The following is a 72,089-nucleotide window of genomic DNA, read 5'->3' as shown; positions in this document are numbered from 1 at the left end:
GGCATATCACGTTTGCGGAGTGGGAACATATTAAGGACCTATGCACCCTTCTGCACAGTTTTGAAATGGCTACTAAACTGGTTAGCGCTGACGATGCTGTCATCAGCATCACTATTCTGGTCATATACAGTTAGGTCCATATATATTTGGACAGAGACAACATTTTTTTAATTTTGGTTCTAGACATTACCACAATGAATTTTAAACAAAACAATTCAGATGCAGATGAAGTTCAGACTTTCAGCTTTAATTTGAGGGTATCCACATTAAAATTGGATGAAGGGTTTAGGAGTTTCAGCTCCTTAACATGTGCCACCCTGTTTTTAAAGGGACCAAAAGTAATTGGACAAATGACTCCAAGGCTATTTCATTTACAGGTGTGGGCAATACCTTCGTTATGTCATTCTCAGTTAAGCAGATAAAAGGTCTGGAGTTGATTTGAGGTGTGGTGCTTGCATTTGGAAGGTTTTGGTGTGAAGTAAACATGCGGTCAAAGGAGCTCTCCATGCAGGTGAAACAAGCCATCCTTAAGCTGCAAAAACAGAAAAAACCCATCCGGGAAATTGCTACAATATTAGGAGTGGCAAAATCTACAGTTTGGTACATCCTGAGAAAGAAAGCACTGGTGAACTCATCAATGCAAAAAGACCTGGGCGCCCATGGAAGACAACAGTGGTGGATGATCGCAGAATAATCTCCATGGTGAAGAGAAACCCCTTCACAACAGCCAACCAAGTGAACAACACTCTCCAGGAGGAAGGCGTATCAATATCCAAATCTACCATAAAGAGAAGACTGCATGAAAGTAAATACAGAGGGTTCACTGCACGGTGCAAGCCACTCATAAGCATCAAGAATAAAAAGGCTAGGACTTTACTTTGCTAAAAAACATCTGAAAAAGCCAGCACAGTTCTGGAAGAACATTCTTTGGAAAGATGAAACCAAGATCAACCTCTACCAGAATGATGGAAAGAGAAAAGTATGGCGAAGGCATGGTACAACTCATGATCCAAAGCTTGGGCATGCATGGCTGCCAGTGGCACTGGGTCACTAGTGTTTATTGATGATGTGACACAGGACAGAAGCAGCCGAATGAATTATGATGTATTCAGAGCCATACTGTGTGCTCAGATCCAGCCAAATGCAGCCAAACTGATTGGTCGTCGTTTCATACTACAGATGGACAATGACCCAAAACATAAAGCCAAAGTAACCCAGGAGCTTATTAAAACAAAGAAGTGGAATATTCTTGAATGGCCAAGTCAGTCACCTGATCTCAACCCAATTAAGCATGCATTTCACTGGTTAAAGACTAAACTTCAGATCGAAAAGGCCCACAAACAAACAGCAACTGAAAACCACCGCAGTGAAGGCCTGGCAGAGCATCAAAAAGGAGGAAACACAGCATCTGGTGATGTCCATGAGTTCAAGACTTCAGGCAGTCATTGCCAACAAAGGGTTTTCAACCAAGTACTAGAAATAAACATTTTATTTACAATTATTTAATCTGTCCAATTACTTTTGGTCCCTTTAAAAACAGAGTGGCACATGTTAAGGAGCTGAAACTCCTAAACCCTTCATCCAATTTTAATGTGGATACCCTCAAATTAAAGCTGAAAGTCTGAACTTCAACTGCATCTGAATTGTTTTGTTTAAAATTCATTGTGGTAATGTCTTGAACCAAAATTAGAAAAATGTTGTCTGTGTCCAAATATATATGGACCTAACTGTACATGCTGGAGCAAACTTTGAATAACCTGTGGCAGGAGATGGTGGCCCCTGAAGAAGATGAGGATGCGGAAAGGATACCAATGTCTCAAATTTTCAAACTGTCGTCACACAGGTGGATGCCAAGTGACGGTGGATTACAGCGATCGAGGGGGTTTGGTGATACCAGGCAAACTGTTAGTGAAGGTGCAAGAGCTGAGGAAAATATGGAAGAGGAAGAGGTGATGGACGAGCAGCTGTCAGAGGATGAAGAAGATAATCATTCCCTCTCATTTGAACGTGGTTGGCAGGAGGCGACAGAGGAAAGAAGCATCAGTGTTACGCAGCCCACAATACAGCCTGGCTTTCGACCTCCTGGAAGAGCCCGACATATGAGTGCCTTCTTGATGCACTATCTGCAACATGATCCCTGTATAGTTAGGATTCAAAATGATGCTGACTACTGGGTTGCCACTCTGTTAGATCCACGTTATAAGAGTCAATTTTGCCAGATGCTTACCACCCTGGAAAGGGACGCGCTTATGTTGGAGTATCGAAACAAGCTTTTAAGCAACCTTAATAGAGGTTTTCTCCAAGATAACAGTGAGGCAAACAGTGTGCATTGCAGCTGTAGTCTTTCAACTTCCGGCATGTCAGTTCGTCAATGCCAAAACATTAGCAGCAGCAGAAGAGTAAGTGGCAGAAGCAATTTCTGGGAGTCATTTCACACATTTTTTGCACCAGCTCGTGCATTAGCACAACAGAGTACAAGTCTGACACGTGGTGACACGACTGGAGAGGATGGTGCATCTGAGTGCAATATCAAGACCATCAGGGAGGCTTTGGACCCTTTTATATTTTGCTCTTCAAAAATGGATGAATGGCCTGAGCTTGCCTCTCACGCCTTGGAGGCTTTATCATGCCCTGCAGTCAGCGTTCTTTCTAAACGTGTCTTCAGTGCTGCTGGTAGTGTCTTGACGGATAAGCGCACCCGGCTGTCACCTGAAAGTGTAGAACGCCTAACTTTCATCAAGATGAACAAGTCATGGATCTCCAAGGACTTTTGCACCCCAAATGCAGACTGTACAGAGTAGGTGATGTTATTTTGCGTGTGCTGCATTGATCTCTTAAAATTGCAGTCTGTGATATGGCTTCTGTGCCTCCTCTTGCTGCTGCAGGTTTTAGGCCTTAATTGTGGGAAATGTGGAGAATTCTGACTGTGTCTCCATCCATTGGGTTGGCTGTAGTGGGACAGGTTTGGGTCTGCGTTAAACAACTTGTAGTCTGATGACATTGATGCCACTTTGGTGGTGTTAGGCCCTCATTAAGGGCAATTTGAATACTCCTGGTTAGGTCTCCATCTCCTGGGTTGGCTGTACTGGAAGAGGTGTGGGTCTTATTTACACTATTTCTACAGAAGTGAAATTGATGTCACTTTGCTGGCCTCTGCCACTAATTTTTTTAAATGTGTGGAATCCTGATTGGGTCTCTATCTATTGAGTTGGCTGTAGTGGAACTGGTTTAGGCCTCCTTTGCAATACTTATACTCTAGTAAAATTGATGCCACTTCGGTGGTGTTAGGCCCTCATTTAGGGCAATGTGAACACTCCTAGTTAAGAATCCATCTCTTTTGTTGTCTGTACTGGAAGAGATGTGGGTCTCATTTACACTATTTCTACTGTAGTGAAATTGATTACACTTTGCAGGCGTCTGCCGCTAATTTTTGGAATTGTGGGGAATCCTGAATGGGTCTCCATCCATTGGGTTGACTGTAGTGGAAGAGGTGTTGGTCTTATTTACACTATTTTTACTGTAATGAAATTGATTTGACATTAGTGTTGAGCCACCCCCGTAGTGTTCGGGTTCGGTTCGGTTCGTCGAACACCAGGATATTCATGGAACTGTTTGCAGAACACCTCAGAACACCATCGAACACCGTCAAACACCGTTAAAACCAATGGCAGGCAAACAAAAACACATGGAAAACACCTTCAAAGGTGTCCAAAAGCTGACAAACTGCTCAGAAGACACTCTCTTTAAAAAAGCCGGCTGGCAATTCAGCATCAGTACCCGACAATTTAGAACAGAAAGAATAAAGCATCACACATAGATTAGATAGATAGAAACATTTCAGTCACATATATAAGAAGTAAAGTGACAGTGTTGGTTACTGTACTTGTCATTTAGTGGTAAAGGATTTATTAAAAAAAAATAATAGTGTTTTCATGCACCCATTAGTGTTGAGCGAGCACTAAAATGCTCGGCTGCTCGAAGCTCGGGCCGAGCTCGCCGTGATACTCGGGTGCTCGACCCGAGCAACGAGCCCAATGTTAGTCTATGGGAGACTCGAGCATTTTTGCGGCGGCTCCCCCGGCAGTTTTTTAAAAGCCTAACAAGTGCCCAAAACGCTAGTGACAGTGCTCAAATGACATGGGGGCAGCATGGGGATCGCCCCTGGAAGCATTTCTGACCCCCAGGTCACTGCTGTCAACAACGTGGTCAGAGGTATTAAGCCACTTTTACAGGCTCAAAATAAAACGTTCAAAAACGAAAGTGAAAGTGCTTTCCTGTGAAATATGTTAAGGATAGTGTTGAGCGATAACTTCCGATATCAGGAAATATCGTATCGGATTGGATCAGACCGATACCCAAAAAGTATCGGATATCGCCGATTCCGATACCGGAAACCAATGCAAGTCAATGGGACACAAATATCGGAATGAAAATAAACCCTTTCTTTCCTTGTAGGTTAATTCTACATGAAGTAAAACAACTAAGAATAATGTAGAATGTATTACGCGAAAAGCCGGCAATTCAGCAGCGGCATACACCGGTACCTGACAATTTACAACAGAAAGAATAGAGCATCACACATAGATTAGATAGATAGAAACATGTCAGTCACATATATATGAAGTACAGTGACAGTGTTGCTTACTGTACTTGTCATTTAGTGTAAAGGATTTATTTAAAAATATAACAGTTTTTTCATGCACCGTCTCTTTAAAAAAGCCGGCCGGCAATTCAGCATCTGTACCCGACAATTTAGAATAGAAGGAATAGAGAATCATACATAGATTAGATAGATAGAAACATGTCAGTCACATATATATGAAGTACAGTGACAGTGTTGATTACTGTACTTGTCATTTAGTGTTAAAATAAAGGATTTATTTTAAAAAAAATTGGCGTGGGGTTCCCCTTAATTTTAGTCTCTGGTGGAGGTTAAGCAGACGGCTGGGGCAGATGTTTGAAGCCTGGGAAGGGGGTAATACCCACGGAGCTTCCCAGGCTACTAATATGAGCCCCCAGCTGAATACCTAGCCTTTACTAGCTATTAAAATGGGGGACCCCCTCAAAAAAATGATGTGGGGCACCCCCTATTTAATAGCTAGCAAAGGCTAGGCAGACAGCTGGGGGCTGATATTAATAGCCCAGGAAGGGTGCCATGAATTTTGGCCCCCTCCCAGTCTAGAAACACCAGCCGTCAGCCGCCCCAGAAATGGCGCATTCATAGGATGCGCCAATTCTGGCGCTTAGCCTCGCTCTTCCACGCTGCCCTGGTGCGGTGGCAGGGGGTAATAGGGTTGGGGTTCATGTCAGCGCCAGCTGCCATGAAGCCCAGGTTAGTAATGATGGGCGTCTATAAGACACCCCCATTACTAACCTACAAAGTGTTAAAAAGAAAAAACACACTACACCCAGAAAAAAATAATTTATTTGAAATAAAACACACAATTTTATTTAATTCTTAGTTTACTAAAAAAAAATAGTTACCTGTCCATGTTCCTGCGCTGATCTCTCATGCACAGCTGTCACATCTGGAGATGGTGAAAGCTGTGCATGGCTGCTGTAAGCTCACACTGCCGGGAACACGTCTGCTCCCGGCAGCGTGAGCCCCTGACTGAGGTCACCGGAGTGCATTCAGGCAGCGCTGCTCCGGAGACCTCCTTTGCGGCACTGCTATACCGTGGGAATTTCTCACGATACAGCAGGGCCGTAAAGGAGCTAACCGGAGCAGCGCTGCCTGAACTCCGGTGAACCCGCTTATGCAATGACGGGGCTGCTTTACGGCCCCATCATTCTAGCGGCGGCAGCGGTTCAGAGTGGTCACATTCTATGTGGCTGCTCTAAACTGGAGATCTTCGTGGGACACTCGTGGACTACTACGGAGGGGTAAGGATAAGGTTGTGGTTTATTATTTTATATTTTATTACAGGAGATCGATGGCTTCGGGGAATTAGGTGTCTAGGTGAGTATAGGTGTAGTTTTTTATTTTTTACTTTATTTTAGGTGGCGATCAGCGGGGACAGGTAATGTATGAACTAATTTATTGTAGGTAACCACTGGCCACCAATGACATGCATTTAACATTTATTGGGGACACAGTAGGGCAATTTAAATAGCAGGATCAGGCTGATGGGAACTACTGCTCCCATCGAGCTGATCCTGCTGGCACGAGTGGACCGGGGACAGACATAGGCCGATGGGAGTAGTAGTGTCACATCGGCCTATGTCTGCCTGCACGCACACACCCGCAGACATCGCACAGACACCGCACACACCCGCAGACATCGCACAGACACCGCACACACTCGCAAACATCGCACAGACACCGCAGACATCGCACAGACACCGCGCACACCCGCAGACATCGCACAGACACGGCACACACCCGCAGACATCGCGAAGACACACGCACAGACACCCCACACACACTCGCAGACACACGCACAGACACCCACACACACCAATCATGACGGACTGATCGTCTGGGAGGTGACGCTGTGCGGCCAGCCAATCACTGTAATGCCCACAAACAACATGGCTGCGGCATTACAGTGACATGCTGGCAATCCCAGCATGTTCATTGGCTCTGTAAAGAGCACCAAACATGCAGGGCGGAGACCCGAGCTCCCGCCCGAGTAACCCGGAAATGCTTGGTGCTCGCCGAACATCCCAAGTAGCGTGATGCTCGGGCGTGTACCGAGCAGTGTCGAGCATGTTCGCTCAACACTAGCACCCATCTCTTTAAAAAATCCGGCCGGCCGGCAATTCAGCATCTGTACCCGACAATTTAGAACAGAAAGAATAGAGCATTACACATAGATTAGATAGATAGAAACATGTCAGTCACATATATAAAAAGTACAGTGATAGTGTTGATTACTGTACTTGTCATTTAGTGTTAAAATAAAGGATTTATTAAAAAAAAAATTGGCGTGGGGTTCCCCGTAATTTTAGTCTCTAGCGGAGGTTAAGCAGACGGCTGGGGCAGGTGTTTGAAGCCTGGGAAGGGGGTAATACCCACAGAGCGTCCCAGGCTACTAATCAGCTGAATACCTAGCCTTTACTAGCTATTAAAATTGGGGACCCCAAAAAAAAAGACGTGGGGTCCCCCCTATTTTAATAGCTAGCAAAGGCTAGGCAGACAGCTAGGGGCTGATATTAATAGCCCAGGAAGGGTGCCATGAATATTGGCCCCCTACCAGGCTAGAAATACCAGCCTTCAGCCACCCCAGAAATGGCGCATCCATAGGATGGCACTTAGCCTCGCTCTTCCCACTGCCCTGTAGCGGTGGCAGTGGGGTAATAGGGTTGGGGTTGATGTCAGCTTATAATGCCAGCTGACATCAAGCCCAGGTTAGTAATGGAGAGGCGTCTATAAGACACCCCCATTACTAAGCCCATAGTCAAAGTTAAAAAAAACACAAACACCCAGAATAAAGTCCTTTAAATGAAATAAACACACAATTATTTAATGTTCTAAATTAAACCATACTAACCGTATTGCCCATTCCAGCTGAAGCCAATATCTTCTGCAATAAAAGTAAAATAATAAACCAATTTGATCCTTACCTTTCCATGGTTCCCAGGATGCCCTCAGCTCTGCTACATTCACATGACAGGCTGGATCACAGCTGAAAGCTGCCATCCAGCTTGCCATGCCGCAGACACTGAGAAGCGCAAGCATGCTTGCGCTCCTCAGTGTCTCACTGTGACGGCATCCAGATGAGCCGAGTACATGTACAATGAACTCAGCTCACCTCATGCACGTCACTGACAGCGTGGGAGAATTCTCCTGTGCTCAGCGCTTGAGCAGGAGAATTCTCCCACGCTGGGATGGCATTGAGATGACAGGCTGGATCACAGCTGAGCGCTGCCATCCAGCATGCCATCCTTCATAGACACTGCAGAGCGCAGGCAAACTTGCGCTCTGCAGTGTCTCTGAAGGATGACAAGCTGGATGGCAGCGCTCAGCTGCGATCCAGACTGTCATCAGAATGCCATCCCAGCATGGGAGAATTCTCCTGCTCAAGCGCTGAGCGCAAGAGAATTCTCCCAGGCTGGGATGGCATTGAGATGACAGGCTGGATCGCAGCTGAACGCTGCCATCCAGCATGCCATCCTATGGATGCGCCATTTCTGGGGCGGCTGACGGCTGGTGTTTCAAGCCTGGGAGAGGGTCAATACTCATGGCACCCTTCCTGGGCTATTAATATCAGCCCCCAGCTGTCTGCCTAGCCTTTGCTAGCTATTAAAATAGGGGGGACCCCACGTCATTTTTTTTGGGGGTCCCCCATTTTAATAGCTAGTAAAGGCTAGGTATTCAGCTGGGGGCTGATATTAGTAGCCTGGGAAGCTCCGTGGGTATTACCCCCTTCCCAGGCTTCAAACATCTGCCCCAGCTGTCTGCTTAACCTCCGCTAGAGACTAAAATTACAGAGAAACCCCACACCAATTTTTTTTTTTAATAAATCCTTTAACACTAAATGACAAGTACAGTAACCAACACTGTCACTGTACTTCTTATATATGTGACTGACATGTTTCTATCTATCTAATCTATGTGTGATGCTCTATTCTTTCTGTTCTAAATTGTCGGGTACTGATGCTGAATTGCCAGCCGGTTTTTTTAAAGAGAGTGTCTTCTGAGCAGTTTGTCAGCTTTTGGACACCTTTGAAGGTGTTTTCCATGTGTTTTTGTTTGCCTGCCATTGGTTTTAACGGTGTTTGACGGTGTTCGATGGTGTTCTGAGGTGTTCTGCAAACAGTTCCATGAATATCCTGGTGTTCGACGAACTGCTGAATTGCCGGCTTTTCATGTTTCACTGTGAGCAATGTTCCCATCGATTTGGGCAACCACTGTAATGCCACAACCACCATGGCTGTGACATTACAGTGAGTGGCAGACAATCCCTGCATGATGTGAAAAAATCCAGTTACGCTTTTGGTGCACGAACAGTTATCGAACATAACTTCGAACATCCGAAGTTTTTGCAAATCGTTCGCGTTCGTCGAACGACTCGAACACCACCCAAAACAGCTCGAATTTGAGATTAGCGAACAGTTCTAGTTGAACACTGCTCATCTCTACTAGAGACTAAAATTACGGGGAGCCCCACGCCAATTTTTTTTTTAATAAATCCTTTATTTTAACACTAAATGACAAGTACAGTAATCAACACTATCACTGTACTTATTATATATGTGATTGACATGTTTCTATCTATCTAATCTATGTGTGATGCTCTTTTTTTTCTGTTCTAAATTGTCGGGTACCGATGCTGAATTGCCGGCCGGCTTTTTTAAAGAGACGGGTGCATGAAAACACTATTCATTTTTTTTAATAAATCCTTTAACACTAAATGACAAGTACAGTAACCAACACTGTCACTGTACTTCTTATATATGTGACTGACATGTTTCTATCTATCTAATCTATGTGTGATGCTCTATTCTTTCTGTTCTAAATTGTCGGGTACCGGTGTATGCCGCTGATAAATTGCCGGCTTTTCATGTTTCACTGTGAGCACTGTTCCCATCGATTTGGGCAACCACTGTAATGCCACAACCACCATGGCTGTGGCATTACAGTGAGTGGCAGACAATCCCTGCATGATGTGAAAAAATCCACTTACGCTTTTGGTGCACGAACAGTTATCGAACATAACCTCGAACAGCCGAATTTCTTGGAAATAGTTCGCGTTCGTCGAACGACTCGAACACCGCCCAAAACAGCTCGAATTTGAGATTGGCGAACAGTTCTAGTCGAACACCGCTCATCTCTATTAGACATTGCTAGTGTCAACCACTAATTTTTTGAAATGTGGAGAATCATGATTGGGTCTCTATCTATTGGGCTGGCTGTAGAGGAACTGACTTTGGCCTCCTTTGCAATACTTATACTCTAGTGAAATTCATGCCACTTCAGTGGTGTTTGTTAGGCCCTCATTTAGGTCAATGTGAACACTCCTGGTTAAGTCTCCATCTCTTGGGTTGTCTGTACTGGAAGAGATGCTGGTCTCATTTACTATTTCTACTGTAGTGAAATTGATTACACTTTGCTGGCATCTGCCGCTAATTTTTGGAAATGTGGGGAATCCTGAATGGGTCTCCATCCATTGGGTTGACTGTAGTGGAAGATGTTTTGGTCTCCATGCATTTCTATAGTTATACTGTAGTGAAATTGAGCATTTGGTGCAGATATTATTCTCCCCAAATGGGTACACAAACATGATAAACTCTAAATTGATTTTAAATGAACAACCATCAGCCGCCCCATCAAACCCCTCTGCTGCTTCTTCCTCCTCCTCTGTTACCATGCCAAGTTGTGTCACACAGGTGTCCAACAGAACCAGCTGTATACCCGCTGCAGTTAGGCTGAGTGACAGCCCGTCAGCTGTAAGTGAAGTGGCCATGCCTGCTGTGTTCGTTTCACTGAGCACACCACATGTTTCTCAATCCACCGTAACACCTCCGCCTGCACCTCACTCACGGTCTATAGGTTTGTCTGTTTCACCGTACTCTGCCCTCTCTCAGCACTGCAGCCAGCCCTCAATCCCGCTGTTGTGGTCATGTAAAAGATTGTTTCATCCTACACATGACAAAGCTAAGAGGTTGAACTCCACCATCTCCAATCTGTTGGCCACGGAAATGGTGGTCTTAGGCCCTATTTTTTTTAAATGTAAACACTTCCAATTGAGTCTGCATCTCCTGGGTTTGCTGAAGTGGGACAGGCAGGGCCGGTTCCAGGTTTTTGTGGGCCCTGGGCGAAAGAGTCTCAGTGGCCCCTTTAGCACATACCACGATTCATGATGCACAGATACGGAGGAGAAAAATAGGTAAACAACACAGGGCCCAGCCTGCCACGTCATCCTTCACATATGCAAACATGCACGCACACACACAGTACGCAGACATGCACGCACACACAGTACGCAGACATGCATGCACACACACACAATACGCAGACACGCACACACACACAATACGCAGACACGCACACACACACAATACGCAGACACGCACACACACACAATACGCAGACACGCACACACACACAATACGCAGACACGCACACACACACAATACGCAGACACACACAGACACACAATACGCAGACACGCACAGACACACAATACGCAGACACGCACAGACACACAATATGCAGACACGCACACACACAATACGCAGACACGCACAGACACAATACGTAGACACGCACACACACAATACACAGACACGCACACACACAATACGCAGACACGCACGCACACACAAAATACGCACACACACACAATACGCAGACACACACAATACGCAGACACGCACACACAATATGCAGACATGCACACACAATATGCAGAGACGCACACACACGCACACAATACGCAGACACGCACACACGCACGCACGCACACAATTCGCAGACACGCACACAATACGCAGACATGCACACATAGTGCACAGACATGCGCATGCACACGGTATGCAGGCGTGCACACACATACACACATGAACATGGTACACAGATATACACACACAATATGCAGACACGCACAGATACATACACATACATATTTGAACACATTCTTAAAAACACATATAAAACAGACATAAATATATATACACAGTCATACACACTGACATACACAGACATTCACATCATACATGCACACACACATAAGAAATATTTTTCATATGGGGATTGGGGAAGCTCGCTCACCTGCCCCCTGGCCTGTGTCCCGTCCAGCTCCTCAATCATGTGGCACTGCAGGACCTCAGGCGTCTCACTTGGCCCTGGACCATCAGGGGGCCCACTCGCCGTCAGGGCACGGGCCGCTTCCCCGGCATCTGTGCAGGGCCGCCGGTGCTGTTCAAGCCCTGCTCTGCTACATGCAGCAGCAGCAGTGTGCGGTCAGTGTGCTGCTCCACCGATCAGGCCCAGTGCTGTCACTTTCCAGACATGGCCGTGCGCTGTGCGGCTGTGTCTGGTAGTAATGACGCGGCAGGGGCAACACACAAGCACATTTAAAGGCGCAGTGTCGCCCCTGCGTGTCATTACTACCAGACACAGCCGCACTGTGCAGAACATGCGGCCATGTCTTGAAAGTGACAGCACTGGGCCTGATTGGTGGAGCAGCAGCACACTGACCGCACACTGCTGCTGCTGCATGAAGCAGAGCAGGGCTTGAACAGCACTGGCGGCCCTGCACAGATGCCGGGGAAGCGGCCCGGGCCCCGATAATGAGTGGGCCCCCCTGATGGTCCAGGGCCCCGACACTTGCCCGGGTACGCCGGGTGCTGACGCCAGCCCTGGGGACAGGTATGGGTCTACATTAAGCTACTTGTAGTCTGATGACATTGATGCCACTTCAGTGGTGTTAGGCCCTCATTTAGGGCAATGTGAACACTAATGGTTAGGTCTCCATCTCCTGGGATGGCTGTCCTGGAAGAGGTGTGGGTCTTATTTACACTATTTCTACAGTAGTGAAATAGATGCCACTTTTATGGCATCTGCCACTAATTTTTTTAAATGTGGGGAATCCTGATTGGGTCTCCATCTATTGGGTTGGTTATAGTGGAACCTTCCTGTTCTGCAGACTAAGTTGTGTAAGGTTGCGTACCAGTCCTTGGTGCTCTCCTGATACAGACTCTGTCTGCTACATTCCTGATGCAGACTCTGCCTGCTGCACTCTGATACATACCCTGCCTGCTGCACTCCTGCTACAGACTCTGCCTGCTGCACTATGATACTGACTCTGCCTGCTGCACTCCTGCTACAGACTCTACCTGCTGCACTCCTGCTACAGACTCTGCCTGCTGCACTCCTGATACAGACTCTGTCTGCTGCACTCGGATACAGACTTTGTTTGCTGCACTCCTGATACAGACTCTGCCTGCTGCACTCCTGATACAGACTCTGCCTGCTGCACTCCTGCTACAGACTCTGCCTGCTGCACTCCTGCTACAGACTCTGCCAGCTGCACTCCTGCTACAGACTCTGCCTGCTGCACTCCTGCTACAGACTCTGTCTGCTGCACTCCTGATAGACTGTCTCCTGCACTCCTGATACAGACTCTGCCTGCTGCACTCTGATACAGACTTTGTTTGCTGCACTCTGATACAGACTCTGCCTGCTGCACTCCTGATACAGACTCTGCCTGCTGCACTCTGATACAGACTCCGCCTGCTGCACTCTGATACAGACTCTGCCTGCTGCACTCCTGATACAGAATCTGCCTGCTGCACTCCTGATACAGACTCTGCCTGCTGCACTCCTGATACTAACTCTGCCTGCTGCACTCTGATACAGACTCTGCCTAGTGCACTCCTGATACAGACTCTGTCTGCTGCACTCTGATACAGACTCTGCCTGCTGCACTCTGATGCAGACTCTGCCTGCTGCACTCTGATACAGACTCTGCCTGCTGCACTCCTGATACAGACTTTGCCTGCTGCACTCCTGATACAGACTCTGCCTGCTGCACTCCTGATACAGACTCTGCCTGCTGCACTCTGATACAGACTCTGCCTGCTGCACCATCTAGTCTGTCCTACTGGGTCCAGCTGATTGGTCCAGTTCATTGGTCTGTCCTCAAGTGGCACCTGGCGTTCATTGGGAGCCAAATCTAATCTCACCATCAGAGGCTCTAGTGAACAGTCCGGTGCTCACTTATTCACGCCCCTCCAGGCTCTCCGGGGTCCGTGGCACAGTGGTTCCACAAACCACGTCCGTGACAGTGCGCCCTCACAGGCAGGGTCCTCTCTTCTGTTGTACCAGTCGGTGACCTCTTTTGACATGTAAGGCGCAACTGAATAAATGTAGCTTTCACAGTAATAATAATTATAGTACTTGTACTCTGGGTCATTTGATGGCACTTCCCTGGTGTCTACACCTAATGTTAAAAAAGTGCTATTTAATAGCCCATAATGGCAACCTTTCAGTTCAGAATGATAACTTTTTTCAAGCAGTAAACATATGCATGTGTCCACCTTTTATAGGTACAGTACATCAATTGCAATAAGTGATTAATATAATGTACATAAAACAAAGAATATCACAATAAATAATACATGATATTCATAAAGTGTATGACAGTGCTTTGCAATGACCCATAAATGAAGTGTATTACAGTGTGTACAATACAATAAAGTAGAAAGTCCAGGAAGAGACCAGCACTCGCTTCATCCATAAAAAAGGCTTTTATTCCAATAAAGATCAAATCTGCAACAGTTCACACAGCAGTACTCCATGAAGCATACAGGGAAACCATAAAAGATAAGGCACGCGTTTCTGACCTTTATGGTCCTAAATCACTGCATGTGATGCATACAGTTCATTACATAAATTAATTAATAATTAAATCACAGATGTGTGTTATTTTCCATACAATTACTCACCCCATCATAACTTTCAAAAAAGTGCAGAAATCGGCAACCTAGAAAATAGACTGCACATATCTGAGAAAACAAAAGAGGAAATGGGCGCCTTTGCACGTATGCATGATGACGCAATGAACTCTTGGAAGCCATATTAATGAAGGGAAACCTAACATGTTACTGGGCATGTGCTGGAACAAGATAGCCGCGATTGCAGTTATTTACAGGATTTGATAGAAGGCATAAAGGATTCACCTCCTGCATTCCAATTCTGAGTCACAGGCTCTAATTTAATTAAGACTGTTTACCAACAAATGTTATTGAAAAGCCACAGGCTCTGATCTACCCAAAGGAGAAATCTAATTAACACCACTTCTTAAACTACTCATATACAGATTGCACTTCACCCCCCAAATTCTGTGGCTGGTATATTTAATAGTAGAAAAGAGTATTTAGAATAAACCTTATCTTAAATACTGTAATTTAAGCATATAAATTGAAAGGGGAATTGCCCCACAAGGATAAAAACACATTCCTCAACCAATGAAACGTAAAAAAAACACATTCAGAACATCTATATAAAATGCGCTTAAAAATGAAATAAAAAATAAAAATCTTTTGAAATTTTTTTTATTGTATTAAATAGAAAAGAAAACATAAATAAATAATTTTAAAAAATGGCATGGCTTCTCCCCAATTTTTGACAACCAGCCAAGCTAAAGCGGCAACTGAGGGCTGGTATTCTCAGACTGGTAAGGGGCCATGAATATTGCCCCTTACAGCCTAAAAATAGCAGCCCGCAGCCGCCCCGGAAAAGGTGCATCAATTAGATGCACCAATTCTGACACTTTGCCCGGTTCTTCCCACGTGACCGAGTAAAGTTTGTGGGGTTAATGTCAGCTGTATTATGGACGCTGACATCAATCCCACAGGTTAGTAACGGAGAGGCGTCTATAAGATGCCCCCATTACTAAACCCATAGTTAGATTGTAAAAAAACACAGCCAGAATAAAATCCTTTAATTGAAATAATAACACAGACTCCTTTTTTCTAAATACAAATAAAAAAGCATTATACTCACCTTTACGCCTAATCCACTGAAGCCAATGTCTCCTGAAAAAAAACAGAAAATAATAAACAACCAATATACTCACCTTTACGCCTAGATCTCTGATGCCCGTGTCTCCTGGAAAAGAAGAAAAATAATAAACAACCATATCCATCAACTGTCCGATGTGAAGATAATCCATTCGGTCCCACGATGATCCAGATGATATTAAAAGCAGTCAGCGATGTGACTGCTCTCCACGTCAGCTGGAACACACTGAGACAGAAGCGTAATCACGCTCCTGCAGTGTGTAGCGGTGTCATGAGAATGTTCCCCGGAGTTCATAGCTGATCCCCGGTGACCTCACTTATAGCACCGCTCGCTGCATGAGAACTTTCTCATGTGGGCAGTGGTGGAGTAGGCGTAAAGGTGACTATTATGGTTGTTTATTATTTTATGCTTTTTACAGTTGGCATGGGCTTTGATGGATTAGGCTTAAAGGTGAGTATACCTGTGTTTTTTATTTTTATTTCAAATAAAGGTGTCAGTGTCTTTTTTCAAATTAAAGGATTTTATTCTGGCTGTGTCTTTTTTTACAATCTTACTAAGTAATGAGGGTGTTTTATAGATGCTAGTGATGAGCGAGCGTGCTTGCCACTGCTCGGTACTCGCCTGAGCATCTCACTGCTCAGGATGCACTTCCTGGTTGCTCGGGCAGGAGCTCGGGTCCCCTCCCTGCATGTTTGGCGCTCTTTAGAGAGCCAATGAACATGCAGGGATTGCCTACCACACATTGAAATGCCATAGCCATGTTGTTTGTAGCATTACAATGATTGGCTGGCCGCACAGCATCATCAGATCTATATAAGACCTGGTGCCGCCATGCTCGTTACAGTCTATCCCGGAATCAGGCAGAGTAAGGAGAGATGCTGCTGAGCTAGGGAGAGATTTGGTTGTTTATTAGTTAGTGTAGGTATTTCACAACATCTATATATCCATCTGAATTAACAGTTCTTCTGAGGAAAAAAATCCAGCTGCATATTTTCAGTGGTGAAGGTGAGACAGTGTATGTGGCAGACTGCAGTGCATATAGCAAGAGGGTCTATTGAACGTCCTGTTAGTCTAGCTATTCCACAACAGACATATATATACAGTACAGACCAAAAGTTTGGACACAACTTCTCATTTAAAGATTTTTCTGTATTTTCATGACTTTGAAAATTGTACATTCACACTGAATGCATCAAAACTATGAATTAACACATGTGGAATTATATACTTAACAAAAAAGTGTGAAACAACTGAAAATATGTCTTATATTCTAGGTTCTTCAAAGTAGCCACCTTTTGCTTTGATGACTGCTTTGCACACTCTTGGCATTCTCTTGATGAGCTTCAAGAGGTAGTCACCGGAAATGGTCTTCCAACAATCTTGAAGGAGTTCCCAGAGATGCTTAGCACTTGCTGGCTCTTTTGCCTTCACTCTGCGGTCCAGCTCACACCGAACCATCTCGATTGGGTTCAGGTCTGGTGACTGTGTAGGCCAGGTCATCTGGCGTAGCACCCCATCACTCTCCTTCTTGGTCAAATAGCTCTTACACAGCCTGGAGGTGTGTTTGGGGTCATTGTCCTGTTGAAAAATAAATGATGGTCCAACTAAACGCAAAGCGGATGGAATAGCATGCCGCTGCAAGATGCTGTGGTAGCCATGCTGGTTCAGTATGCCTACAATTTTGAATAAATCCCCAACAGTGTCACCAGCAAAGCACCCCCACACCATCACACCTCCTCCTCCATGCTTCACGGTGGGAATCAGGCATGTAGAGGCCATCCGTTCACCTTTTCTACATCGCACAAAGACACGGTGGTTGGAACCAAAGATCTCAAATTTGGACTCATCAGACCAAAGCACAGATTTCCACTGGTGTAATGTCCATTCCTTGTCTTCTTTAGCCCAAACAAGTCTCTTCTGCTTGTTGCCTGTCCTTAGCAGTGGTTTCCTAGCAGCTATTTTACCATGAAGGCCTGCTGTACAAAGTCTCCTCTTAACAGTAGTTGTAGAGATGTGTCTGCTGCTAGAACTCTGTGTGGCATTGACCTGGTCTCTAATCTGAGCTGCTGTTAACCTGCGATTTCTGAGGCTGGTGACTCGGATAAACTTTTCCTCAGAAGCAGAGGTGACTCTTGGTCTTCCTTTCCTGGGGCGGTCCTCATGTGAGCCAGTTTCTTTGTAGCGCTTGATGGTTTTTGCAATTGCACTTGGGGACACTTTCAAAGTTTGCCCAATTTTTCGCACTGACTGACCTTCATTTCTTAAAGTAATGATGGCCACTTGTTTTTCTTTACTTAGCTGCTTTTTTTCTTGCCATAATACAAATTCTTACAGTCTATTCAGTAGGACTATCAGCTTTGTATCCACCCGACTTCTGCACAACTCAACTGATGGTCCCAACCCCATTTATAAGGCAAGAAATCCCACTTATTAAACCTGACAGGGCACACCTGTGAAGTGAAAACCATTTCCGGTGACTACCTCTTGAAGCTCATCAAGAGAATGGCAAGAGTGTGCAAAGCAGTCATCAAAGCAAAAGGTGACTACTTTGAAGAACCTAGAATATAAGACATATTTTCAGTTGTTTCACACTTTTTTGTTAAGTATATAATTCCACATGTGTTAATTCATAGTTTTGATGCCTTCAGTGTGAATGCACAATTTTCAAAGTCATGAAAATACAGAAAAATCTTTAAATGAGAAGGTGTGTCCAAACTTTTGGTCTGTACTGTACATATATATATATATACATCAGAGCTAGGTAGGCAGGCAGTGTATGTGATAGACTGCAATGAATACAGCGCAAGGGGCTCCATTCCCGTTCTGTCTTCTCCTGCTGTTACAGATATTTCTAGAAATAGCTCCAGGTATCAGGGGCCAGGGATAATTAATTTTTTTTACCTTAATCTTGATTATTTGCAAAGAAAGCAATCCAGAGAACACAGCAGAATACAGCCAGAATCTTTCCATATTATAGTGATAAAAATCCAGAAAGTTGTAGTGAACGTGGAAAATATTGGCCTCCACTTCAATTTTTTTTGCAGTGTGTCAGTGAAGTTATTGACACGAGATCACCATGAAAAATAGTAACCTTACAGGCCAGCGAGATTGGCGCCAAATTTAAACAACGCTCTGCTGATTGGTCGCGGTCGCCGGCCGCGAACAATCAGCAGTATTGGCGCCAAATTTTAAACCCCGCTCTGCTGATTGGTCGCGGTGGCCGGCCGCGACCAATCAGCGATTTTGGTGCCAATTTGAAACACAGCTCTGCTGATTGGTCACGGTCGCCGGCCGTGACCAATCAGCGATATTGGCGCCAAATTTAAACACCGCTTCGCTGATTGGTCACGCTGGCTGACCGCGACAAATCAGCGATATTGGTGCCAAATTTAAACACCTCTCTGCTGATTGGTCGCGGTTACCGGTCGCGAATAATCAGCATTATTGGCACCAAATTTAAACACCGCTCTGCTGATTGGTCGCGGTTACCGGTCACGAATAATCAGCATTATTGGCGCCAAATTTAAACACCGCTCTGCTGATTGGTCGCGGCCGTGACCAATCACCATTATTGGCGCCAAATTTAAATACCACTCTGCTGATTGGTCGCTACAGCCGGCTGCAACCAATCAGCATTATTGGCGCCAAATTTAAACCCCGCTCTGCTGATTGGTCGCGTTCGCTGCCCGCGACCAATCAGCATTATTGGCGCCAAATTTTAACCCCGCTCTGCTGATTAGTCGTGACCGCCGGCCGTGACCAATCTGTGATATAGGCGCCAAATTTTAACACCGCTTTGCTGATTGGTCACTGTTGCTGGCCTCGACCAATCAGCGATTTTGGCGCCAAATTTAAACACCGCTCTGCTGATTGCGCCCGGTCGGCCGCATACATATTCTAGAATACCCGATGCGTTAGAATCGGGCCACCATCTAGTATCACATATAAGTGTGCTCCAAATTCAGGCATTTCAGACCTACATTTCAATTTTGTTGCAGTGTGTCAGTGAAGTTATTGACACGAGGTCGTTGTGAAAAATAGTAACCTACAGGCCAACTATTTAAAACTGTGGTTTTCCGTCACACGTATCACATATAAATGTGCTCCTAATTCAGGCATTTCAGGCCTTCATTTCGACTTTGTTGCAGTATGTCAGTGAAGTTATTGACACGAGGTCACTGTGAAAAATAGTTACCTACAGGCCAGCTATTTAAAACTGGTTTTCCGTCACATGTATCACATATAAATGTGCTCCAAATTCAGGCATTTCAGGTCTCCATTTCTACTTTGTTGCAATGTGTCAGTGAAGTTATTGACACCAGGTCGCTGTGAAAAATAGTAACCTACAGGCCAGCTATTTAACACTGTGGTTTTCCATCACACGTATCACATATAAGTGTGCTCCTGTAACGTGGGGCAGGGTGGCTGTCGATGGCGAGTGGCATGTCATTTTCAGTGATTAAATCCTCACCTTGGCCCGCTACAGAAAAAGGGGATTCTGAGAATCCCTGGGTGTGTGTATGTGTTGTGGTGCTTCCGTGGAGGATACCTCCATACTCACTTCTGTCTCGCCATTCCGGATGTTGAGTCTTTTAGCCTTCAGAAGGAGAAAACCAGGCCAGCTTAAACACGTAAAAACTTCTTTACTTTCAGCCACAGTCACATACAGGGAGTAACAAGTGATACAGTCTCTTTGTGATCTCTCCACATACAGCGGCATTTTACCAGTGATGAAAGACACAGACACCAATTTGGACATGAAGACCAATACCGAGCGCGCTAGCTCTCTGGGTAACTCCATTCTCTGTCCCACTGCCTGACCTGCTTAGATCCACCTCCAAGATGAGGCTGTCCTGTCTTGGCACTAGGGTGAAGTTCCCACATTGACCTCTCCATGTACATCTGTTCCTGTTGTCCCCGCTGACTAGACTGTTTGGATTCACCTTCCAGATAAGGTTGTCTAAAAACTCCCAGACTGTGACACACACACACACACACACACCCTTCTCCAGTACTTTCTCCTATGTCCTCCTGACACTAGCCACTGTCCCTCACTCAACTAGAACTGCTTGAAATCAGGAAGTGTCTCAGTTCTTCACTGAATCTGTCCCTCCCCTACTGGAGCAGCTCCTAAACCCCTTGACTCTTTCCTAACCCATAACTGCATACTCTGTGTGCTACAGTGTCCACCTCTGCACTACTTCTATCAATCTAATAGTCTACCCACACCAACCTATATTGAACCTATAAGTAACCCATCAGACATTAGATCATATGAATGCTCATATATAAACATATAAACACAGCATTATGTGCATTAAGAAGGAAGAGGCGCATGACCGTCCCGGTCACCCTCTTACACTTCAAATTCAGGCATTTCAGGACTCCATTTCAATTTTTTTGCAGTGTTTCAGAGAAGTTATTGACACTAGGTTGCTGTGAAAAATAGTTACCTACAGGCCAACTATTTAAAACTGTGGTTTTCTGTCACACGTACCACATATCACCGCGGTTGAAATCCAGCAATTTGTAATGAACGTGGAAAATATTGTCCTCAATTTAAAATGGGCAAGGCACGTGGCAATGGACGGGGAAGTGGACATGATGGTGATGGTGCATGCAGAGGACGAGGCCGAGGCCGTGGGCTAGCTGAAATTGTGCCACAACAAACATCAACATCTTGTCGCTCGACCTTCCTGTCCCAATTAATAGGGGACCACAGAACCCCAATATTGAACACAAAGCAGTGTGAAAAGGTGATTGGTTGGATAGCAGATAATGTTTCCAGCCACCACCACCACCACCCTGTCTTCCACACGGTCAAGTCTGAGTAGCCGTGAGTCTGGACTGCATATTTTTCACCCTGACCCTCCTTCCTCCCACCATGGCGAGTTCCCGGAGACAACTGATCCCACAATTGGACACTCCGAAGAGCTGTTCACTTTTCCATTTATACATCCGGGCCTCTCGCCTGGTCCACTTGAAGAGGGGCAAGAGGAGATCGCATGTAGCGATGCTCAAATATTTGAGCAGCCACGGTCACACGAAGGCGACGATGGGAACTGCTTGTTCCGCTGTTGTGCATGCACGCCAATCCCCTGTCCATGGCGCATGCCAAGATGCCTCCCACCCTGCACCTGCCTTTGAACATTCTCAACTAGCAACATCAGCAAGCACGTCCACGTCCTTGTCCCAGTGCAGCATTCAGTTTTCCCTACCCCAGTCCTTAGAACGCAAGCGCAAATACGCAAACAATGTCCTTACAGGCAACACTACTAAATTCACACATTTTGCGCATGCTTGCATCTGAAATGTTGCCTTTTAGATTCATGGAGATGGAAGCTTTCAGCAACCTGATGGTGGCGGCCATCCCTCGGTGCTCGTTCCCCTGCCGCCGCTGTTTCTCCTGGTATGCCATCCTCACATTACACAAGCACGTGTCCCACAACATTAGCCGTGCCCTCAACAATGCAGTTACTGGGAAAGCCCACCTAACCATGGACACATGTACAAGTTCTTATGGGCAGGGAGCGTACATCTCACTGACGGCACACTGGGTTAACATCGTGGAAGCTGGGACACAGTCGGACCTTGGGATGAAACACACCCTCCCGATGCTGAGGATTGCGGGCACTGGGTCAATCAGGGTTGCCCCCACATTCTACAGCTCCTGCATCTCATCCTCCTCCTCCACATCAGCTTCCATCTCTGAAATGACCACATCATTCACAAGCTGGAAGCACTGCAGCACTGCCTCGGCCAAGTGGCAACAAGCTGTGCTGAAGCTAATATGCTTAGGTGACAAACCGCACAATGCTCAAGAGTTGTGGACAGCTCTGAAAGAGCAGGTAGATCTGTGGCTGACACTGCTAAACCTACAGCCAGGCATGGTCGTGTATGACAATGGCTGGAACCTGGTGAGGTGAGCTCACACACGTACAATGCCTGGCCCATGTGCTTAACCTCATGGTTCAGCAGTTTCTCAAAACCTATACGGAGCTGCCAGATCTGCTTGTTAAAGTGTGCCGCCTGTGTGCCCATTTTAGAAAGTCAGCTACAGCTTCCGTCGCCCTTGCCGTGCTTCAGCAGCGTTTGCAGCTTCCAGCTTACCGACTGATCTGCGATGTCCCCACAGGTTGAAACTCTACATTGCAGATGTTGGGAAGAATTTGTGAGCAGAAGAGGGCACTTGTTGACTACCAGCATCTACAAGGCCATCAGTATTCAGTTCAGACTCCACACATAAAATCTCAGGAGTGGACATGGATATCAGACATATGTATCATCCTCCAAAACTTTGAGGACTCCACCAAGATGGTGAGTGGCGATGGCGCCATAATTAGCATCACTATTCCACTTCTCTGTCTTCTGAAATGCTCTCTCCTCTCAATTAAAGAGGATGCATTGCAGGCAGAGCACGATGAGATGAAGCAAGGAACCATACAGGGTGATTACACACAGCCCAGCCTCATCTCATCCTAACATGGATTGGGTGACAATGAGGAAGAGGAAGAGGAGGAGGAAGAATAGGAGATAGTTTCCTGTGCTATAGATGGTACTACCTGCAAAACCGTCATACTGTCTGTTCAGCGTGGATGGCCTGAGGACAGGGAGGAGAAGGAAGAGGAGGAGGATGAGCATGGTCAGTCGTCCTCTTGGTGAGAACACGGAAGTCTTGCCTCTTTGCAGTCTGGCACACATGGCTGAGTTTATGTTACGCTGCCTTTCCCGCGACCCTCGCGTTGTCCAAATTTTGGGTGACAGTCATTACTGGTTGGTGACACTTCTAGACCCACGCTACAGGGAGAACTTTATGTCTCTTTTTCCTTTGCACGACAGGCCTAATAAAATGGGGCAGTGCCAGAATGCCCTTTTTGCGGAATAATTAAAAAATTCCCATCTGAAAACGCTGGCGGCAGTGGTCACAGTTTGTTGGACAACCAAGGAGTACAGACGAGAGAGACACAAATGCAATCCAGCAGAGGCAAGCAAACACTGTCAAAGTTCTGGGACAGTTTTCTCAGACCCTTCCATCGCACAGGTCCTGAGGCGGGGGGGGGGGACTCTCACAAGGAGTGCAAAGTTTCAGAAGATGGTGAGGGAGTACCTTGCCGAACATACCAACGTTCTCTGTGATTCCTCTGTGCCTTAGAATTATTGGGTATCCAAGGTGGACACGTGGCATTAACTGGCTCTCTATGCCTTGTAGGTCCTGGTCTGCCCTGCCGATACCGTTTTGTCAGAGCGGGTTTTTAGTGCCGCCGATAATATGGAATTATAACCGATAGGTGCATCCGCCTTGTCAACTGAAAATGCTGACAGGCTGACTCTTATAAAAATGAATAAGGGCTGGATTGGGCCAGACTTCTCAACACCACTGAATGATAGCAGCATCACATAAACTCAAATCCAGCGTCTTTTTTGGGGAGGTCTAATTCTATTCCCATGTACCTCTGTCTTCACACCCAGACATGGGTATATGCTTCCTGATTTTGTCTATTTGCTCTTGTCCTCCTCCTTCTCCGCATCCTCATCCTCCACCACCATATCACCACCATATGTACCATATCAACATATCTATGTCTCTTGCAAGGGGCATTGGAGTTACTCTAAATTTTTGGCAGCCGTTGCTTCACTGCATAGGCAAACACTATGGGAGACCCACTTCCTAATAATTGGAACATTGTTTTCAGGAGGCCCTCTAACCTCTCCATCTCTTGTAGGGGGCATTGGAATTTCTCCAAATTTTTGGCAGCCGGTGCTTCACTGCATAGACAAACAGTATGGGAGACCCACTTCCTAATAATGGGAACATTGTTTTTAGGAGGCTATCTGACCTCTAAGTCTCTTGCAAGGGGCATTAGAGTTCCTCCAAATTGTTGGCAGCCTGTTGCTTCACTGCATAGGCAAACACTACGGGAGACCCACTTCCTAATAATGGGAGCATTTTTTGCAGGAGGCCCTCCGACTTCTACGTCTCTTGCAAGGGGCATTGGAGGTCCTCCAAATTTTTGGCAGCCGTTGCTTAACTCATATGCAATAACAGTTTATGGGACCCACTCATTAATAATGGGAACAACAAAGCATAGCTTAGTATTGCTTTCAACCGTGACAAATGCATTCACCAGGAAATGTAATTTTAACATTTTACAACCTTATCGGGCCTTGTGGTGTGTGAGACATGATCAGGCATGTCCTGTTTCTTTTATGAAGGAGGGACTCTGAAAGTCACAAAGCCTATTTTTATAGGGCCATCAAGCGGCCTTTTCTATTCCAAAAGGGCCATCAGTCGGCCCTGACTGTTCTTAGGGAGCCATCAGCCTGCTATGCTTTGTTGTTCCCATTACTAAAGAGTGGGTCTCCTATACTGTTATTGCGTATGCAGTGAGTGGCAGGGCTGCCCAAAATTTGGATGCACCCCAATACCCCTTTGAAAATTTGAACACACCTGAAAACAATGTTCCCATTATTAGGATTTGGGACTCCCATACTGTTTGACTATGCAGTGAATGCAAGGGCTGCCAAAAATTTGGACCTACTCTAATGCCCCTTGGAAGAGACATAGAGGAGGGCCTCCTAAAAAAATGTTCCCATTATTAGAAAGAAGGTCTCCCATTGTGTTTCCCTATGCAGTAAATGGAAGGGTTGCCAAAAATTTGAAGGCACTCCAATGCCCCTTGGAAGAGACGTGGAGGTCAGAGTGCCACCTGAAAACAATGTTCCCATTATTAGGAAGTGGGTCTCCCATTGTGTTTGCCTATGCACTGAATGCAATGGTTGCCAAAAATTGGGAGGCTCTCTAATGACCCTTGGAAGAGATGTAAAGCGCCTCATGAAAAAATGTTCCAATTATTAGTAAATGGATCTCCCATAGTGTTGGCCTATGTAATGAATGCAAGGGCTGCCAAAAATTGGGAGGCACTCCAATGCCCCTTGGAAAAGACGTAAAGGGCCTCATGAAAAAATGTTCCCATTTTTAGGAAGTGGGTCTCCCATAGTATTGGCCTATGCTGTGAATGCAAGGGCTGAAAAAAAAATTGGGAGGCACTCCAATGCCCCTTGGAAGAGACGTAGAGGGTCTCATGAAAAAATGTTCTCATTATTAGGAAGTGGGTCTCCATAGTGTTGGCCTATGCAGTGAATGCAAGGGCTGCCAAAAATTGCGAGGAACTCCAATGCCCCTTGGAAGAGAAGTGGAGGAGTGCCTCATAAAAAAATGTTCCTATTAGAAAGGAGTGGGTCTCCAATACTTGTAAGGCCCATGCACTAATTGTATGGGCTGACAAACATTTACCCCTGAGGGGTATACATGAATATACTGTATACATTTTTTTTTTTTTCGGCCATCATAAACACCCTTTAAAAAAATCATGTGAGTGTTGCATCATGGACCACGGTCACCCTTGTGATATGGTGGTGGAGGATGAGGAGAAGGAGGAGGAGGACAAGCGGAAACAGTGAAAATCAGGAATCTTATACCCATGTGTGGGTATGAAAAAAGGTGCATGGGAATACACCTCCCAACAAAAAGACACTGGATTTGAGTTTATGTTACACTGCTATCATTCGGTGGTGTTGAGAAGTCTGGCCGAATCCAGCCCATGTTCATTTTTATAAGAGTCAGCCTGTCAGCATTTTCAGCTGACAGGCGGATGTGCTTATCAGCTATAACTCCATCGGCGGCACTAAAAACCCGCTCTGATAAAATGCTAGCAGCAGGGAAGGCCAGGACCTCCAAGGCGTAGAGAGCCAGTTCATTCCACGTATCCAGCTTGGATACACAATAATTATAAGGTACAGAGGAATCATGGAGGACATTAATACGGTCAGCAAAGTACGCCCCCAGCATCTTCCCAAACTTTGCACTCCTTGTGAGAGTACCCATCGCCTCAGGGCCTGTGCGATGGGAGGGTGTTACGCTGGCGTGTCCTTTAATAGAATAAAATAAAACTTAAAGGACACGTCGGGGTCCACCGGACTGCAGAGGAGCTGCAGCAGCTGAGTCCCAGAGGAATGTTCAGCTAAGCACAGAGAAAGAAATAAACTAGTGTGTTAAGTGCACACACTAGTAGTAACTAAACAAGGTACAATGCTGGGAGTTAACAACACTCCAGAAATGAAACTAATAAACTTCTGCACTGCAAGACACCGCTGTGCAGAGCAGGAAGGATTTGGCAGCATGATACGCCTGAGCACTAGATGGAGGCGTATAGAGCTGCAGATAGCTGCAGGCCAGGAAAGGCCTGGAACTTAAGTTCCTAAAGAGGAGGAGGATCTCTGCAGCACCCAACACATGGGTATAAAAGCAGCAGTGTGACCACACATACAATGGCGGACCCTGGAATACAGGATCGGTAGCAAGGACGCCTCCATGGCGTGGACACCAACCGGTGAACCGACATGGTAGAGTGTGCTGCTCACAGCATTCCCCTAGCCCAAATTGATGGCTAGGATGACTATGGAGCTTTCAGCAGGAACCCTTGACAACGACTCTCACACACTGCATTTACTGCCAGAGACCTCACCCCAGGTTAGAAAGAGATAAACTAGGCACCGGGGCGGAGCCCACAGAGCCCTTAAATACACTAGAGACAGCCCCAGCCCCCCAGGAAAACCAACCACGCTGTACCAGACAGCAGGGGGCATGGCTTAGCGGCACATGACCACAAGGGGCGTGGCTTAGGGGCACATGACTGCAAGGGGGCATAGCTTAGCGGCACATGCCCGCAAGGGGCGTGTCTTAGCAGCACATGAGCAGAAACCCAGAAACCACACTTAGAATCCCTAGAACGGAACCTAAATGCTGATAATTACTGACCAGCAGAAAAGGGCCTGGCTGGACGCCTCGAGAAACCCCTTCTCCTGCGTACCGGCCTAACAGAGGGGCTGAGAGAATTCTCCCAGAACTTTGACAGTGTTCCCCTGCCTCAGCTGGATTGGAGTTGTGTCTCTCTTGCCTGTAGTCCTTGGTTGTCCAACAAACTATGACCTCTGCCACCAGCATTTTCAGATGTGAATTTTTTTTAATAGTTCCGCAACAAGGGCCTTCTGGTACTGCCCCTTTTTTGTAGACTTGTCCACCTCAGGAATAAGAAATAGAAAGTTCTTCTCTTAGCATGGGTCTAGAAGTGTCACCAACCAGTAATGACTGTCACCCAAAATTTTGAGAACGCGAGGGTCATGGGAAAGGCAGCGTAACATAAACTCAGCCATGTGTGCCAGACTGCTAACAGGCAAGACTTACGTATCCTCACCAAGAGGACAACTGACCATGCTCATCCTCCTCCTCTCTGTCCTCGGGCCATCCATGCTGAACAGACAGTATGACAGTTGTGCAGGTAGTACCGTCTATAGCGCATGAAACCAGCTCCTGTTCTTCCTCCTCCTACTCTTCCTCATTGTCACTCAATCCATGTTGGGATGAGATGAGGCTGGGCTGTGTGTGATCACCCTGTATGGTTCCTTGTTCCATCTCACTGTGCTCCGCCTGCAATGCATCCTCTTTGATTGTGAGCAGAGAGCGCTTCAGAAGACAGAGAAGCGGGATGGTGACGCTAATTATGGACTCATTATCGCTCACCATCTTGGTGGAGTCCTCAAATATTTGGAGGATGGTACATATGTCTGACATCCATGTCCACTGCTGAGGTCTTATGTGTGGAGTCTGAACTGAATACTGATGGCCTTGTTGATTCTGGTACTCAACAACTACCCACTTCTGCTCACAAATCCTTCCCAACATCTGCAGTGTAGAGTTCCAACACGTGGGTGTTAGAACCCTCCTGTTTGTTTTTGTTTCTTTCTTGTGCTTTGCGGTCACGTGACCATCTTCCTATATATTCCAGCTCCACCCTTCTGGCTTTGCTGGACTTCAGTGTTGTTTTGACTGTCTCTCTAGCCAGGTGCTTTTGTGCCTATCTATCTCTAGTTTGCTTGGTCCTCTGGGACCTCTAGTTCTTTTGTCAGTTTATCTTTTGCTCTGCAGCAACTTCTGTTAGGAGGTGTCCCATTTTTGTCCCAGTCCTTAGTTCTTTTAGGGACACCTCCCTTTCTCTATAGGTCTCCGTTCAGACTAGCCGAGGACGAAGGCGTGTCTGTTCACAAGGAACAGGTTGCCTGCTACAACGTAGGGACTCAGCTTAGTCTTACTGTAGGGACAGTTCTCCCCATCTTTCCCTAGTTTATGTTGCAGATCATAACAGTAAGTCCAGCCCAAACAAAAAAAAACTTTAAGGAAAGAAATCCGGGGATCGGTATGGTTTCTGTTCAAGATTTGGCTCAACACTGGCAGGGATTGTCTCTGGAGGTGTCCGAGCTCCGGCAACACGTGAGTAGCTGTTCTGGAGCGCATTTTGTCGAACCCAAGGTAGGACTCCCTGATATTTTTTATGGTAAACAACAAGATTTATTTTCCTTTAAAAATGCTTTCTTTTTATATTTTCGTTTGAGACCAAGGTCCTCTGGGAATGAATCACAGCGCATTGGGTTTATCATGTCACTTTTGCGCAAGGAACCATAGGGGTGGGCCTTTTCTCTCCAACCTAATGATCCGTGTTTTAGGTCAGTGGAGGATTTTTTTTCTGCTATGGGGCTATTGTATGACGATCCTGATTGATCTCTGGGGGGCATATAATTTGTTACGAATGAAGGAGGGTGATGAATGGAAAACTGCCTTTAACACTCTGGTAGGTCATTTTGAGAATCTGGTGATGCCTTTTGGTCTTACCAATGCACCCGTGTTTTTTCAGAACCTTATTAATGACATCCTGAGACCTTTGATTGGTAAGAATGTGGTTGTGTATTTGGATGACATTCTGATTTATTCACCAGATCTGGAGTCCCATTGGCAGAGCGTACGTGAGGTGTTGCAGTTATTGAGTGATAATTCACTTTTTGCTAAGCTGGAGAAATGTGAGTTCGCTGTTCAGAGAATTAGTTTTTTGGGCTACATTATCTCCAGCGAGGGCTTTGAGATGGACCCGGTGAAGGTTCAGGCTGTGCAGGAATGGCCTAGGCCTATTGGTTTGAAATCGATACAGAGATTTTTGGGTTTCGCCAATTATTACAGGAAATTCATTAAGAATTTTTCTATAATTGTTAAGTCGCTGACCGATCTCACCAGGAAAGGTGTGAATACGGTCCAGTGGACTACTGAGGCCATTGAAGCTTTTGTGTATCTCAAGGAGAGGTTCAGTTCTGTCCCTATCCTTATGCAGCCTGATGAGACCAAGCCTTTTTTGGTCGCAGTTGATGCTTCTTCGGTGGGGTTCAGTGCAGTTTTGTCTCAGGAGAACAAGGATGGAGTACATCCCCGTGCTTTTTTTTTTTTCGAAAAAATTTTCAGAAACCGAACTTAATTACGATGTTGGTAATCGGGAATTGCTGGTATTAAACTCGCGTTTGAACATTGGCGTCATTTCTTGGATGGTGCTAAATTTCCCATTCAGGTTTTCACAGATCATAAGAATTTGATCTATCTGGATGCTGCCAAACGCTTGAATGCCCGTCAAGCTAGGTGGGCACTTTTTTTTTCTCGGTTTAATTTTTCTGTTACCTATATCCCTGGTACTAAGAATGTTAAAGCCGATGCTTTATCTCACAGCTTTTCTCCCATGGTTGGTACCGAGTAGGAGGAGGAGAGCATTTTACAGGAAGGAGTTGTGGTAGCAGCATTGGACTCCGTTTTGGAAGATGGGATTCTGAAACCCCAAGAGGATGCCCCATCTAACACTCCTCATGGGAGGTTGTTTGTGCCTAAAACCTTTAGGAGAGATTTGTTTGTGGAGTATCATGAGTCTCGGTTGGCAGGTCATCCAGGAATTTCTGAGACTAAGAGACTTATCAGTCGCAGTTTTTGGTGGCCTGGGTGGCAGAAGGAAGTCATCAAGTGGGTGCGTCAATGTACAGTGTGTGCTAGGTCAAAGGCTTCACATACCCCTGCTGCGGGGTTGCTTTGCCCTCTGGAGGTTCTGAGTACGCCTTGGATGCATCTGGCATTGGATTTTATTACTGACCTTCCTGTATCCGAGGGTTTCACTGTCATCTGGGTGGTCGTGGACCATTTTAGCAAGATGTGTCATTTGGTTCCATTCATTAAGCTACCCTGCGCTAAGACACTCGCTAAGGTGTTTGTTAAGGAATTTGTCAGGCTCCATGGCATCCCCACCGACATTGTTTCTGATAGGGAACCTCAGTTTGTGGCTCGCTTTTGGTGTGCATTTTGTGACAGGTTGGGAGTCCATTTGTCATTTTCGTCTGGTTGTCATCCTGAGTCTAATGGACAGACTGAAAGAAAGAACCAGGATGTTGAACAGTTTTTGCGTTGTTTTGTGGCAAACAATCAAGAGGGGTGATCTGAGTTTCTGCCACAAGCAGAATTTGCTCTTAACAACCATGCATCCTCCTCTGCTGGGTGTTCTCCTTTTTTTTGTTGTACTGGGAGACATCCATCTTTTGGTTCGTTCTCCAAAGTGGGGTCGGCGGTGCCGGAGGAGGACAATTTTTCCGGTGATTTGGAGAGAGTTTGGACTAATGTACATTGTAACCTTCAAGAGGCTAACAAAAAGTCCAAGAAGTATTTTAACAGGAAACGTAAAGAGGTTTTGTTTACTGTGGGTGACATGGTTTGGTTGTCCTCAAAGAATCTGCGGTTGAGGATTCCCACTAAAAAATTGGGTCCGAAGTTTGTGGGGCCATTTAAGGTGCTTCAGGTGGTTAACCAGTCTGCTGTTAGGTTTGAGGTTCCCACTAGAGATGAGCGGTGTTCGACTAGAACTGTTCGCCAATCTCAAATTCGAGCTGTTTTGGGCGGTGTTCGAGTTGTTCGACGAACCCGAACGATTTGCAAAAAATTCGGCTGTTCGAGGTTATGTTCGATAACTGTTCGTGCACCAAAAGCGTGTCCTGCATGTCTGGCGCTATTTAGGGCACCAATCATGCAGGGATTGTCTGCCACTCACTGTAATGCCACAGCCATGGTGGTTGTGGCATTACAGTGATTGCCCAAATCGATGGGAACAGTGCCAACAGTGAAACATGAAAAGCCGGCAATTCAGCAGCGGCATACACCTGTAACCGACAATTTAGAACCGAAAGAATAGAGCTTCACACATAGATTAGATAGATATAAACATGTCAGCCACATATATACGAAGTACAGTGAAAGTGCTGCTTACTGTACTTGTCATTTAGCGTAAAGGATTTATCAAAAAAATAATAGTGTTTTCATGCACTGTCTCTTTAAAAAAGCCGGCCGGCAATTCAGCAGCGGTACCCGACAATTTAGAATAGAAAGAATAGAGAATCACACATAGATTAGATAGATAGAAACATGTCAGTCACATATATATGAAGTACAGTGACAGTGCTGCTTACTGTACTTGTCATTTAGCGTAAAGGATTTATCAAAAAAAATAATAGTGTTTTCATGCACCGTCTCTTTAAAAAAGCCGGCCGGCAATTCAGCAGCGGTACCCGACAATTTATAACAGACAGAATAGAGCTTCACACATAGATTAGATAGATAGAAACATGTCAGTCACATATATATGAAGTACAGTGATAGTGTTGGTTACTGTACTTGTCATTTAGTATTAAAATAAAGGATTTATTATTAAAAAAATTGGCGTGGGGTTCCCCTTAATTTAAGGCTCTAGCGGAGGTTAAGCAGACGGCTGGGGCAGATGTTTGAAGCCTGGGAAGGGGGTAATACCCACGGAGCTTCCCAGGCTACTAATATCAGCCCCCAGCTGAATACATAGCCTTTACTAGCTATTAAAATGGGGGACCCCCCAAAAAAATGACGTGGGGTCCCCCCTAATTTAATAGCTAGCAAAGGCTAGGCAGACAGCTGGGGGCTGATATTAATAGCCCAGGAAGGGAGCCATGAATATTGGCCCCCTCCCAGGCTAGAAACACCAGCCGTCAGCCGCCCCAGAAATGGCGCATTCATAGGATGCGCCAATTCTGGCACTTAGCCTCGCTCTTCCATGCTGCCCTGGTGCGGTGGCAGGGGGTAATAGGGTTGGGGTTGATGTCAGCTTATAATGCCAGCTGACATCAAGCCCAGGTTAGTAATGGAGAGGCGTCTATAAGACACCCCCATTACTAACCCCATAGTCAAAGTTAAAAAAAACACAAACACCCAGAATAAAGTCCTTTAATTGAAATAAAGACACAATCCTTTATTGTTCTAAATTAAACCATACTTACCGTCACGCCCATTCCAGCTGAAGCCAACGATCTCCTGCAATAAAAGAAAAATAATAAAGCAACCTCATCCTTACCTTTCCATGGTTCCCACGACAGCTTCAGCTCTGCTACATCGAGATGACAGGCTGGACCGCAGCAGAACGCTGCCATCCAGCCTGTCATCCCGCAGACACTGAGAAGCGCAGGCTTGCTTGCGCTGCTCAGCGTCTCTCTGTGACGACATCCAGATGAGCCGAGTTCATGTCCAATGAACTCGGCTCACCTCATGCACGTCACTGACAGCGTGGGAAAATTCTCACGCTGAAGCGGTGAGTGCAGGAGAATTCTCCCACGCTGTCAGTGACGTGCATAAGGTGAGCTCATGTCCAATGAACTCAGCTCACCTCCTGCACGTCACTGACAGCGTGGGAGAATTCTCCTGCACTCGGCGCTTCAGCGTGAGAATTCTCCCACGCTGAAGCGCTGAGTGCAGGAGAATTTTCCCACGCTGTCAGTGACGTGCATAAGGTGAGCTCATGTCCAATGAACTCAGCTCACCTCCTGCACGTCACTGACAGCGTGGGAGAATTCTCCTGCACTCAGCGCTTCAGTGTGAGAATTCTCCCACGCTGAAGCGCTGAGTGCAGGAGAATTTTCCCACGCTGTCAGTGACGTGCATGAGGTGAGCCGAGTTCATTGGACATTAACTCGGCTCATCTGGATGCCCTCACAGAGAGACACTGTGGAGCGCAAGCAAGCCTGCGCTTCTCAGTGTCTGCGGGATGACAGGCTGGATGGCACCGTTCTGCTGCGGTCCAGCCTGTCATCTCGATGTAGCAGAGCTGAAGCTGTCATGGGAACCATGGAAAGGTAAGGATGATGTTGCTTTATTATTTTTCTTTTATTTCAGGAGATCGTTGGCTTCAGCTGGAATGGGCGTGATGGTAAGTATGGTTTAATTTAGAACAATAAAGAATTGTGTCTTTATTTCAATTAAAGGACTTTATTCTGGGTGTTGTGTTTTTTTTAAATACTTTACTAGAAATTCATGGCGGTCATGTCTAATACTGGCGTGACCCCATGAATTTTGGGCTTGGGGCCAGCTGATAATACCAAGCTGGCCCTAACCCCTTTATTACCCAGTGAGCCACCGCACCAGGGCCCTGGATGAGTTGGGTACAGCGCCAGAAGATGGCGCTTCTATGAACGCGCCATTTTCCGGGGTGGCTGCGGACTGCAATTTGCAGCGGGGGTGGCCCAGAAAGCTTGGGCCTCCCTGCGCTGCGGATTCCAGCCCCCAGCTGCCTAGTTGTACCTGGCTGGACACAAAAACAGGGCGAAGCCCCACGTCAATTTTCTTTAAATTATTTCATGAAATAAGAAAAAAAGGGCTTCCCTATATTGTTGTGTCCGGCCAGGTACAAATAGGCAGCTGGTGGTTGGGGGCAGCCCGTTCCTGCCTGCTGTACCTGGCTGGACACAAATATAGTGCGAAACCCCACGTCAATTTTTTTAAAATTATTTCATGAATTTCCTGAAATAATTTAAAAAAATTGAAGTGGGGCTTCGCACTATATTTGTGTCCAGCCAGGTACAGCAGGCAGGAACGGGCTGCCCCCATCCACCAGCTGCCTATTTGTACCTGGCCGGACACAACAATATAGGGAAGCCCTTTTTTTCTTAATTATTTCATGAATTTCATGAAATAATTAAAAAAAATTGAAGTGGGGCTTCGCACTATATTTGTGTCCAGCCAGGTACAGCAGGCAGGAACGGGCTGCCCCCAACCACCAGCTGCCTATTTGTACCTGGCCGGACACAACAATATAGGAAAGGCCTTTTTTTCTTAATTATTTCATGAATTTCATGAAATAATTAAAAAAAAAGTACGTGGGGCTTCGCCCTATTTTTGTGTCCAGCCAGGTACAACTAGGCAGCTGGGGGCTGGAATCTGCAGCGCAGGGAGGCCCAAGCTTTCTGGGCCCCCCCCCCGCTACAAATTGCAGTCCGCAGCCACCCCGGAAAATGGCGCGTTCATAGAAGCGCCATCTTCTGGCGCTGTACCCAACTCATCCAGGGCCCTGGTGCGGTGGCTCACTGGGTAATAAAGGGGTTAGGGCCAGCTTGGTATTATCAGCTGGCCCCAAGCCCAAAATTCATGGGGTCACGCCAGTATTAGACATGACCGCCATGAATTTCTAGTAAAGTATTTAAAAAAAACACAACACCCAGAATAAAGTCCTTTAATTGAAATAAAGACACAATTCTTTATTGTTCTAAATTAAACCATACTTACCATCACACCCATTCCAGCTGAAGCCAACGATCTCCTGCAATAAAAGAAAAATAATAAACCAACCTCATCCTTACCTTTCCATGGTTCCCACGACAGCTTCAGCTCTGCTACATCGAGATGACAGGCTGGACCGCAGCAGAACGCTGCCATCCAGTCTGTCATCCCGCAGACACTGAGAAGAGCAGGCATGCTTGCGCTCCTCACTGTCTCGCTGTGACGGCATCCAGATGAGCCGAGGTCATGTCCAATGAACTCAGCTCACCTCATGCACGTCACTGACAGCGTGGGAAAATTCTCACGCTGAAGTGCTGAGTGCAGGAGAATTCTCCCACGCTGTCAGTGATGTGCATGAGGTGAGCTCATGTCCAATGAACTCAGCTCACCTCCTGCACGTCACTGACAGCGTGGGAAAATTCTCCTGCAATCAGCGCTTCAGCGTGAGAATTTTCCCACGCTGTCAGTGACGTGCATGAGGTGAGCCGAGTTCATTGGACATGAACTCGGCTCATCTGGATGTCGTCACAGAGAGACGCTGAGCAGCGCAAGCAAGCCTGCGCTTCTCAGTGTCTGCGGGATGACAGGCTGGATGGCAGCGTTCTGCTGCGGTCCAGCCTGTCATCTCGATGTAGCAGAGCTGAAGCTGTCGTGGGAACCATGGAAAGGTAAGGATGAGGTTGCTTTATTATTTTTCTTTTATTGCAGGAGATCGTTGGCTTCAGCTGGAATGGGCGTGATGGTAAGTATGGTTTAATTTAGAACAATAAAGGATTGTGTCTTTATTTCAATTAAAGGACTTTATTCTGGGTGTTTGTGTTTTTTTTAACTTTGACTATGGGGTTAGTAATGGGGGTGTCTTATAGATGCCTCTCCATTACTAACCTGGGCTTGATGTCAGCTGGCATTATAAGCTGACATCAACCCCAACCCTATTACCCCCTGCCACCGCACCAGGGCAGCGTGGAAGAGCGAGGCTAAGTGCCAGAATTGGCGCATCCTATGAATGCGCCATTTCTGGGGCGGCTGACGGCTGGTGTTTCTAGCCTGGGAGGGGGCCAATATTCATGGCTCCCTTCCTGGGCTATTAATATCACCCCCCAGCTGTCTGCCTAGCCTTTGCTAGCTATTAAATTAGGGGGGACCCCACGTCATTTTTTTGGGGGGGTCCCCCATTTTAATAGCTAGTAAAGGCTATGTATTCAGCTGGGGGCTGATATTAGTAGCCTGGGAAGCTCCGTGGGTATTACCCCCTTCCCAGGCTTCAAACATCTGCCCCAGCCGTCTGCTTAACCTCCGCTAGAGCCTAAAATTAAGGGGAACCCCACGCCAATTTTTTTAATAATAAATCCTTTATTTTAATACTAAATGACAAGTACAGTAACCAACACTATCACTGTACTTCATATATATGTGACTGACATGTTTCTATCTATCTAATCTATGTGTGATGCTCTATCTTTCTGTTCTAAATTGTCGGGTACCGCTGCTGAATTGCCGGCCGGCTTTTTTAAAGAGACAGTGCATGAAAACACTATTATTTTTTTAAATAAATCCTTTACACTAAATGACAAGTACAGTAAGCAACACTATCACTGTACTTATTATATATGCGACTGACATGTTTCTATCTATCTAATCTATGTGTGAAGCTCTATTCTTTCTGTTCTAAATTGTCGGGTACAGATGCTGAATTGCCGGCCGGCTTTTTTAAAGAGACGGTGCATGAAAACACTAATATTTTTTTTAATAAATCCTTTACACTAAATGACAAGTGCAGTAACCAACACTGTCACTGTGCTTCTTATATGTGTGACTGACATGTTTCTATCTATCTAATCTATGTGTGATGCTCTATTCCTTCTTGTCTAAATTGTCGGGTACCGGTGTATGCCGCTGCTGAATTTGCCGGCCGGCTTTTTTAAAGAGAGTGTCTTCTGAGCAGTTTGTCAGCTTTTGGACACCTTTGCAGGTGTTTTCTATGTGTTTCTATGTGTTTTTGTTTGCCTGCCATTGGTTTTAACGGTGTTCGACGGTGTTCTAAGGTGTTCGACGAACAGTTCGACGAACAGTTCCTCGAACATCCCGGTGTTCGACGAACCGAACCGAACCCGAACACTACGGGGGTGGCTCAACACTAGTTCCCACCTCCTGGAAGATTAATCCTGTCTTTCATGTTTCCTTGTTGAAAAAGGCTGATGTATTGGATAGGGAGGGCAGTATCACAGTTCCTCCGGTGGTGGAAGACGGCGAATATGAAATTTCTCATATCCTGAATTCCAGAGTGCATAGAGGGAGATTGCAGTATCTCGTCGCTTGGAAAGATTTCTGTCCCAAGGATAACTCCTGGGTAAAGGTGGATGATGTCTCTGCCCTTAGACTTGTCAGCACTTTCCACAGGAGATTTCCGGATAGGCCTGGGCCTGGAGGAACCGGAGGATCCCCATAAAAGAGGTGGTACTGTTAGAACCCTCCTGTTTGTTTTTGTTTCTATCTTGTGTTTTGCGGTCACGTGACCATCTTCCTATATATTCCAGCTCCGCCCTTCTGGCTTTGCTGGACTTCAGTGTTGTTTTGACTGTCTCTCTAGCCAGGTGCTTTTGTGCCTATCTATCTCTAGTTTGCTTGGTCCTCTGGGACCTCTAGTTCTTTTGTCAGTTTAACTTTTGCTCTGCAGCAACTTCTGTTAGGAGGTGTCCCATTTTTGTCCCAGTCCTTAGTTCTTTTAGGGACCCCTACCTTTCTCTATAGGTCTCTGTTCAGACTAGCCGAGGACAAAGGCGGATCTGTTCACAAGGAACAGGTTGCCCGCTACAAAGTAGGGACTCAGCTTAGTCTTACTGTAGGGACAGCTCTCCCCATCTTTCCCTAGTTTATGTTGCAGATCATAACAGTGGGGACATCACACTCCAGTCTGTGAGCCGTAAGCTGCAAATGCTGCCGAAACACGGCAAGGGCGGCGAAAGCTGTAGGTGACTTTCTAAAATAGGCACACAGGCGGCATACATTAACTAGCAGATCCGGCAGCTCTGGGTAGAATTTGAGAAAGTGCTGAACCACGAGGTTGAGCACATGGGTCAGGCATTGTACGGGTGTGAGGTTGCCTAGCTTCAGAGCCGCCACCAGGTTCCAGCCATTTTCACACACGACCATGCCTGGCTGTAGGTTCAGCAGTGTGAGCCACAAATCTGCCTACTCTGTTACAACTGTCAACAACTCTTCAGAGGTGTGCAGTTCGTCCCTAAGCATATTAGCTACAATAGTGCCTGTTGCCGCTTCACCGAAGCAGTGCTGCAGTGCTTCCAGCTTCTGAATGACGTGGTCATTTCAGAGATGAAGGCTGCAGAGGCTAAGAAGGAGGAGGAGGAGATGTAGGATCTGAAGATGTGGGGGCAACCCTGATTGACCCAGGGAGGACGTGTTCCGTCCCAAGGCCTGACTGGGTCCCGGCTTCCACTTTGTTAACCCAGTGTGCCATCAGCGAGATGTACCATCCCTGCCCACAAGCACTTGTCCACGTGTCCGTGGTTAGGTGGACTTTCACAGTAACTGCATTGTTGAGGACATGGCTAATGTTTTGGGACACGTGCTTGTGTAATGCGGGGACAGCACACTGGGAGAAATATTGGCAGCTGGAGAACGAGTACCGAGGAACAGCCGCCGCCCTCAGGTTGCGGAATACTTTCATCTCCATGAGCCTAAAAGCCAACATTTCGAGCGCAATCAGCCGCGAAATGTGTGAATTTAGTAGTGTGGCCTGTGGGGCGTTGGCTGCGTATTTGCGCTTGCGTTCTGAACGCAACTGAACAACTGAACGCTGCCCTGGGACAATGACGTGGACGTGCTGGCTGATGCTGCAACTTGAGGATGTGCAATGACAGACGCAGGGCATGAGGCATTTTCGCATGCACCATGGACAGGGAATTGGCTTGCATGCACATTTGGGGAAGAAGCTGTGGTGCCACCCGCATACACTGTTCCTGGACCCTGGGGTTCAGCCACAGAGGGGGGGTCTTTGCTGCCATGTGCCTGATCATGCTGGTGGTGGTCAGGCTGCTAGTTTTGTCACCTCTGCTGATGCTGGCCTGGCAGGTGGTGCAAATGGCCTTTTTGGGGTTATCGGCAGAGTCTTTAAAAAACAACCAGATTCGGGAAGACCTAACAGTTGTACAGTTGAAGGTTTGTCGAGAAGATGTGGGTGTTTGTTGTGGCACAATTTCAGCTTGCCCACGGCCTCGGCCTCTGCATGTACCATCAACATTACGTCCAGTTCCTGGTCCCTTGCCACGCGCCTTGCCCATTTTAAATGGAGGACAATATCCTCCATGCTCACTACAAATGGCTGAATTTGGAGCGAAGATATATGTGATAAGTGTGACAGCAAACTGGTGTCAAAAACTTTGCTGACACACTGAAATAAATTTTTAATGGAGGCCAGAAATGGCAGTATTTTCTGAAAACTTATATGTGATCTGTGTGACTTAGACACCACAGTTTTAAAGACCTGGCCTGTAGGTAACTAGTTTGAACAGCAAACCGGTGTCAAAAACTTCGCTGACACACTGAAATTTTTTTTTAATGGAGACCACAAATGGCAGTATTTTCTGAAAATGTATATGTGATCCGTGTGACGGACAAACCACAGTTTTAAATAGATGGATACGTTACTATTTTTCTGGCTTCCCCATATAAACTAACTAGTATACGTTAAGCAAACAGCTGTGAGCTGTTATTAATAGCCTGGGAATATTGTCTTTTTCCCAGATTATTAACATCAGCCCCCAGCCATCGGCTTTCCCTCAGCTGTTTCTGAAAATTAAGGTTGATCGCACACCGTTTTTTTTCATTTATTTATTTAATCACTAAATACAACATTGTCGCACCAGAACACTAATGTTTGGGGTCAGTACCAGACACCCTGTGCTGTGTGCGGTACGAACCCCGAACATTGTCTTTAAACCGAAAGTGAAAGTGAATCGTCGGCGCCTAATAAAGCTTTTTAAAAGGCTGCATCGCAACCAATCAATAAGCTTTATGACTGCGGAAACTTCCTGCTCAATCACAGCTATAACAGCTATTGTCTGCGGCTGGATCATGGGTTGCACCGCCATTATCAGCGTTCTATGTGAGGAGAATATAATGTAGTACAGCCTAGTGTTATAGAGCCCTTTCTCCATTTTTACATCCTGATTACAGCCCTCATTAAAGTCACACTGCGAAACGCGCATCAGGATTAGGCTCTTGGTGTGAGGTATACAGACTCTATCTGCTATACTTTTGTATATATCTTCCTAACTTGACTATGTAATAACAGTGCATTCTTAAATATTTTCTTGAGTAGTATGCTATTCTCAACCTATATGTTTACCACTTAGTGTTATTACACTATACAACCTGCTAGGAATTATTCATCAATTATCCAAAGCACTACACCCTTTATTAATTTCATGGTAATATATGCACTTTATTCGTATATAATAGGATAGGATATATATATATGTATGAATATTTTATTTAGTACCTACTGCTAAATGACATACCTCTCACCATCGGATGTACTTATTGCTTTTATACTATTTGTTGATGTTATTTCCCCTCTTTTTTTTAAATATGTTGTTATATTTATTTAAATAAAGACTATAATTGATATTTAAATTAGATTTGGCTATGTATATTTTTGTAGGATGGTATATTTTAATTTGATACATGACCATATAATACTTAAATGTACTTATTAAAATTTGTGTTAATTCTGGTTACAGCCCTATTACAGAGTGAATATGCAGCCTTGTGTATTGTGCCCTATAGCCCGGTGCATAGTGCACTTCCTGTGTTGAGTCTCGTGAATGGAAATATGAGAGCCGCAAACAAGCGATGTGGTCATGGTGCTGCTGGTTATGATTATGGAACTGCAGCTGGAAGAGGACCTGGTCATTCTGTACCTGCTATGCCCCAAAGTACAACACCTTTCTCTGGTAGACTCATGGGCCAAGACATTTAGCATCTTTTTGGAGGCCCGAGCAATACTGGCAGAATGGTGAAGCACAAGATACTGAAAAGGTGGTAGATTGGATGGTTGAAAGTGACTCTGGTTTCTTGGCATTGGTTCCACTCCTTCCTCTGCAGAAAGCACAGATTTTGAACCTGAGGACCATGAGTATTCTTCCACCTCACCCCCTTGCAAAACAGCCAAGTTGTCTGAGCCACAAGTAGTGCAGCAGTCTCTTCTGCTGTTTGAGGACTCTGCTGGCTTTGGTTCTATGGCCCATCCACCTGGCCCTACCCCACAAGTTGAAGAGATGGAGTGTACTGATGCTCAGCAACTTATGTCTTTCGGAGGATGAGCACGTAGGAGGACCAGTGCACACATTTAGCAGACCACTGCGGGACATATCAGACGATGATGAAACAGAGGTACTGTCACATACACAATTCTCAGCTCGTGATGTGGGGTGCGCATGCTAGAGTTAATTTATCTCCTTTTACTAAATACAACATTTTACTTCTATTATAGGCTGTAAAGGGAGCATAAATCACACCCCAACACAGTCTGCACACCCTGATTTCTTAACACACTGCCACGACTCATCAAACACACGGGGTGATGAGTCCGCAAATGTTACTGTCAGACAATCAAAAGGTCACACACTCTCTTAAATGGGGTGTCTACTACTAGGACAACCACTTCTTGAACTAAATGTTTGGCCACGATAAAATAAAAAACCTATACTGACCTCCCACGCTTGCACCGTTACAACAGTGTCAGCACTCGCTCTCCCCAGGGCTCCTATGCTGTTGTTGTATCACCGATGCCCAATCAGTGCTGGTGTCACCGTCCCCACCTATGTATGGATTGAACATGAAAAGGAAACCAGGGCTGCAGCTGATCTCTGACACAACAACAGCACGGGAGCCCTGATGAGAGCAAGTGCTGACACAGCGGGAACGGCGCCTGCATGTGAGGTGAGTATAGGTTTTTTTTATTTTATTGGGCAAAACATTTAGTTCAAGAAGGGGTTGTCCTAGTAGTTGCCAACCCCTTTAAAGCCTATGGCTTCTTTAAAGCATACAAGGATCAAACTTATTAAAAATGTAAAGCTTTAATATAAAAATATAATATAAAAATGTACAGTGCTTACAATAAAAGATATTAAAAGATAAAAATAAAATGGCACACAAAAATGCAAAACAGTTATAAAATAAAAAGGAAAAATTAAGAGAAATACCTAAAAGTTTCTGTCTGCAGTTATAAGTTATAAATTTAAAAGCTGCTGTTTGTGAATAGACGATGGACTAAGTTGTGGCATTTCAAATATCATGTGGCTCCCCCCTTATCTCTGTATATCCAATAGTAAATGTTCTACCCAGTTACAAACCATTTGCAAGCTCCTTTTGAAGCTCCCATGTTTGACATCTCTCAGTATTCTACCAGCAGACTCCCCCCCCCGAGGTTCTGAGTTAGTTCCTGCAATAAGAGTAGGCAGATATTATATCCTTTGTCTTAGAGACGATCCTGCTGATACATCCTTACTAGTTATTTTACTGACATTATAGTTTCCCTCACAATTATAAATTTCCTTCACAGATACCAAGCGAAGATGATGCGAGGGATGATGAGGTCCTAGACCCCACATGGAGTGAAGGCCATCATGGTGACGTGGTCAGTTCGGAGGTCATCATGCTGCCCCAGCATCACAGACCAAGAGAGAACAGAGTGGAAAAGCACAGCCATCAGCCCATAGCAAGTATGTCAGCTGCTACTGCCCACTGTTCCAAAGAAGTGAGCACACCCAAGCCAGCTCAAAGGAGATCCCTGTGGTGGAATTTTTTAAGACAATGTCCTGATGACAAGACACAGGTGGCTTGCATGCTGTGCCATTAGAGCATGAAGTGAGGTATTAATATACTGAACCTGAGCACCACCTACATGACTAGGCATCTTAAATCAAAGCTCAAGCTGTAGTGGAGTGCACACGTCAAAAAGCATGGCAGAGCCTTCTCCTGCTCTTTCTTCTGCTGCAGTCTTGGCTTCTTCCACGCAGTCATGATCAACAGGGTCACCAGCCTCCCCGCAAAGAGAGGATGTGCCACTACAGGTGCATATCTCTAAATTAGAATATCATGAAAAAGTTAATTTATTTCAGTTCTTCAATACAAAAAGTGAAACTCATATATTATATAGAGTCATTACAAATAGAGTGATCTATTTCAAGTGTATATTTCTGTTAATGTTGATGATTATGGCTTACAGCCAATGAAAACAGAAAAATCATCTCAGTAAATTAGAATAGTTTAAAACAACAGCTTGAAAAATGTTTTTAAAATCTGAAATGTTGGCCTACTGAAATGTATGTTCAGTAAATGCACTCAATACTTGGTCGGGGCTCCTTTTGCATCAATTACTAAATCAATGCGGCGTGGCATGGAGGCGATCAGCCTGTGGCACTGCTGATGTGTTATGGAAGCCCAGGTTGCTTTGAAAGCAGCCTTCAGCTCATCTGCATTCTTGGGTCTGGTGTCTCTCATTTTCCTCTTGACAATATCCCATAGATTCTCTATGGGGTTAAGGTCAGGCAAGTTTTATGGCCAATCAAGCACAGTGATACTGTTGTTTATAAACCAGGTATTGGTACTTTTGGCAGTGTGGACAGGTGCCAAGTCCTGCTGGAGAATGAAATTTCCATCTCCAAAATGCTTCTCGGCAGAGGGAAGCATGAAGTGCTCTAAAATTTCCTGGTAGACGGCTGCGCTGACTTTGGTCTTGATAAAACACAGTGGACCTACACCAGCAGATGATATGGCTCCCCAAACCATCACTGATTGTGAAAACGTCACACTAGACCTCAAGGAGCTTGGATTGTGTGCCTCTACACTCTTCCTCCAGACTCTGGGACCTTGATTTCCAAATGAAAATTGGAACTCTGGGACCTTGTGGAGTGTGTCAATGACTGCCTTCTGTGTAGATCTAAATGTGGGAAACAGAGTGCACAATAGGGTGATACCCTATGGAGGGAAATTAAGAGAGTGCTGGTTACACTGACCTGATGGAGTTGTGACAGGCACAACTCCTATGAAGGCATGAAGAAAAACAGCTGCTGCTGCCCCGTGGCTGGAAGATAAATCCTCCAGGAGATAATGACTGCCTTCTGGACATCTGTCAAGTCAGCCGTTTTCCCCATGATTGCGGAGCCTACTGAAACAGACTAAGGGACCTTTTTAATCGCTTAGGAAGCCTTTGCAGGTGTTTTTTGTTAATTATTTTAATTTACTGAGATTATGACTTTTGTGTTTTCATGGGCTGTAAGCGATAATCTTCAACATTAACAGACATAAACACTTGAAATAGATCACTTTGTTTGTAATTACTCTATATAATATATGGGTTTAGCATTTTGTATTGAAGAACTTAAATAAATTAACTTTTTGATGATATTCTAATTTAGTGAGATGCACCTGTGCCACCATCACCAGTATCAACAAACATTTCCCACGAAACAGCTCTACTTTCCATCTGCCAAACACTGGAGAGAAAGACTAAATTTGACTCTAAACAACCACGAGCCATGCTCCTTAGCTACAACATTTATAAATTATTGTCCTTCAAAATGCTTCCTTTCCAGCTGGGGGAGATGGACAGTTTCAAAAATCTCCACAGTACGTGGTTCCCAGCCACTACTACTTCTCCAGGTGAGCCATCTCTGCCCTGCACACACATGTGAAGGACAAAATCAGGTGTGCACTGCGCAACACCATCAGTTGCAAGGTCCACATAACAACGGATACGTGGACGAGTAAGCATGGCTAGGGATAATACATCCCCCTAACTGCCCAATGTAGTGGCGGCTGGGCCAGAAGCAGAAGGCGTTCTAGTAGATGTGCTACCGCCTCCAAGGATTGCTGGATGTTTCTTGGCCAGTATGCTGCTACCTTCACCCCTCATCATTTGCTCACAGAAATACTTGCACCACCAACTTGAGCTCAGCCAATTGGAAACGGTGATTCTAAAGCTGATCTGCTTGGGGGACTGACCCCACAACACACACGTGCTGTGGACTGGGATAAAGGAGCAGACAGATGAGTGGTTGTTTCCGCTACATCTTAAGCCCGGCATGGTGGTGTGTGATAACAGCCGAAATCCGGTTGCAGCTCTAGGCCTAGCTGGGCTCACACACATTCCTTGTCTGACTTATGTTCTTAATTTGGTCATGCAGACTTTCCTGAAGCACTACCCAGATATGTTTGATCTGCTGTTGAAAGTGCGGGCAGTGTGTGCCCACTTTCTGCGTTCTTACCCAACTGCTGTTTGCCTGTCTGCGTTGCAGCATCACTACTCTCTTCCCACTTACCGGCTGAAATGTGATGTTCCAACAAGGTGGAACTCCACCCTGCATATCCTGGAGAGGGTGTGTAAGCAGCAGCAGAAAATTGAAGACTTTCAGCTGCAGCACGCACGAGTCGCTTGGCAGAACAACCCCACTTCACCACCAATGACTGGGCCTCAATGCAGGACGTGTGTGCCATGTTGCGCTACTTTGAATTTTCAAGCAACATGGCAAGCACTGATGACACAATCATCAGCGCTACAATACCAGTTCTTTGTTTGCTGGAAAAAACTCTACAGGCCATGATACATGAGGAAGTGGAACAACAATGAAGAGGAAGAAATCGCCCAAACAGCTCTGACACCGCCACCACCTCAAAAGGCAGAATTAGAGTGGTCACATTGTGGCAAAATTTCATGATCCTGCCACAACAAGTACTACTGCCCATATCAGCAGGACGCATCATTTTCAGAACAAGTTGGAGGAGTACAATACATGTCAAGAAACATCCATGTACAAAGTGATGGCTCTGCCCCATTTAATTATTGGGTGTCAAAATTGGACACATGGTCAGAGCTTGCCCTGTATGCCTTGGAGGTGCAGGCCTGCCCTGCCGCAAGCATGCTGTCCGAGAGAGTGTTTAGCACCGGAAGTGGTGTCATCACAGACAAGACCATATGCCTGTCCACAGACAATGGAAGGAATCTAACATTCATAAAAATGAACAAGAGGTGATCACAAAGGACAGTCACATGGCCATACCTTGAGCTGACTAGAAATTTATACCAGCCACGCTGTTATTTTAAGTAACTTGTTTAAAAAAAAGTGTTGGCCCTTACACCACCACAACAACGTCCACCCTCTTCTCCACTTGGACCTCTGCATCATGGTCCAAACTGCATCCATGGGCCATTAAAGGGTGGTGCAGAGTATCCCAACAGAGCCTGGTGTAGAGTACCCTTATAGCGTACTGCAGAGTACCCTTAAAGCTTAGCGCAAAATACCGTAACAGAGCCTGGTGCTGAGTGCCCTAATAGATCCTGGTGCATAGTACCCTAACAGAGCCTGGTGCAGAATGTCCTAATAAAGATTGGTCCAGAGTACCCTAACAGAGGCTGGTGCAGAGTGCCCTAACAGAGCCTGGTAAAAAGTGCCCTTACCGAGCCTGGTCCAGAGTGCCCTAATTGAGGCTGGTGTGGAGTACCCTAACAGAGCCTGGTGCAGAATGCCCTAACAGAGACTTATTCAACGTGCCCTAACAGAGGCTGATGCAGAGTGCCCTAACAGAGCTTGGAGTATAGTACCCTTACAGAGCCTGGTGCACATTGCTCTAATAGAGGCTGGTGTAGAGTACCCTAACAGAGCCTGGTGAAGAGTGCCCTAACAGAGCATGATGCAGATTACCCTAGCAAAGGCTGGTGAAGAGTACCCTAACAGAGCCTGGGGAAAAAGTATCCTAACAGAGCCTGGTGCAGAGTGCCCTAAAAGAGGCTGGTGCAGAGTGCCCTAAAAGAGGCTGATGCAAGGTACCCTAACAGAGACTGGTTCAGAGTGCCCTAACAGAGGCTGATGCAGAGTATCCTAACAGAGGCTGGTGCATAGTACCCTAACAGATGCTGGGGCAGAGTACCCTAACTGAGCCTGGGGCAGAGTGCCCTAACAGAGCCTTGTGCAATGTGCCCTATCAATGGCTGGTGCAGAGTGCCATATCGGGGCTAGTGCAGATTGCTCATTAGAGCCTGGTGAAAAGTACTCTAACAGAGCCTGGTTCAGATTGCCCTAACAGAGGCTGATGCAGAGTACCCTAACAGAGGCTGGTGCATAGTACCCTAATAGAGGCAGGTGCAGAGTAACCTTACAGAGCCTGGTGCAGAGTGCCCTACTAGAGCCTGGTGCAGATTAACCTAGTAGAGACTGGTGCAGAGTGTCGTAATAGAGGCTGGTGCAGAGTAAATAGAGAAAATAGTACAAGCTCATCCGGGCTTATGGTGACTGAAGCAAGGAATCCAAGAGACTACTTGGTAGACACAGGAAGTAACAGGAAAAGTAATCCAGCTTCATAAAAAATATCAAAATTTATTCCAAAGCAGCTAAAAATTGTACAGATCCATTGTAGGTACAACAAATCCATCCTAGGTACAGCAAATGCGTTTCGAACAATTCAATACGTATTTAAACCAGCCCTCACTAATGACATGTATGGGACCAAATCACATGATATTATCGTCTAATTGGTAACAAAAGAACAAACAACCCTTAAAAAATGCAAAAAAAACAGACATAATTGTAACAATATATAAAAACACATGATTCCCACAAAAAATACATTAATAATGAAATAACTCCCGGCACAGGTTTAACCCTGCTGGGTGGCAGGTATTCAACCAATACATACAATACGCCTCTCTGCCTATCAATCTCCTTCTGATGTCCCCGACCCTTATGGTTGACGCCACTTTGTCTATTCCAAAAACACATAGCAAAGTGGTATTTCGATTGTGCTGTTGTATGAAGTGTCTGGATGCCTGGGAAATAGACTGGTCAGTAACAGAGACAATATTAATATCTGAGATATGTTCTGCAATATGTTTTTTCATCTTGCAAATTGTGCATCCCACATATAATTTGTCACATATTGTACACTGTATAATATAGACTATATTCTGACTATTATAATTAATATAAGTTTTGATATTAAACTTCTGTTGACCATCTGTGCTATAAAAGTGTTTATTGACGTGCAAACTGGCACATGCAACATCGATTATACCTACATTTGAAAAAACCCTGACAATTCAACCAAGTGGCCAGTTGTTCCCCCATTCTGACTTGTGGTTTAGAAAGACAACCACCTAGCGATCTACCTCTTTTGGCCACTATTAAAAGCCCTGGACTAATGATTTTAGACAAAATGGGGTCATCATTAGTGATGAGCAAGTATGTTTTGTTAACCCTTTCGCCGAGTATGCTCGGGTGAGCACCGAGTATTTACAGCTTCTCGGTATTATGTTTGAATCACTCCCGTGTGCATGATTTGCGATTGTTTGACAGTTTTAATACATGAGAGGAATGTGTAAGAAATAGACATTCCTCACATGTATTAAAGCTGTCAAACAGTTGCAAATAATGCACACGGGAGTGATTCAAACATAATACCGAGCAGCTGTAAATACTCGGTGCTCGTCAAGCATACTCGGCGAAAGGTTTAACAAAACATACTCGCTCATCACTAGTCATCATTAGTAGTGTTGAGCCACCCCCGTAGTGTTCGAGTTCGGTTCAGATCGTCGAACACCCGTATGTTCGCCGAACTGTTCGTCGAACTGTTCGTCGAACACCTTCGAACACCGTTAAAACCAATGGCAGGCAAACAAAAACACATAGAAACACATAGAAAACACTTCAAAGGTGTCCAAAAGCTGAAAAACTGCTCAGAAGACACAACTAACACATGGAAAAGGCTGGAATAACACCCAGACGTCGTGACAAGAAAATTAAGAAAAGAAATATCTTTAGGTAGAATGGCGGTTCCATTCAGAACACTTTCCTTACAAGATGTAGTGGTATCCCCATTGTGAGTTGTGCCAAAAACGGAACCCAATACATTCGGACTAATCCACCATTTGTCATATCCAAGGGGCAGGTCCGTAAATGACAACATCGACGCGGAACCAAGTACAGTAGTATATACTGTACATCCTTTGACAAGGCAATCAGGCGGATCAAGAAGTTGGGAAGGGTCACCCTAATGGCCAAAACAGACATTGATGTGGCGTTGCGGTTACTTACTACCTGTGCCTCCGAATAGTGTCCACCTATTAGGCTGCTTCTGGGAAGGAGCATACTATATAAATCGCTGTTTGCCCATGGGGTGGTCCAGATCCTGGTCACTATTTGAGGTGTTTAGTTGCTTCCTCGAATGGGTTTTAATGGACGTTTCTAAGGGGGCACATATTATCCATTACCTCGACAACTTCTTATGCCTGGGCCCAAAAGATTTGTCACAGTGTGAATACACGCGGTAGTCCACCTGTGAGAAGGAGAGAGCTGAAGGGAGAGCGAACACCACAGAGCCGAGGGGTTAGATGGAGAACGGAAGAAGGAAAGAGGGCGAGGGAGGTAAGGGAGTACAGTGGAAGGCCGACCTGAGCTCCCCCACGTTCCTGCTGGGCGGGGAACAGTCCTGGGAAGAAAAGCTGCTTGCGCATCCCTTTGAGGTTACGGGCGCGAGCGGGCAGAGGGACTACGCTGGAGTTCGAAGCCGACATGGCCAGTCCGTTCCTGCCCGTTCGACCTCCGTGTTGCCGGGTTTGTGCCAGAGCCGCGGTGGACCATGAGGGCCAGCCCCCCTCTCCCAATACTGGTGCCTGTCCGCTGGTGGGTCGAGCCCCCTCGCGGTGGGGGGGGCTAACATCTACAGAAGAAAGACCATCTTCCAGCCAAACTAAGATATCTACTTCTTTTCGTGGACAATGTGATACGATCCCTTTCTTACTGACACGCCCATCGCTACAAATTCCAGATGAGGCACAAAAACAGCAGGTGCTTTAACGGATATCAAGTGCTCCTTCAAGTGGGCTCTCCTCCACCTCAACTTCAACATCACAAATACTCCAGTCCTCAGAGGTGTCACCCCAATTGCACTTGCTTCCTCACAGCTCCAAAGTCTCCAGCTGCCCGTCTGAGTATGGGGTAACACAGATGGTTGAGTCTGCACAGCTGTTTACTCATACTATAGCCTGGGAAACGGAGGTCTGCTCCAGAGCTTCTGTTAATCCAGACGAGGAAATAATCTGCACTGATGCCCAGAATCTTTATGAGTCGGATCCAGGACCAGATGAAGAAGGTTCTGAGTATAATGTAGACCCTCGTTCCCAAACTGTAACTCCTGTTGGTGGAGACAATGATGAAGACGATGATGAGACTCAAATACCTGATTGGAGCGACAACTTGACTTTTCGGTCAGGGCAGGAAGAGGTTGGCTCTGAGGATGACGGGTGTGAGAACACACAGGGTGATGATGATGAGGTTGGAGATCCCATTTACTGTCAACCCACAGTCAGCCAGTCGATGAGGTCAGCCGAGCAGGTGGAGGAGGATGTGACTAGCCCAGGGGATGGGAATGACTCGGTACCCGGGCCTTTGCCTGGCCTTGGGGATGTCGCGGTGGTCGGCTCCCGGGTCCGTACCGTGGGGTCACTCTTTAAAAGGGTGGATAATTGTTAATTTTATAAGAGTTCGTGACGCCACCTGTGGTATCTGGTGAGAAGCACCAGCGCTGCAGCAGTCCACTGAGGCCGGTGATAAGGCAGCTCGATGGCATAGCTCCCCACAGGTGGAGCTAGGCCTCAGAAAAGCATATGCAGGGGGATTGCAGGACAGACGAGACCCAGCCGGGTCAGAGCAAGAACGGGAACGGACACGGTAGTCACTTCAGTACCTTTTACTGGTGGAAATTCAGGCACATCCCAGAGCACTAAACCTGAAGGTCTGAACTGAAACGTAAGTTGATATGCATGGAAAATGTAAATGCATGTTCACACAAGGCCATTAAACAGAGAGAAACCAAAGACAAGAAAAATACCCAAATAACTGAAAGTAAATGTATAAATCGCACAGTGCAAAAATAATAATAAATAATAAAGGGTATTTAGTTAACATAATTTTGATCAAAATAATGTGAACGCCATCTCGCCACTTCACGGAGTGAAGCACCCTTCACCCGGAGCACTGTAGGGTGAAGGGTGCATATCAGGATCCTCCCCAATGAGCGGGTGAAGGGCCTCCTGTTTCTTGCGTCTGCGTAGTAAGTTTCTGACCTGACTGGAGCTAGGCCTAACTTTGTCTCTGTCCTGCGCTGGCTGTCCTTGTGGTAGGGCCTTGACTTGGAGTTCACGCTCCCAGTATGCGGGGCCTAAGTGTCTCCTGGCTCTATTACGTTTCAGCACCTTAGCGATCCTGGGACTTGTAGCTCTCCAGGGATTCCGGTTATGTCCGTCTCAGTGCCCCAGTACCAGATGCCCAGTCGGCACTACTTCTCAAAGAAAGGTGTGCCTGCGTTACACCAGCATGTCGCACACAACATCACCGCTTCTTTGAGAAACTGTGTGTGACAGGGTGCATTTCACCACAGACACTTGGACGAGTAGGCATGGACAGGGGTGTTACATGTTGCTGACTGGGCACTGGGTAACTATGGTGACAGCAGGACAAGGGGCTGCTGTCCAAGTCTTGCCGTCCCCACGAGTTGTACGTCAATCCTCTTTATCTAGAAGTTCCTCCACTGCTTCTGCCTCCTCAACCTCCTCTCGGTCCTCCACCTGCACCCAAAGCCTGTCTGGTAATGCCACCCGCTTTCTAACTGAGCAGAAGGAATCCTGCACACCTCCTTACTATGCTGGCAGGAGGGCTCAATGGCATCAGGCAGTGTTTACTTTGAAATGTCTGGGAAATGTGAGTCACACAGCTGAGAAGTTGTTGACAGAGACCCAGTTTCATGAATGGTTATCTCCACTGGACCTGCAACCAGGGAAGGCCGTGAGCGACAATGCTGCAAACCTGGGTGTGGTCCTTCGCCAGGGCAATGTCACACACGTGCCTTGTATGGCTCACGTGTTGAACCTGGTTGTCCAGCAATTTTAAGCCCACTATCCCAGATTAGATGGCCTTCTGCAGAGTGCACGGTCGCTGTGTGTTCACTTTCGCCGTTCGCATCCCGCAGCTCAACGATTTACATCTCTACAAAAGTCGTTGGGCCTGCCAGTTCACCAGCTGAAATGCGATGTGCCGACACAGTGGAATTGAACTCTGCACATGTTGCAGCGACTGTGGCAGCACCGACAATCCCTGGTGCAATACGTTCTGACGTATAGTGTGGGCCAACGAGATCCAGAGGTGGGGCAAATCACGCTGCAGGAGTGGTCTCAGATCAGGGACCTATGAAGTTGATGTGCCCCCTGGGTCGTGGGGTGCCCGGAGCCGGGCCGGTAGAAGCTGGGGGTTGTAGTCACTGTGGCGGTGACCCGGTCCGTGACCCAGGGCGGTCAATCCAAGGGTAATTTGTATATATGGGTTTTATAATGTTCGACTACGCCACCTGTGGAGTGTGGCCAAATGGGCCGCCGCTGCGGAACAGTCCTCTGAAGCTGGTGGTTACGCAGCAATGGTATTATTACTCCCCACAGCAAGAGTGTAGCTTCAGGGCAGTGTGGGTGGATGATGGAGGTTGTAGTGCAGGGAGTCAGTAATGAACACAGAGTCCGTGTGATGCAGTCCCAAGATCTTTACTCACAGTTGTTGCAGTCCAGATTACAGGTACCAGAGCAATCTTCCCCGTCGTGCTGTGCGTACTCAGTGAGGGGCTCAGTCCACCCACAGAGAGCTCCGGAGTACTTAGCAGGACCCCCTTCTGTGTGTCCTTTCTCTGGCCTTCTCCCTGCACCTCACACCCAGTGACACTTCTATCCGGTATCCTCGGGCCTTGGCGGGTGACGTGTGTTCCGTCCCTTGGCTCCTATGTGGCTACCTTCTTAGTGAGACTGGTGTGAACTTTGGCCAGCAGTACATGAAATGCTGCAGCCTCCGGTTTCTAGTTGAGCCTTGCTGTTTCTCCGCTAGTTGAGGGACCGGTTCCCCTTATCTGGCCTGACCCCTCTACCTCCTTGTAGAAGAGGGCATACGGGTGGCCTTCTGCACGGCCCATACCCCTAGGGTCCCTTCGGTTCCTGGAGCCTTCCTGCTCCCACTCCTCTCTTCTCTCCTTCAGTCCTGGGCCTCCCAGGCTTGGCCCGCCTCCAGAGCAGAGCTCATGCAGAGCCTCTGCTCCTGTTACTTCTCCTCCTCTGACTGGCTTGCTCTTTCTAAGATGGCTTCCTATTTATACTCTCCCTGTCATGTGCTCCCCTAAGCTGCTTTCTCCACCCACAACCACTACATAGGACCCTCCCACCAGCTAGGGACCTGGGACTGTGCTCTCCCTTAGGAGCAATCTCTCCCTACCCCCACTGCGGGTATGTGTTGGATGCAGGTGTTAGGGTCTCGAGCCATACTCCTTCCTTACCTGAGGGTGAGATACCACACCTCTGGGTGAGATGCAGTACCTCTGTGGTGACTGAACCCTCAGGGGCGCCACACACCCTTCTGCACAGTTTTGAAATGGCGACGAAGATGTTTAGTGCTGACGATGCCATTATCAGCATGACTATTCCGGTGATTTACATGCTGGAGCACACGTTAATCAGAATTCAGAGTCAGGTGGTGGGACAAGAGGAGGTGGAGGAAGTAGAGGAGGAGTCGTATGCGGAAGGGATAACATCTCCAAGGTTCAGACGGTCGGCAGCACCAAGGCGGCAGGCATGGGAGGGTGGGGGAGAGGGATTAACCAGGGCGCATGGTAGCAGCCAAACTGTTGAGGAAGGTGCAGGAGCCGAGGAAGAAGTGGAGGACGAACTGGCGATGGGCATGTAAGACTCATCAGATGAGGGAGACCTTGATCACATTTCTGTTGTGAGAGGTTGGGGGGAGAGGGCAGAGGAAGGAAGCATGATTCTTACCTCGCTACCAACACAACAAGGACTTGGTGCTCATGGATGCTCAAGACACATGAGTGCCTTCTTGCTGCACTACCTTCAACATGACCCTTGGATTGTCAGAATTCTAAGTAATCCCGACTACTGGGTTGCCACACTCTTAGATCCCCGGTACAAAAGTAAATTTGCCGAAATAATTCCTGCCATAGAAAGGGATTCACGCATGCAGGAGTATCAGCAGAGGCTGTTGCAGAATCATACATGTGCTTTTCCACAAAACACCAGTGGTGCACGTAGTGAATCTCACAGTTCTAACTTGCAAACTGTGGGACTGTCGAGTCTTCATCACTCTAACCATAACAGTAACACAGTATCTGCTGGTAACAGCAATTTTGTGGAATCGTTTCACCAGTTTTTTAGACCATCCTTTGCAAGGCCACAGGAGACAAGAAGTCTGAAACATTGTCAACGCCTAGAGAGGATGGTACAGGAGTATCTCCAAGTGAACATCGAAGCCATGACTGTGTCACTGGACCCTTGCTCATTTTCGGATTCCAATCTGGAAAAATGTCCGGAGCTCGCCATTGACGCCTTGGAGATCTTGTCATGCCCTGCAGCCAGCGTTCTCTCTGAATGTGTGTTCAGCGCTGCTGGTGGTGTGCTGACAGATAAGCGCACGCAGCTGTCCACTGAGAATGTAGACAGACTCATGTTCATAAAGATGAACAAATCATGGATCCTCAAGGACTTTTCTACCCCTGTGTCATCCTGGGGAGACTAAAAGCTTGAGGATTTGGTAAAATCACCTCACCAACCATTTTAAGCAACTCTGGGGCAATTGATGCCACTTAAGTGGTGTCTGTGCCACAATTTTTGGAAAAAATGGAGACTCTTTTTGGAGTCCCCTTGCTGTGTTTTACGTGACGTTGGCATCGTCAATTCCAGGTTGGTTGGTCGCCTCCCCCCCTTTTAACTGTAAGAAACTACATACACTATGGCTTGGGATAACACAGATGGTTGAGTCTGAAGAGCTGTTTACTCAGAGGTCTGCTCCAAAACTTCAGTGTCTGCTAGTCAGCGTAGAATTTTTAACTGCATCTAGCCTAGGCAATACTTTGGGCGTAGTTTCCCAGCTGCGAAGCAAGCTGCACCGCCTGTGTATCTAATAAGAATTTTTAAATGCATCTAGCCTAGGCAGACTGTGGGGACCCCCAACCAAACCCAGACGCTCAGCCCCCCTACCGCCCCCCTTTCCTTGACAATGCAATAATGTAACTCTTACAACTTGATGGGTGAGGATCGGTCACAGCTTTATTAACTCTTTATACTCATTCCATTAGAAAGGCATTTTATTTCTAAAATAATTCATCTTGTTGCAGCATGCCCTGGGTCTCCACACCGGCAAGTTGGCCAACAAGTGTAACTCTCCAACATGTCCTTTCTATTTCCCGGCCACGGAGGATCCTGCGTACTTGTATGCAGGACTCTGACCCCCATCCATCACTCTTAACGCTTGTTCCACTCCGTCCTAAAGTCCTGACAGGAATATGTCCAGTCCAATATCCATTAAGTGAACACCGTCAGGCCGTATGAGGCCTGCTTTATCTCCTTCCAGTTGTCGGTGTTGTATCACTACACCACCTCTGTCTCTTCTAAATTTTGCCATCCAAATATTTATTACCCCCCTTGTCCGTTCGATGGCCGTGATGTCTCGTGCACCTTGCCATACCGCTATCGGCACAATCTCTGACCATACTATAGTTAATTTTGTGAAAAATTCTCTGAAGCGCTCAGTGTCTAGTTTCATTATTGCCATTAGTTATGCGCTCTTGTGATGACCTAGGTCGTTTCCCCCGGCCTGTATAACTAAGATGACCGGAACTCTTGCCTAACTCCCTACCTTGATTACCTCCATTAGTACCTGCGGCCGTAGCAGGCCTCTAATACCTCTCCAGTGGAAATATGTGTTGTGAAACTCTAATTTCCTCCCGCCTGGGCGGACTTTCGCCCTTTTTTCTGCCCAATATATATACAAGTGGCCTATCACCCACACTGTTGGTTTAGCATCACCTGTAAAAGAAACAAACCATGTTAGGATAACAAGTCCGGTCTTATGTATCTCGCCAAACACGTGGATCGCCATAACCCTATCCTCTGAACTTCCATTTCTGACAGTCCTGCTCTTGCTGCTTCTGAGGCCGCGCCTATGCAGAATGAGTGTGTCCCATAATCTTTGGGGTGGTTCCCTGCCGATGTTATGCATTTATTAAATATAGCTTGGAACTGTTATCTTGGCATTCCATCAATGTGTGATAGGAAGAAATTACTTTGTGATCTGATGGTTATATATGTTTTTACTATTGTTACCCGACTCAGTGTACCATTTGTGGGTTGTAGAAGTACCCAAGTGCCCAAGTGCCCGCTGAAACCGTTTTCGATTGGCGTATGCGTAGACGTATTGCATTATTGTCTATGACTACATCCTGGTGTAATAAGCCTCCACTGGTGGTAATTTTGGATTGAGGGACTAATTTGCTTATGCATAGCGCCCCGAAGAAGGTGATCGCAAATGCAGTAGACAGTAGTATTGCTTCAAATTGTGAGTGTCATGTTAACGGTGTTAGGGATATGATGTGAGAAATCAGTTTTAGTGACGCGGGACGGGACGTCTACACTCCTGACTTGGCTGACCCCTTTTCCACCCTTTTATGGATTGTCTGATGATGAATCTCTTTGTCACATCTCCCCAATTCAGTAGTTGGAAGTGAAATGCTACTCCGGTCAGACACCGCTGCGCTGACGCCCCTGATATGCCCCTCATCATTAGCTGGTGGAGAAATTCAATGGTGACTTGTAATCTGGCTGTTTCACATTGGTCAACCCGTCTGCCTGCTACTAGTCGTGTCCATTCTTCCCATGCCTTACTGTATGCTTGCCACATCGACGGGGCAACTGACGCTCTGATTAATGGCATCAACTATTCGCCACTAGATCCCATAGGGAGGGTTGGCAACTGTTGCCCGATGGGTGGGCGTTGGGGAGGAGCTCCGTGAAAATCTGCCAATTGAATTGTGATAAAGCGTTAGCAGCAGCTTTAGACCCCTCAGCATCGTGGCTAGCGCGGACCCATACATTGTGTTTTAGGCACAGGAATGCTGGCTGGCGTACTAGGCCTAGCACTGGGAGAGACGATGATACCATCTTATTAATGCAGTGAGTTAGGCTGGTGTTTTTTGTTATGAAGCGTATATTTTTGTTAGCAAGGCGCGCGCCCCATATTTCTATTGCTACCACTATTGGGAAGAAAAAAATTTTCCAGGCTAGATGCAGCTAAAAATTATTATTAATTTCAAAGCTGGTGGAGCTTGGTATAGATGGCCTAATAAAATGAGTACCACACACTGCTACTATGCCCAAAATTATTTTCCAGGCAAGATGCAGTTAAAAATTATTAGTAATTTGAAAGCTGGTGGAGCTTAGTATAGATGGCCTAATAGAATGAGTACCACACACTGCTAATATGCCCAAAATTATTTTACAGGCAAAATGCAGCTAAAAATTATTAGTAATTTCAAAGCTGGTGGAGCTTGGAATAGATGGCCTAATACAATGAGTACCACACACTGCTACTATGCCCAAAATTATTTTCCAGGCAAGATGCAGCTAAAAAATTATTAGTAATTTGAAGCTGGAAGAGCTTAGCATAGATGGCCTAATAGAATGAGTACCACACACTGCTAATATGCCCAAAATTATTTTACAGGCAAGATGCAGCTAAAAATTATTATTAATTTCAAAGCTGGTGGAGCTTGGTATAAATGGCCTAATACAATGAGTACCACAGACTGCTACTATGCCCAAAATTATTTTCCAGGCAAGATGCAGCTAACAATTATTAGTAATTTGAAGCTGGAGGAGCTTAGTAAAGATGGCCTAATAGAATGAGTACCACACACTACTACTTTGCCCCAAATTATTTTCCAGGCAAGATGCAGCTAAAAATTATTATTAATTTCAAAGCTGGTGGAGCTTGGTATAGATGACCTAATACAATGAGTACCACACACTGCTACTATTCCCAAAATTATTTTCCAGGCAAGATGCAGCTAAAAATTATTAGTAATTTGAAAGCTGGTGGAGCTTAAAATAGATGGCCTAATAGAATGAGTACCACACACTGCTAATATGCCCAAAATTATTTTACAGGCAAGATGCAGCTAAAAATTATTATTAATTTCAAAGCTGGTGGAGCTTGGTATAGATGGCCTAATACAATGAGTACCACACACTACTACTATGCCCAAAATTATTTTCCGAGCTAGATGCAGCTAAAAATTATTTGTAATTTGCAAGCTGGTGGAGCTTAGTATACATGGCCTAATAGAATGATGCTATGCCCAAAAGATTTTACTTGGCTAGGTGCAGTAAAAAAAATTGTATTCTATACACAGGTAGTGTAGCTTGCAACACAGATACGCTACTCCACTGACTAACACACACTGCAAGAGCCCAAAAAGGATTTTCTTAGCTAGATTTAGCCAAATGCTGTGAAAAACACTTGCACAGCACTCGCACAGACCTGCCTGGCAAAAAGTCCTAGGAAATGCTGTAACCTAGTCCTCAAAAGGACTGCAATTACAACTAGTCCCTACTCCAAAGCTGTCTAATTAAGAGCACAGACCTGCCTGCTAAAAGTCATAGGAAATGCTGTAACCTAGTCCTCAAAAGGACTGCAATCACAACTATTCCCTACTCCCAAGCTATCTGTATATTTCTGAGAAAATTGGCTTGAAATTAACACTGAAAGTATAGCGCACACAGCAACAGCGGTGCCGTCTAACACGCAGCTGCAGCAGTGAGAAAATGGTGGCGACGGGGATAATGGCTGGGTCTTATAGGGCAAGGACATTTGACATACACAGCCAATGACACATGCCCTTGCTCGTGTGAAAAAAAGCAGTTCGCTCCATGTGTGCGCTGCTGATAGGCTGACAGATTGCACCTCCCCACTGTAAATGCGGGAAAGAGAAAAAAAAATGGAGATCTTCATTATTGATGCAGAGATCCATCCCCTGCCCCTCCCCCCGCCCCGCTGTACACTCAAACTGCATATTAACATTGATTATCAGCATTACTGTGAAAAAATCCAGTTATGATTTTGGTGCATGAACAGTTATCGAACATAACCTCGAACAGCCGGATTTTTTTCAAATCACTCGTGTTCGCCGAACGGCTCGAACACCGCACAAAACAGCTCAAATTTGAGATTGGCGAACAGCTCGAGTCGAACACCGCTCATCTCTAGTCAATAGTGATGAGCGAGCATACTCGCAAGCACTCGGTACTCGCCCAGCGTCTCAGTACTCGAGATGCTCGGAGCTCGCCGAGTACTTGCGAGATGCTCGGGGGGATGCTCGTGTCCCCTCCTTGCATTTTTGGCGCCAATCAACATGAAGGGATTGCCTGCCACTCACTGTAATGCTGCAGCCATGTTGGTTGTGGCATTACAGTGATTGGCTGGCCGCACAGTGTCATCAGGTCTATATCAGACCTGGCGCTGCTGTGCTCATCAGTCTACTCCGCAATCAGGCAGTGTAGGGAGAGGTGCTGCTGAGCTTGGGAGAGATTTGCTTGTTTCTATTTCGTGTAGGTATACCAGACTATATTAGAGACACATATCCATATCAACAAACAGTCCTTGTGAGGACTAATCCATCTGCAGAGATATCAGACAGGCAGTGTATATAGGCAGGCAGTATATATAGCAGACTGCAGTGCATATAGCACAAGAGGCTCCATTCCAGTTCTGCCTTCTGCTGCTGTTGTTAGATATTTCTAGACAAAGGCCCAGGTCTCAGGGGCCAGGAATAATTTTTTTGGATCTTAATCCTCATTATTTGCTTAAAAAGCAATGCAGAGAACACAGTTTTTCTGCACCATTTGCTTGTTGGCACTGCAGAATACAGCCAGGTCTATTCCATATTAGAGCGCTAAAAATCCAGCTATTTAAAACTGTGGTTTGTCCATCACACGGATCACATATAATTGCGCTGAAAATACTGCCATTTTTGGCCTCCATTAAATTTTTTTTTCATTGAGTCAGAAAAGTTTTTAACACTGGTTTGCTGTTCAAAATAGTTACCTACAGGCCAGGTATTTAAAACTGTGGTTTCTCCATCACACGGGTCACATTCACATATAATTGCGCTTAAAATACTGCTCTTTTTGGCCTCCATTCAAATTTTTTTTCAGTGTGTCAGCAAACTTTTTGGCACCGGTTTGCTTTTCAAAATAGCAAAACAGTTACCTACAGGCCAGTTATTTAAAACTGTGGTTTCTCCATCACACGGATCACATTCACATGTAATTGCGCTGAAAATACTGCCATTTTTGTCCTCCTTTCAAATTATTTTTCATTGTGTCAGCAAAATTTTTGGCACCGGTTTGCTCTTCAAAATAGCAAAATAGTTACCTACAGGCCAGGTATTTAAAACTGTGGTTTCTCCGTCACACGGATCACATTCACATATAATTGCGCTGAAAATACTGCCATTTTTGGCCTCCATTCAAATTTTTTTTCAGTGTGTCAGCAAAGTTTTTGGCGCTGGTTTGCTGTTCAAAATAGTTACCTACAGGCCAGGTATTTAAAACTTTGGTTTTTCCATCACACGGATTACAAACAGTATAACTTTGCTCCAAATTCAGCCATTTGTAGTGAGCGTGGAAGATATTGTCCTCCATTTAAAAATGGGCAAGGCGCGTGGCAAGGGACGGGGAACTGGACGTGATGGTGATGGTGCATGCATGCATGCACAGGCCGAGGCCTTGAGCAAGCTGAAATTGTGCCAAAAAAAACACCCACATGTTCTTGCCCGACCTTCCTGTCTCAATTCCTAGGGGACCGCAGCACACTACTATTGAACCCAGAACAGTGTCAAAAGTTTGTTGGTTGGATAGCGGATAATGCTTCCAGTCACTTAGCCACCACCACCACCCTGTCTTCCACAAGGTCAAGTCTCATTAGCCGTGAGTCTGGACCGCATATTCCTCACCCTAATCCTCCTTCCTCCCACCATGCCGAATGCCCGGAGACAAATGATCCCACACTTGGACACTCTGAAGAGCTGTTCACTTTTCCATTTATAGATTCGGGCCTCTCGCTGGGGCAAGAGGAGATCGCATGTAGCGATGCCCAAATATTTGAGCAGCCACGGTCACAAGAAGGAGACGGTGGGAAATTGTCACAAGAGGTGGACGATGATGAGACACAATTGCCAGAAAGTCAGGAGGAGGACCAGGGTGCGGAAGTGGAAGACGAGGTGTTGGATGATATAGTAACTGACCCAACCTGGCAGGAGGACATGCAGAGCAAGAACAGCAGCACACAGGGGGAGGGAGGCAGAGCACCCGAACAGCCAGGAATAAGCTGTGTGGTGGCCACAGACAGAAGGCAGGCAACAGTTCCCCATAACACCAACACGAAGGAAGTTTCCAGTACAACTGTTAGGTCTTCCCGAGTCTGGTTGTGTTTTAAAGACTCTGCCGATAACCCCAAAAAGGCCATTTGCACCACCTGCCAGGCCAGCATCAGCAGGGGTGGCAAAATGACCAGCCTGACCACCACCAGCATGATCAAGCACAAGGCAACAAAGCACCCGACTTTGTGGGCCGAACACCCGGGTCCAGGAATACTGTCTGCAGGTGGCACCATTACTTTTTCCGCTGTTGTGCATGCAAGCCAATCCCCTGTCCATGGTGCATGCAAAGATGCTTTCTGCCCTGCACCTGTTGTTGCACACTCTCAAGTAGCAGCATCAGGAAGCATGTCCACGTCCTTGTCCCAGCGCAGCGTTCAGTTGTCCGTACTCCAGTCCTTGGAACGTAAGTGCAAATATGCAGCCAACGCCTCACAGGCCACACTCCTAAATTCCCACATTTCACGACTGCTTGCACTCGAAATGTTGCTCGGGGAGACGGAAGCATTCCGCAACCTGATGGCGGCGGCCGTCCCTCAGTACTTGATCCCCAGCTGCCAATATTTCTCCCGGTGTGCCATCCTTGCATTACACAAGCACGTGTCCTAAAACATTAGCTGTGAACTCAACAATGCAGTTACTGGGAAAGTCCACCTATCCACGGACACGTGGACAAGTGCTTGTGGATAGGGACGGTAAATCTCACTGATGGCACACTGGGTTAACATAGTAGAAGCCAGGACCCAGTCGGACCTTGAGAAGGAACACATCCTCCTGACGCCAAGGATTGCGGGCCCTAGGTCAATCAGGGTTGCCCCCACAGTCTACAGCTCCTGCACCTCATCCTCCTCAGCCTCCTCCTCCTCTTCAGCCTCCAACTCCACATCAGTCACAAGCTGGAAGCACTGCAGCACTGCCTCGGCCAAGCGGCAACAGGCTGTGCTGAAGCTAATATGCTTAGGTGACAAACCGCACATTGCTGAAGAGTTGTGGACAGCTCTGAAAGAGCAGGCAGATCTGTGGCTCACACCGCTGAACCTAGAGCCAGGCATAGTCGTGTGAGACAATGGCCAGAACCTGGTGGCGGCTCTGAGGTGAGGCGAGCTCAGACATGTACCATGCCTGGCCCATGTGCTTAACCTCGTGATTCAGCAGTTTCTCAAATCCTAACCGGAGCTGCCGGATCTGCTTGTTAAAGTACGCCACCTGTGTGCCCATTTTAGAAAGTCACCTACAGGTTCCGCCGCCCTTGCCGTGTTTCAGCAGCGTTTGCAGCTTCCGGCTCACAGACTGGTGTGCAGTCCCCACGCATTGGAACTCTACATTGCAGATGTTGGGAAGGATTTGGGAGCAGAAAAAGGCAGTTGTTGAACACCAGCATCAACAAGGCCGTTGGTATTCAGTTTAGACTCCACACATAAGACCTCAACTGTCATACCATCTGTCCAGCATGGATGGCCAGAGGACAGGGAGGAGGGGGAAGAGGAGGAGGAGGAAAGCATGGTCAGTCGTCCTCTTGGTGAGGACACAGAAGTCTTGCCTGTTAGCAGTCTGGCACGCATGGCTAAGTTTATGTTACGCTGCCTTTCCCGTGACGCTCGCGTTCTCCAAATTTTGGATGACTGTCATTACTGGTTGGTGACACTTTTAGACCCACGCTACAAGGAGAACTTTATATCTCTTATTCCCGAGGCGGACAAGTCTTCTAAAATGGGGCAGTACCAGAATGCACTTGTTGCGGAATTATTAAAATTGTTTCGGCAGCGTTTGCAGCTTATGGCTCACAGACTGGTGTGTGATGTCCCCACGTGTTGGAACTCTGCACTGCAGATGTTGGGAAGGATTTGTGATCAGAACAGAGCAGTTGTTGAGTATCAGCATCAACAAGGCCATCAGTATTCAGTTCAGACTCCACACATAAGACCTCAGGAGTGGACATGGATGTTACACATATGTACCATCCTCCCAAACTGTGAGGACTTCACCATGATGGTGAGCGGCGATGATGCCATAATTAGCGTCACCATCCCACTTCTCTGTCTTCTGAAGCGCTCTCTGCTCGCAATCAAAGAGGATGCATTGCAGGCTGAGCACGATGAGATGGAGCAAGGAACCATACAGGGTGATTACACACAGCGCAGCTTCATCTCATCCCAACGTGGATTGGGTGACATTGAGGAAGAGGAGGAGGAGGAGGAAGAACAGAAGCTAGTTTCATGCGCTATAGACGGTACTACCTGCACAGCTGTCATACCGTCTGTTCAGCGTGGATGGCCAGAGGACAGAGAGGATGAGGAAGAGGAGAGCATGATCAGTCGTCCTCTTGGTGAGGACACGGAAGTCTTGCCAGTTAGCAGTCTGGCACGCATGGCTGAGTTTATGTTTCGCTTCCTTTCCCATGACCCTGGCGTTCTCAAAATTTTGGGTGACAGTCATTACTGGTTGGTGACACTTCTAGACCCACTCTACAAGGAGAACTTTAGATCTCTTATTTCTGATGCAGACAGGTTTACAAAACTGGAGCTGTACCTGGAGGCCCTTGTTGCGGAACTATTAAAAAAATTCTCATCTGAAAACGCTGGTGGCAGAGGTCACAGTTCATTGGACAACCAATGAGTACAGGCGAGAGAGACACAACTTCAATCCAGCAGAGGCAGGGGAACACTGTCAAAGTTCTGGGAGAATTTTCTCAGCCCCTCCCATCGCACAGGCCCTGAGGCGCGGGGTACTCTCACAAGGAGTGCAAAGTTTGTGAAGATGCTGAGGGAGTACCTTGCTGACAGTACCAACATCATCATGATTCCTCTGTGCCTTATAATTATTCGGTATCCAAGCTGGATATGTGGAATGAACTGGCCTTTTACGCCTTGGAGGTCCTGGCCTGCCCTGCTGCCAGCGTTTTATCTGAGAGGGTTTTTAGTGCAGCTGGTGGAATTATAACTGATAAGCGCATCCGCCTGTCAACTGAAAATGCTGACATGCTGACTCTTATAAAAATGAACAAGGGCTGGATTGGACCACCGAATGATAACAGCATAGCATAAACTCAAATCCAGTGCCTTTTTTGGGAGGTGTATTCCCATGCACCTCCTCACGCCCACACATGGGATACGCTTCCTGATTTTGGCTATTTGCTCTTGTCCTCCTCGTTCTCCTCATCCTCATCCTCCACCATCATATCACCAGGGTGACCGTGGTCCGTGATGCAACACCCACATGATTTTTTTAAAGGGTGTTTATGATGCCGGTAAAAAAAAAAATTATTCAGTATGTTCAATGTTTGTCAGCCCATATACTTAGTGCATGGGCATTACAAGTATAGGAGGCCCGCTTCTTTCAAATGGGAACATTTTTTTATGAGGCCCTCCTCCACGTCTCTTCCAAGGGGCATTGGAGTGCCTCCCAATTTTTAGCAGCCCTTGCATTCACTGCATAGGCAAACACAATGGGAAACCCACTTCCTAATAATGGGAACATCATTTTCAGGAGGCCCTCTGACCTCCACGTCTTTTCCAAGGGGCAATGGAGTGCCTCCAAATTTTTGGCAGCCCTTGCATTCACCTCATAGGCAAACACAATGGGAGACCCACTTCCTAATAATGGGAGATTTGTTTTCAGGAGGCCCTCCTCTAATTCTCTTCAAAGGGGTATTGGGATGTGTCCAAATTTTAGGCAGCCCTGCCGCTCACTGCATTCGCAAGAACAGTATAGCAGACCCACTCTTTAGTAATGGGAACAATAAAACATAGCCGGCTGATGGCTCTCTAAGAATAGTGAGGGCTGACTGCAGGCCCTTTAAGAATAGTAAAGGCCGCATGATGGCCCTATAAAAATAAGCTTTGTGACTTTCAGAGTCCCTCCTTCATAAATGAAACACGATGTGTCTGATGATATCTCACACACCACATGGCAAGTTTTGGTTGTAAAATGTTAAAATTACATTACCTGGTGAATGCATTTGTCAAGGTTGAAAGCAATGCAAAAGTGCAAAAACGCATGAAAAACACTAAGTGTGAACATAGCCCAAGGTGTGGAGTATTTTTGTTTTGGTTATTTATTTTGCTTTATATACAAGTCAATACCCTGAAAAGGATGGTCCTTAGCATATTTCCCAGGAAAATCCATTTTGGTTTCGTTTTTGTATGTTTTGTTGTGAGTCCGTAAAAGTGGCATAATACCTCTGACAACGTTGTTGACAGAAGTGACCTGGGAGTCAGAAATGCTTCCAGGGGTCTTCCCCATGCTGTTCCCATGTCATTTGAGCACTGTTCCCATCAATTTGGGCAATTTTTATGCCCTCTGCAGACCGCCGGGGAAAGCCGCCTGAAAAATGCTTGAGTTTCCCATAGACATACTTTGGGCTCATTGCTTGGGTTGAGTATAAAGTGAAACCATGTCACAACTCAACCATGAATAATTGGGTTGCCAAGACAGGTGAGACAATTGTTCAAGAACATCTCGGGTATCTTTTAAGAAGCCTGGTGATCTTTGAACAAGAAGCTGTAACAAAGAATCCGAGTCCGGAAGGCTTCTCAGGTGTTTTCAGTGGATATAGGAGATTGTTCCCCTTCAAACACAGTTTTATCAAAAATTGGATTGTGGCCTTCTGGTTGGTGTGTGTGTTTTGATTTGTTTTTTTTGCTTTTGCTGTGTATCTTTACCTACATTAACAGAAAATGATTGCATGTAGTGCAGAATCCAACATGTGTGAGAACCTGAGAGGATCACATATTGGGCTGTGTGCCCACTATGCATTTTTTAAGCATTTCTGCAGCAGCAAGTCCGCTGCAGAAACGCTTAAAAAACGCTTGGCAAAAGGTCTGCCATGTTCCCCAATGATGATAATGGCAGAGCTGTGCACATGCTGCGGAAATTTCCGCTGCACATTATCATTGCGGAAAAATACGCAACATTACCAATTATTTTGTGTAAGCACGGCGTTTTCGCCGCCATTGACTTGCATTGGAATGCATGGAATCTGCATCACTGCATCTGTACATGCGGATTCCATGCGTTTCAATGTGCGGATGGTACCCGGGTTTGGAGAAGAGGAAACTCTCCTCCGGACACGGGTACCATAGTACCATAGTACCTGTAAAAAAAAGAATAAAATAAAAAATATACATTACACTTACCTTCTGATGGCCATGGGTGTCCTTGTCTGGGCTTGTGGGCAGCTCGCAGTGGACTCAAGGACCTGCCATGACATCATCTAGTCATGTGACGGGTCATGCGACCGCTGACGTCGGCAGGTTTTTTAGTCTACTGCGAGCTGCCGGTAAGCCAAAACAAGGACACCGGGGGACATCAGAAGGTAAGTATATATTTATTTTTTACCATTCCTTTGGTCACACTATATAAATCCATGCCGGTTGCATGTATTTATATAGTGTGACCGAGTTGTCAAGCACTTTCCAAGTGATGCTAAAATCGCTTGGAAAGCGCTTGACAACCCGCATGCGGAAATGCATGTGAAGAACGCTTCACTTCTGTTTGTCCCTGGCAGGAAAACGCATGTACAATCTGCATATGGTTTTTCTGCCAGGGAGATGCAGAAATAAATAAATAAAAGGTATTTTTTATGTCCCCTTCAAACACCGATTTTGACAAATTGGAAAAATTATTGATATCAGAAACAAAATTATGGTGAGATCATACAACACTGGGCAATTACATTGCCAAAAATATGATACCGAGAGGACTAAGGTTTAAAAAGATTCCAACCACCATTTATTCCATGGCTTTGGCCGGGGCATGGAACCAGCAACTATCAAATTGCTCAGTAGAGCTTATGAAACTGATTGTTAAATAGGAAGAGAGTAAATTGGCCAAGCTTCAAAAAGAATTAGAAACTGTTAAAATTGCATTAAAAGAACAGGTCAATATTGTGGACTGCGATGCTTCTTTTCAACATATTCAAACAAATATCAACAAAATAGAGGATGTTATTGCAAACAGAAAAAAGAGCAAATTCCAAAGGGACAGCCATGATTTCCTGACTAAACAGGTATATGAATGGGGGAGGTGGGAAAAATGTCCTAAGCCACCCAAATACATTCTGAAAAATCTTCAAGTCCAAGATAAATCCTCTCATAAATCTCACGACAGTTTTAGCTCCTTGGATCCGGATACTTCAGATAATAATGCCAATGATACGGATTCCAGCAGCTTTCAACAGGATTTTTCTTATTACTGGCGCAAGAAAAATCATATCAAAAATGCAAAAAACGTGGCGGACGTAAACATTCCAAGCTACACAGACATGGTAAAATATATAGAAAAAATATTCTAAATATCACTTAATGTTTTAAATCTTACCAAACATATTTTCACATCTGACCAATTGAAAGTCCTTTCTTTGGGATTAAATTTTGTGCCCAACAAGAAGTTTAACCTGTTTGTCAGGAATTTGACAGTAAAGAAGCATTTTTTTTCAGAGGATCATACAGACAGTGCAGGTTCACACAAACTATTTCAGTCAAATGAGTATCGTCTTTTTCATTTTCAATAACAATTGTCCATTCAGAGTCTTCAGGAGTTACGAGGAAAAAACATTGCTTAAATGACTAATCAAGTAGAATCCTTCTTAACAAATAACCCTATGTTTTATCTGATTCAATCAATCCATGGACAAATTTCAAGAAGCAATACAGCGGGAATTGAAGGAACTGCATTCTTCTACATCCACTGGAGGAAATCGATGTAATTTGTTGCACCGTGAGAACAATGCCCTGAGGGAATTGGAAGCTATCACGGACATTGAAGTTAAAATGTCAGATAAAGGGGGATTGGTTGTGGTATTGGAAAAGGCAGTATATGAGTCACAGATGCTAGATATGCTAGCAGACCAGAATACATACACTAAAATACCAAACAACCCCCTTTCTAAGTACACAAAGGAGGCCCATGATATTATCAGTGAGGGTTTTTCCCTAGGGGTAATATCTGAAAAGCAAAGGGATTATCTAATTGTTAAAAGTCCTACTCTCCCAATGATATATGGTTTGCCAAAACTGCACAAAGGAATTCATCCTCCTCCAATGAGACCTATCGTCTCAGGTATAGATTTAGTAACAGAACATTTGGGGGAATGGCTTGATTCTTTGTTACAGCTTCTTGTTCAAAGATCACCAGGCTTCTTAAAAGATACCCAAGATGTTCTTGAACAATTGTCTCACCTGTCTTGGCAACCCAATTATTCATGGTTGAGTTGTGACATGGTTTCACTTTATACGGTCATAACATGAAATTGCTATTCAGGCTCTTAAATTTCATCTATTAAAGTTTAGTTCTTATATGCCTGATTTATGCATTTATATGGAACACATCACTTACTTCCTTATGACACATAACTATTTTGTGTATGAACATTCATCATTTCTCCAATGCAAGGGAGTGTCTATGGGGGCAAAGTACTCGCCATCCCTTGCAAACCTAGTGATGTCATACAGGGAGCATCAATACTTGTATGCTCCTTGTAATCCTTTTGGGGAGTCCGTGGTGTGGTATGGCAGAAATATCGACGACCTACTCTTTATTTGGGGGTCCAATATATCTGCCATATCAGCCTTCATGGAATACATCAATAGCAATAGTTTCAACCTGTCGTTTACTCTTAAAAGTCATTTGAACTGTATATCTTTTTTGAGATAAGGATCTGGAAGGAAGGAATAACCCAATTCTCACTGCTAGCCGTCGTAAACCCAATGCAAGCAATACTGTGTTGCATGCTAGTAGTTCTCACCCCAAACATACCATCAAGGTGATACCGGTGTGTGAATACACAAGAATCAAGAGAAAATGCAATGATCCTGATAAATTAGCAGATGAGTTAGCAAATTGCACTACAAATTTGAGAAATAGAGGTTATCTATCATGGATTCTTAATAGAGTCCAAGGTATTGTGCATAAGAAAAAAAGAGAAGATTTTATTAATTCTTCCATTCATACAACCAATGTTAAAACCAAAAAACCTGTCCTCTCACTTCAGTACAGTCCACAATTTCATCAAATTAAAAGAATAATTCTTAAATATTTACCCATGTTACATGATGACCCCATTTTGTATAAAATCAATAGGGCTTTTAATAGTGGCCAAAAGAGGTAGATCGCTAGGTGGTCGTCTTTCTAAACCACAAGTCAGAATGGTGGAACAACTAGTCACTTGGTTGAATTGTCAGGGTTTTTTCAAATGTGGGTATAATCGATGTGGCATGTGCAAGTTTGCAGATATGAACACACTTATAGCACAGATGGTCAACAGAAGTATAATATCAAAGCTTATGTTAATTGTAATAGTCAGAGTATAGTCTATATTTTACAGTGTACAATATGTGACAAATTATATGTGGGATGCACAATTCGCAAGATGAAAAAACGTATTGCAGAACATATTTCAGATATTAATAATGTCTCTGTTACTGACCAGTCTATTTCCCAGGCATCCAGACACTTCATACAACAGCACAATCGGTATACCACTTCGCTATGTGTTTTTGGAATAGACAAAGTGCCGTCAACCATAACGGTCGGGGACGTCAGAAGGAAATTGCTAGACAGAGAGGCGTATTGGATGTATCCGCTGAATACCTGCCACCCTGCAGAGTTAAACCTGCGTCAGGAGTTGTTATTTCATTATTAATGTATTTTTCGTGGGAATCATGTTTGGTAAAATGTGTTTTTATTAGTGTTCAGCGAGCATGCTCGACACTGCTCGGTACTCGCCCGAGCATCTCACTACTCAGGATGTTCGGCGAGCACCGAGTATTTCTGGGTTACTTGGGCGGGAGCTCGGGTCTCTGCCCTGCACGTTTGGCGCTCTTTACTGAGATTTATACTGCAAAATAGTTAGTGTAGGGTCTCTAAAGCCTGCCAAATCAAACAAACAGTGCTTCTCAGGACTAATATCCATCCCAGATATCAGGCAGGCAGGCAGGCTGTATAGGAGACGCAGTGGTTATACCAGCAAACACTGCATTACAGTCCTGTGTGCTCCTGCTGGTCAAATTTCTGGACTTAGCCCCTTGTCTCAGGGGCCAGGAAAAATCCTTTTTTTTTCATCTAAATCCTGTTTTTTTTTCTTTCCTCAGTCAGACAGTACAAATACCCCTCTTATTAACATTTTGGTATTTTTTACCCCCCCCAAAAAAAATTGAGTGTGTCTGTGAGTATTCAAACACCAATATATCTGCTTAAAAGAGTCTGGTGTAGGCCAGAGAACTAGAACTGTGTTTTTCCTCTTCCACGGTTCAAATCTGTGTGTTATCAACCTGCTTGCCTATTTTCCATAAAAAAAAACAGTTTGAGTGTGTCGCTGACTGTTCAGACACCAATATATCTATTTTAACACGTCTGGTATACACCAGGAAATTATAACGGTGGTTTTGCAGCTCCACGGTTCAGATCTCTGTATTATCCACTTTTTGTATTTTTTGCATAAAAAACAACATTTTCAGTGTCTTGCTGACTATTCAGACACCAATATATCTGTTTAAAAGAGTCTGGTGTAGGCCAGAGAACTAGAACTATGGTTTTCCTCTTCCACGGTTCAAATCTGGGTGTTATCAACCTGCTTGCCTTTTTTCCATAAAAAAAAACAGTTTGAGTGTGTCGCTGACTGTTCAGACACCAATATATCTATTTTAACAGGTCTTGTATACACCAGGAAATTATAACGGTGGTTTTGCATGTCCACGGTTCAAATCTCCTTTTTATTACCCTTTTGCCATTGATAGTGCGAGTTTAAGCTATTTTACTTCATTTGCAATGGGCAAGGCGCGTGGCAAGGGACGTGGAACTGGACGTGCTGGTGATGGTGCGTGCAGAGGATGGGGCCTTGGCCAAGGCGAAAATGTGCTACAACCAACAGCCACATCTTCTCGCTCCCAGTTCTTGACCGAATTACTAGGGAAGCACACAACAGCACCACTATTGCAAACTGATCAGTGTGAACAGGTTATTAATTGGATAGCAGATAATACTTCCAGGCACCACCACCTCCGGTCTATCTTCCACACGGTCAAGTGTTAGTATCAACTGCATACTCCTCCTCACCCTGATGCTCCTTCCTCCCACCATGCCGAGTGTCATCAGACAGCAACTGATCCCACAGTTGGACACTCTGAAGAGCTTTTCACTGGTCCATTTCCATATTTGGGCCCCTCGCCTGCTCTGCTTGAAGTGGTGGAAGAGGAGATCCCATGTAGCGATGGCCAAATATTTGAAAAGCCACGGCCACAGGAAGGTAACGCTGGCAATTTGTCACAAGAGGTGGACGATGACGAGACACAATTGCCACGAAGTGAGGAGGAGGACCGTTGTGCGGAAGTGGAAGAGGAGGAGGTGGTGGATGATCTAGTAACTGACCCAACGTGGCAGGAGGACACGCAGAGCGAGGCCAGCAGCACACAGGTGGAGGGAGACAGAGTACCCCAACAGGCAGGAAGAAGCAGTGTGATAGCCGCAGACAGAAGGCGGTCAACCGTTCCCCATAACACCAACACGAGGGACGTTGCCAGTACAACCGGTAGGTCTTCCAGAGTCTGGAATTTTTTTAAAGACTCTGCTGATAACCCCAAAAAGGCCATTTGTACCACCTGCCAGGCCAGCATCAGCAGGGATTACAAAACTACCAGCCTGACCACCACCAGCATGATCAGGCACATGTCAGCAAAGCACCCCACTTTGTGGGGCGAACCCCAGGGTCCACGACCAGTGTCAGCCGGTGTTACCACTGCTTCTTCCACTGTTGTGCATGTAAGAGAACCCCCTGTTATGCGTGCAAGGCAATCCCCTGTCCATACTGCATGCAAA

The sequence above is a fragment of the Phyllobates terribilis genome, unplaced genomic scaffold, assembly GCF_046119375.1.
Source record: "Phyllobates terribilis strain yellow unplaced genomic scaffold, ASM4611937v1 Scaffold_10__3_contigs__length_209671492, whole genome shotgun sequence".
Lineage (NCBI taxonomy): Eukaryota > Metazoa > Chordata > Amphibia > Anura > Dendrobatidae > Phyllobates > Phyllobates terribilis.
This window is presented reverse-complemented; position numbering follows the sequence as displayed.